The 61972-nt window shown below is 42.3% G+C and overlaps 3 protein-coding genes across 4 annotated transcripts; all 3 read right to left on the bottom strand.

The window, feature by feature from the left end:
• Positions 1-776: 776 nt before the first annotated feature.
• Positions 777-15094, bottom strand: si:ch211-63b16.4 (kinesin-like protein KIF3C). The gene is made up of 22 exons (XM_063007881.1): positions 15086-15094; positions 13329-13434; positions 12590-12651; positions 12408-12485; positions 11942-12086; positions 11597-11670; positions 11354-11492; positions 10730-10813; positions 9770-9801; positions 9638-9661; positions 9230-9340; positions 8265-8344; positions 8021-8177; positions 7862-7945; positions 7183-7348; positions 6158-6609; positions 5448-5522; positions 4560-4655; positions 4396-4443; positions 2937-3129; positions 2551-2689; positions 777-1300 (listed from the first exon to the last, which is right to left on the bottom strand). Exons 1-22 carry the CDS (start codon positions 15092-15094, stop codon positions 1168-1170), a joined length of 2487 nt encoding a protein of 828 aa, XP_062863951.1. The 3' UTR covers positions 777-1167.
• Positions 15095-16355: 1261 nt separating this feature from the next.
• Positions 16356-39546, bottom strand: xpo1b (exportin 1 (CRM1 homolog, yeast) b). Its single transcript, XM_063007159.1, has 26 exons — positions 39418-39546; positions 39228-39315; positions 36663-36794; positions 35346-35447; positions 32626-32698; positions 29983-30044; positions 29841-29885; positions 29398-29579; positions 28569-28617; positions 28115-28234; positions 25665-25793; positions 25422-25580; positions 25111-25308; positions 24836-24974; positions 23766-23947; positions 22998-23154; positions 22555-22718; positions 22306-22440; positions 22032-22215; positions 21425-21531; positions 20415-20609; positions 19580-19748; positions 19297-19431; positions 18864-19023; positions 18568-18664; positions 16356-18060 (listed from the first exon to the last, which is right to left on the bottom strand). The coding sequence occupies exons 3-26, from the start codon at positions 36786-36788 to the stop codon at positions 17914-17916; spliced, it is 3216 nt and encodes a 1071-aa protein (XP_062863229.1). The 5' UTR covers positions 36789-36794; positions 39228-39315; positions 39418-39546; the 3' UTR covers positions 16356-17913.
• A 7226-nt stretch (positions 39547-46772) lies between these two features.
• Positions 46773-59221, bottom strand: sanbr (SANT and BTB domain regulator of CSR). Of its 2 annotated transcripts, none has more exons than XM_063007524.1 (21): positions 58896-59221; positions 58028-58180; positions 56931-57120; positions 56433-56526; positions 55522-55769; positions 54939-54997; positions 54354-54514; positions 54188-54274; positions 52105-52215; positions 51911-52034; positions 51682-51834; positions 51275-51417; positions 51088-51187; positions 50819-50851; positions 50611-50728; positions 49306-49394; positions 49192-49220; positions 48754-48827; positions 47977-48065; positions 47788-47870; positions 46773-47177 (listed from the first exon to the last, which is right to left on the bottom strand). In XM_063007524.1, exons 2-21 carry the CDS (start codon positions 58175-58177, stop codon positions 47141-47143), a joined length of 2172 nt encoding a protein of 723 aa, XP_062863594.1. In that variant the 5' UTR covers positions 58178-58180; positions 58896-59221; the 3' UTR covers positions 46773-47140. The 2 variants fall into 2 exon arrangements, with proteins under 2 accessions (XP_062863594.1, XP_062863595.1); XM_063007525.1 differs by having other exon boundaries at positions 50611-50710; positions 58896-59219.
• Between the last annotated feature and the right edge of the window lie 2751 nt (positions 59222-61972).

Below are 61972 nucleotides of genomic sequence, written 5' to 3' on the forward strand. Positions count from 1 at the left end.
GTAGCTCTACAGAAACATTGTCGTATGCTGTAGCTTAATCTGAGTTGGCCAGAATGGAGACTGTATGCAAAACAAAAGTGTCTGGGTGCCCTCTTGTGGACACTCCGGACAAGATATTACAACTTTAGTACCTCATTTTCGTGTACCAGTTTTACGTTGCAAGTGCTATTTTCTTAACATTGAGACATGAATAGTTATAATTTCGTGTATTTAACTAGGTCTTACATGCTTTTATACAGGAAGACGAGCCAAAATAAAGAAAGAATACATAGAATTTGCTTCCACAACTGAAATGAATTCTATTGCTGTTTCCCCAACAGGCAAAAGTTTCCCCAATTGCGTTCTATTTACTGTACATACACATCACTTTCAGCAAGGACTAACAGTGACACATCCATTGTATGAATCTTTAGTAGCGTCAAATAACAGCTAGTGTAGACGACGCCATTATAACAGTGTTATTTATATAGTTTGATACTGACTTTAACTTGGGACACCTGCAGACACTCGATATTGGTCTGATACACTAGGTTTACATTTAAAGCATTTTAATTTAAAGCACTTTTATGAAAAGGAACAGGATATTTTGTGCCAACTGCCATCAGACTGCATAACAATAGCAGAATACACAGGCTGTTCTTACACTGACGAGTGACAATATCTCAAGATCCCCCCCCCCCCCCCCCCTTATTCCCAGCACTGGATTCTACATTTCATTATACACACGTATGTATATATTTCCATATAGAATATATAGTGTTTTATTATATAGTTGTAATTACCATACTGATGTATAATAGTAAGTGCATCTCATAGCTAATATGTTTTATAATTTTCCTATTTTTATTTTATTCTCTAAAGCATGATTTTTACTTACACTGTACTGGAACAAATTTCCCCCATGTAGATCAATAAAGGAATCTTATCTTATCTTATAGGATGTCATGCTAGGTCATGATCAAGTGTCCATATAATATTGGTTGCCTGTTTGCCAGTGTGGTTATCGTGGCCTTTAGTGGCATATATTGGGACAAAATATTCATAATTTAAAGTAAACCAGATAAATGTCCACTGATGTGAGTGCCGAGTGGTAAGGTAACACTGCATATCTGCAAACGACCACAGTTAAGTAAAACCAACACAAAAGTCCATATTCTCAGATTTCCATCAATCTGTGTCCTCCAGAGTGAGTCCACACTTCTTGAGGGTGCGTCTGACGTAGGGCATGGCGTCCTGAAGGAACCACTCTCTCTTGTACAGCACCAGCATCACATCCAGCAGTAAACTGTGCTCCCGTCTTCTACACACACACGTCACCAAAACAAACACAATTTTATTACACTTTTTTAACATACATATCACACAGGCGGTTTTATTGAACTTTCCAGACTATACGGCTCAATAAAGTTTCTCTTGATGCTTGGCATACTTGTAAAGTAGTCTTGACTTTGACCTTGGGGAAAGCTCAAATAAAAAGTGAAAGTAAGAGAAAAGTCCTTTTAAGTGTGAAAAGAAAAATCTTAAGGGACGTGAGGTTTGAAAGATAACCCAGTCCTTCTCTGAATGATGCTTAGCATGGATCTTGGTTATCGTGACACATAAAATAAAGCAACACACTAGATAACATTTGTTTTTCAATAGACTGAATCCTAATACAACAAGAATATACACCGATCAGGCATAACATTATGACCACCTTCCTAATACTGTGTTGGTCCCCCTGCAACTGTGATGCTCTGTGTATTCTGACACCTTTCTATCAGAACCAGCGTTAACTTCTTCAGCAATTCGAGCTACAGTAGCTCCCACACGGACTAGACCTTGCTCCCCACGTGCATCAATGAGCCTTGGCCGCCCATGACCCTGTCGCCGGTTTTGGACCACTTTTAATAGATACTGACCACTGCAGACCGGGACACACCCCACAAGAGCTGCAGTTTGATGCTCTGACCCAGTCGTCTAGCCATCACAATCTGGCCCTCGTCAAAACTCGCTCAGATCCTCACGCTCGCCCATTTTTCCTGCTTCTAACATCAACTTTGAGGATAAAATGTTCACTTGCTGCCTAATATACCCCCCCCCACACACACACACACTAACAGGTGCCGTCATGAAGAGATAATCAGTGTTATTCACATTACTCTCAGTGGTCATAATGTTATGCCTAGTCGGTGTACAATATATGGCCAGAACTGTATTAAAATGAGATCTTTGTAGCTAGAACAACTGCCATTCTTTAAGATTTAGTGGGGCTGAGGTCAGGGCTCAGTCCAGGCCATGAGGGTTTATTTAAACTTTAGATTTAAAACTGCTTTGTGCACAGGGACACACTCATGCTGAAACAGGAAAGGGCCTTCCCTAAACTGTAGCTGCAAAGTTAAAGCATATAATTTTCCTTTATATACCTGATGTATTTATTATGCTTGTTGGCAGTTGTTGTGGCCGAAATACAAGTTGTGTCCCAATACTTTTGTCCGTATAGTGTATAGCAGATTATTTTCCCAGTTGTGTGTGTGTGTGTGTGTGTGTGTGTGTGTGTATGACACCTACAGTTGTTTGTAGAGGCTGGGTTTGTGTAGAGTTGGTCCGCAGCTACGTGAGCCTGGCTCAGGCGGCCCGTCACCACATCCAGACTCGGAGGTTTCAGGAGAGTCTGATGAATTAAAGCAACACCCACCCCCTTTATCCTCTAAGAGAAAAAGAGTTACTTTAAATAGTTCTATTTCTTATGATACACGAGCTGTCGTTTAAGTGTGAGTGGTTTTGAGACACAAGCTACTCTAGTTGGATCTGTCTGAAATGTAAGAGAAACAGGAAGCCACGATGCAGCAGGTGAGCGAATAAGTGAATAAAGGTGTAAGTTAGGGTGTGAGTGAGTTATACAGTAGCAAGAAGAAAACATAGATATAACAGCAGAGCTTGTGCACATTTATCACCTTTTGAAGAGCTGACGGAGCACTGCTGACAAACCCTGTGTGATACCACAAGCATTTCTGTGTCGGTGGTGATCATGTGTGTGTGAGAGGAGCGTGTTTCTGTTTTGCCGTTGTTTGCAGAACAGGGTCTAGAGTCGGATTTATTCAGAAGAGCTTCCAGTCTCGCCTTTAGTGCTGCGTTCTCTACACATACCTGCAGGAGGGAGTGGCAATGCAGTTTATTGTCATGACGTGGTTTTTGATGCACAATTTCGCCTATTTGTAATGCATTACGATAAAATACACATATTTGTATCCATTTTACAGTAAAGTACAAAAATATCAGGTGTCCCACTGTCCAAACCATACAATTTAGTCGTGAACATTTAATAGTTTGGATAGTTTATGTTATGTCTGAAATATTTCAAATTATGGCATGTTGCCTGGTCAGGGTCAGGGCCAGTCCGGTTTTACTGGGAAACACTGGAAGCAAGGCAAAAACACCCTAAACAAATGATTTCAATCACTAAAACCTTTGTTCCAGATAGAATATGGTTTCGTCCAATGAAACAGAGCCACCGCGACACGTACCAGGAGAAAGCGATGGTTAAACAGACAATGAATAAATGAATCATTATCATGGCCAAATTGAGACACTGAACTTTTCCTCGTTTCACTACTTTTTGACTGGATCACGACTCTTTTAGACACACTAATGATCAGATTAGCTTGCTGTCAGCGATTGGTGTCCCAGGGCTGGGAGGTATCTGTATCACGGTAACTTTTAAGATTCTGCCCGATTCACGGTATGTTTTCTTTTTGTATTACTGGGGTCTGTGGCTTATTCTACTGTACATAGAATATAAAAAGTTTTAATTTCCCCATGTATATAATGAAGGTTTTGAGTACTAAGGTTTGCTTGGCCCCACAAAGTGACACAATATATGGTGGAATCGGTGCATGTGAAACAGGAGCAATAAATACAATTTTTATTGTTTATTTAATATTGAAGTATTGTGCATTTACCCTTAACTCCCTTTAACAAATAAAACCACGTTTGCAAACTCCACTGGTCCGTTGTAGAAAAGTGGACGACTTTAAATCTCTCCGCTTCCAGTTCGCTTATATCATTGGTTTAGCGACTGACCTGAAGTATTTTCGCCCCATGAGACATAGCTGGAATCCGGTGTTTTAATTCTCCACTGTCTATAGAGGAATATTATATGATTTGCTGCCTACTGAAGCCCACAGTTGTTGTATTAACTATGCTACGGTATGGCAGTATTTAAAAAACCCATACGGTAAAGAAGGTATATCAAATGTACCGTCATACCACCCAGGCCTACGATCTCCTATTGTTATAAATTGTGCATTAACAGTAGAACTGTGTTAGAATACCAATTACACAAACGGTTTGATTCATTTTAGTCTGTAACTACAGAACAAATCAAATATGAATGCAAACTGGAGGCTCACTTACTTTTTCAAAGCAGCGTTTGGTGTTGTCTATATGAGAGATGAGCTCAGCCTGCCACACAGAAAAGTAAAATCACAACATTAACGTGTTTTTAGCACAAAAGCATGATTTTTATTCAGGTTTATCAGTCTGTTAATACATAGAGCATTGAGCAGTTTAAATAAAACCTTTTCTTTCTGCAGCTGTGTGATGGTAAAAGCTGCATTCTTCCTCAGTCCTTCATACTCTTCTCTAATACTGTGCAGCTCTGACAGGAGACTCTCCTAAAACAGCAGTGTTATTCAACTTCAACTTAGATCAGTCAGTAAAAAGTACATCATGTGACTGTACACTGTAATCCAGTGTGTATATACGTAGTGTGAGAAGTATCCTAAAGCGCCGGTGTGAGTATGTGTACCATTTGTGTGTGAAGGCTTTCTGACTGAGTTTTGAAATCTGGGGCATTTTGGGTGAGGTGCTCACTCTCAAGCTCTTCACACCAGTGGCGATTTCTCTAAGACTGCAAGGGAAGCTCGGCTTCCCCTAAAATGTCAAAAATTAAATGGTCAAATATGTACAGTTGTGTTAACATTTCATTGACTATAAATGCGTAAGAACACGTTCATCTGGAAGATGAGTTCGTTCAGAATCAGCTACTTATCACATATCGACTGACTCGAACTTCTCATACATTCCCGCAGCGTCAATGCATTTACCCGTAGAAGCTGAGTGTCTATTTACTTACACAGGGCTGCATGGAACGGGTTTTTTTCATTGCTTTGAAACTCGCCGGTCATTGGATAAATGCCACGATTTTGTCCTGCCCCGGGTCTGGACGCTGAGCTTCTGCAAGATGATTGGAGGATCAGTCGAAAGGCTGAATCCCGTTTTGATTGACAGCTATTTTGATCTCTACACCATCACTTAATCACTGGGAGCTTCAGTCCCATCGCGGATTTTGCGATTGAAGTCGAAAGACAAACTGCTGCAACCCATTTCAGGCCATTTTCTTGAAAAGGAACGGAGGGCAGAGTTTATGTATAAATAAATGGACAAATTTTATGATGTAAGCCGACAATGAGCTTCCCCTCTTTGAAAGCCGCCACTGCTCCACACACATTTAACACATCTCTCAAAGGCTCGATCTCCTCCTTCAGACACAAACATACACAGAAGGTGGGAGACAGATCACTGACTGGCAATCGAGATAAAACGGCTCTATATCGTGTTTGGAAATATGACAGATATGAAAAATCTAAACCTTTTGGTCAGATGGGCTTCAACCAGCCACAACAGTGGCCAAAAGCCTGTAGGGGTTCGATCTACACCTTTGTAGATTTGTGTGTGTGTGTGTGTGTGTGTGTGTGTTTCAAATTCTATCTTGATTTTAAATTAACTAGGCTTACTCAGCATTCTTAAACTTGCCACAGAGCGTGGTAGGCACAGTAGGCATGCTTGACTGTTTTAATAAAAAGAAATGAAGATGACACAGCGGTGCAGCTTGTAGAATGGGTGCCACACAGCAACATGGATCCTAGGTACCTGGGTTTCCTCCCACCTTCCAAAAACCTTGCATAGGGTGATTCGGCTACTCTAAATAGCCTCTAGGTGTGAGTATGTAAGTGTGTTAGGTTGTGTCCCCTTGGTTGCCTTTCCTTGTGTTAAATGTTTCTGGGTGGTGCACGACACAAGGGACATGGAACTAATGAAGACAAATGCATTGAAAAAATGAGCAGATACGGGAAAACATGAGTTCATTTTGTTGGATGAATTCTTGGCTGTTTACCTCTGTGGGTTTAGCCTCCTGTGTTGCTGCACGTGAGGTGCTGGTGGATTCCATTCCTGCATAGTCATCATTCTCTCCAACGCTCCACTGTTTCTCTGCTCTGCCTGTTTCATCCCCTCCAGTCTTTTCGCTTCTGTTATCGTCTTCTCTTTCGGTCTGAACTGCTTTGCTTCCGGTGGCTTTTTCGTCGTCACTCTGCTCTGCTCCTCTGTTCTTCAGCTCTTTTTCCAGTTCCGTGACTCTCTGACTCAGATTGTCTCTGTCTTTCTTCACCTGAATGATAAATTTGTCATACTCGGCTCGGATCTTTCGTTCCTGTTTGCAGGTGGGGCACTCAGAGGCCAGGGGTGAGGACGAGGAGATCTGGTCAGCGGAGAGACGGTCTAAGGCCTCGGGAAATACAGACCCGGAAAGGCATCGGGACACAGGAAGGGTACCTTTTACAACACGCGCTGCAAGAAACACCCAGTATTAAAAATATTTAGACAAAATAAGAAATACATCTTAAAAGACATGCCGTGGAGGTTTCCTCTGATTCAGTGTGGAGGGCTAAAGTACTCATATGTACAGTAGATATGTATATGAATAAACGAATCCTTTCGACTCCTCCTGGAGTGGATTTAATTCAGCAGAGTTTTGTTTTTTTTATGCTGGATACCTTTCCTGACACAACCCTCCTATTTATCCAGACTTTTATCTGGCATTAAGGTTGCACTAAGGATGTGTCTAAAAACAATACTAAAATACATATAGAATTATTAGAATGTATAATAAATTGTTTACATATATCATTTATTATCAGCCTTAATCCTGCTCAGTGTTGCAGTGGGTCTGATACCACCATAAAGCACCAAGTACAAAACACTCACACATTTATCCCCATTTATCCCACACCTAGGGATAATTTGGAGCACGTTCTTGGGACGAAACCAAAGTACAAGAAGCAAACCAATGCAGGCAATAAAGAACATGTTAAACACCTCAATACAGTGTTAAGTGTTTATACAATTAGCATTCCTTATTACCGTCCACGGCTCCGCTTTTCTCCTCTGTGATCCGTGACCTCGCTGCCTTGAGTCTCTCCAGGTGAGGCAGAAAGGGGCGGCTCTCCGAACCCTCCAGGCTGCGCTTGTGTTTGGGCTGAGCGAGAGCTGCTGGACTGGTCACTATAGGGGGCAAGCTGGTCTGAGACTGGATGAGACGGAGACAGAAAGTCAAGCACAAACAAGTTAACTGCTGAGATTCAAGATGAAACCCGAGTAGAAGTTTAAAGCTTCTAAGAAGGATTGTTGTCAACAGTTTTTATACTATAGCTTCTATAAAGCTCTACAGGTCCACCGAACCACAGAAGAACAATTGAAAGAGTGGAATAGCCAGATGAACGTTTTCCAAAGGCTCAGTGACCGCTCATTCAATTGGTTCCAAGGAAAAAACCTGAAAAACGATCAGGGTTACATGAAGGAGAAATGTTAACCAAGAGAAATGTTGGTGTCTAGCTGACATGTGCTAAAAAGCACCGGGATAGTTCATAGATCTGTTGGAATAATGTTTGATAGTAAGGCCTAGACAGTTATAATCAGCTGATCTTTAAATGTCTATCTTCTTGAGTAAATATGGTTACGTTTAAGGTATTTTTGAATGCTTTGATGTAAAAAGCACAGACATCAGCGCTGTGACTCTGGAATCAATCTTCAAAACACTTACTCTCCTGTCAGCACTGACTGGTGGAAGGATCTGTGTTCTGGTCTGAAGATGGGAGTTCTTTTCTGCTGTCCACATGTTCTGCACCTAAACGGACGACAGCTTTTCATTACTGTAATTCACTTTCTGCACTCATTAACACAGCCGCTACTGTGTGTGTACCTGTGCAGGTGTGTAGTGGATCTGCGAGGTGTGAATCGGCCTGGATGGTACGTTCATAGCCTGAGAAGCAAACTGCAGGCAGCTCATAGTTTCGGCGACCGAGCACGACTGGGCTGGTGTGGTTGCCAGCAGACACGTCCGACAGTTTCCGCCGAGGCTGCACCGAACACCAACACATCTAACACACAGCTTCATACGACACAACAAGCAGCACAGAGAGAAGAGAAGAATGGAAGACTCTTACCAGTCTCTCAGGACACGAGTCAGTTTGGATTCTCTGTAAGGAACGTGCTGACAGCCGGGGGTACTAAGAGAAAATATCACCTGCAATTAGAGATAATTTTAACCCATTGGCAAGAACATCGAATTAAAAAGTAATCACAATTTTTACTGAGATTTCTGTTATTTTTCATAGCCACAGCAGATCATTCTGGTCTCCATCCCTGTACACCGGATGCCCTTCTTGATGCAACTCTCCTGGCTTGGGACCAGCACTGAGTGCACACTGACAAGTGCACCCCTCAATATCTAGGCTGTTCGGCCAGACACAATCAATCCTGTCTGTTTAGAAGCCTGACAAGCAATTGGAATGTTTGGACATACCACTAGGTAAATTGCTCGGAGTTGCACAGGGTAATAAAACCTGGAATTTGGAACTGCACTACCTATTATGTTTTGGTAACTGTTAAAGAGTGGCATCAGCTGGAGCTATTAAGACCTGGTTAGTACTAGCAGGACTGTTTGTTGCTGATTGGTTGCACATAATGCATCACAAAACTAAATGTTTGATGATGATAAAATACATCTTTAAGACTCAGATCGTCCTTTTCTGATGAAGCCTGCTTTATGCTAACATCTTATCAGCCAGTCAGGCTTTTAAACCAATGGGGACATGAACTAGAACTAGAAGCCCAAGCTCTTTGTTTTTTCTGGAACTGTGCAAAACTATTCTTCAAATCATTAAAGGGCCTCCCGTTATCTCACTGTAACTATGGCAGCAGGGGCCAATTCCAATATCCTCCAGCGATAACAGGAATATGTTTTACCGATTACATGGAAATGATGAAGTACTAGGTCAGGAATAGATTAAAACAAGTCTAAGAACAAAGACAGACACAAGACATGTCAATGGCATGCATTTTCCAGTCCGTAACGCTGAAACAGAGAAGCTACAGGACTGTTCCGGTAGTGCTGTACAGAAATACTCACATTTCTGAAGATTGTAAGGGATCGTTTAAGACTTTTGGCCTCCTGTGGGTTTTCTGAAGCCATGTGGAGAGTCCTCATCATATCCAGAACAGCAGGGCTTTGATATGCCGACTTCTAACACACAAACTGGTTAGGCAACATGCATTAACGATTTAAAGAAGCATCATCAATCAGCTATTAACCAGTAAAGGTGAGGATAAGACATGTAGAATAGTTGCTGTTGAGACAATTGTGTATCGTTTGTCTGTGATCATACAATGTCCTTGCCCAGGCTTAGTTGCTCGACAATGCTGGCATTGCATTAGAGATGTAACCGTAAACTGGGAACCAGTCCCACCAGTGCCTTGACGACGATTGAAAAAGAAAACTGAAGCATTGGTGTAAATGTGAGTGCGTATTCAGACTTACTTTGCTTGAACTTGCAAGATCCACCTACAAAAACAGAGTAGAACAATAACTATCTTTATATAATGACAAATTAAATCTGGTGCATAAGATGATGTTTCAGCATTTGGACATTTGTTTAGACTATGGACCTACCAGAGTGAGCTTGCTGGCCATCAAACCTCCTTCTGGGATTATGACACACAAATATGAGATTACACTTGTTAATCGTATTTATACACAGAATATAAACAAGCAAGAGGTCAAGTCATGGTTTCCATCTCTCTACAATAACACACACATCAGTGGGGGCCACTCTCTATTGGCCAGCTCCAAGAGGAGGCTCAGGTTGGGTAACTGTCTGATAGAAGTGATTAAATAGCTTTTTTTTTTTAAAGTGAAGAAATGAAATGAATGTTATGCTTGGCTACAATCATATTAAAGACAACGATAGACTGGAATTCAAAACTACAGCTTCACACTGTGCACTACGAGCTCTGTGCATGAGCTGAGGTTCCACTTTTTTTCTTTTTACCATTCAACATGCAACCTTGGTTGTTTCCAGTCCCACCAATCCTCAGATTGGATATACGACCTCTTCTGTTTGCAGTACACCCTCGCTGACCAAGAAGGGCTATAGGTTACCACATGACTCCTCCAACACTGTAGTCACAGGCTGCATCTTTACACCTGCCAGTGCTTAATTTATACAGAGAGCTTTAATGCGCCTTTCATTTGTTTCACAGCTTGTGCAAGCAATGCAGCACCAATGAGATGACTCCCTATTTGGCTTTCTCACCCAGTTATGCCAGACTGATGGCACTGCCAAAGCTTGAACGCAAGACCTAGGTACGGTTTCTAACCTAACCACTTATATATCACATAACAGATGATGATCTGGAATGGTTAGGGCTGATATTATTGTCATATAATATACACATTTGTCATTATATTGCACAGCCCACGTAAACACGTTATATGCTTTAAGAAATAAACCACAGACATAAAGATCTTCATAAATCCTATATAGATGTACAGTATATAAATGTTAATGTGAAACAGAACCACACATTTCACAATTATCTAAAGAAGCAAAACTGATCTGTTTCAGCTTACCTTTGTAGGACTGAGCCCTCATGTTTATGACCACAATGTTGAACACCATATGAGATCTGCAGGCAAAGTCGCCCTTGAAGACACCTGCGTAATAACACAGATGCTCTGATATGTCTGTTCTTAGATCATCCACAGTGAAATGTGGCCCTTTATCTTTTAAACAGCCCTAAAGATTGCTGACATATACAATACCAAAAGGCGCTACTAATTTAACATTAAAACAGTAGACTTTTAAAATAATTTGTAGTTGCTTTGTCATTAGAAATAAATGTTGTGCTTAATTAAACGATTTAAAGAACTGAATAGCTAATACAAGGTTTTTTTTTTTTTTAAGTTTTCTGTCAACCTGGGCCCAGATCAATTAAACTTAAAGCATTTATAACATAAATCTGTCTCTGGAAAAGTATTAGACCTGTTAGTGACTATTTAAGGCTAAGGGGGCACTAAGCTATGTTGAAAAAGGAATAAAATCAATCACACCTACGTTAGAAATGTTCATAATACTTTATCTATACATCTTAATTGTATCTTTACTCTGTGATTAAAGTGTCTACTAACACACATGGTAGAGTTTCGATTAGAATTTCTGTAGCTGTGGTCAGATTTGAGCTGTGTATTTACAACCTGTGTTCCTGTGGGTGGTCCCGATACGGTACACCTCCATTAGTCCCTGTGCTGAGTCAACTTCCATCTCTTGTAGCCCTTCCAGGAGCACCGCCTCTTCAGTGTCGTGGATTCGGCACAGCTCGCTCACCTGAGACTCCTCGAGTTTAAAAAAAAACCCATGTAAGATAAGCCTTTATGATAATGTGGTAATGGTCAGTGTGTTAGCCCAAGCATGCAAACAGCCTTTCGGAATCAACTCACCAACAGGTCATAGATCTTCTCATTGGAAATGTGATAAAAAGACACTCGGACTCTACAGTGAGAAACCTCAGGAGCTGATACGGTTATATTAAGGATAGGAATTTAAAATACTGTGATTAGTATGTCTAGTATTAGTATTTTACAATTAAGTGAGCCCTAGTAAGTAAGACATTCTTTTGGTGTTATGTACAGGGTGTGTTACTGAACTGTGCCCAGTGATTCTGGATTCACTGCGACCCTGACCTACTGTATATGAAGCAGCAGTTAAAAATAATATGAAATAATAAAAAAAATAAACATGATTTATCTCTAAATTAGACCGAAATCTTTCTTAGACGTGGATACAGTTAAAGATGTCCTCAGCAGCATGGCCTATGATGCTCCTTTGTCTGATGCTTGAAGCCTGAACTGGGTGGGTATCTCCTCTGGTGAAGGGTCCATATGATATTAAACATCCATTATATCCCTTCATTATATACTCCACCAAAGGCTGGAGCAGAGAGAGACGGTGAGATTAACAATTAGAAAAATAGAACCGTATACAGGTGTATATCAATTGTTTAGGGTTGGCAGTATTGTACTGCATACAGATTTATTAGTTATACGTATATCAGTATTACTTAAAGAATTAGACCTAAATGGTTAAACTGTCCACTATTCTGTTAGTTAAGTTATGGGTCTTGTCTAAGTCCTATTACAGATCTATTGCCTGGCTCTGGTAATTATCCTGAGATCTTGTGGATAGTTAGGGATTCATTTTGTGCAACATGCACATTTTGGCCCCTTAAACTGAGGTGAGATAAATAAATGCCTTCGCTGTTGACTCATAGACATCAATCTGCGAAGCCTCCTCATTCCAAACAGCATCGAAATCCAGAACCCGGTGACCCTACAAAGCAAAGAACTGGGTTCATAAATATAGGTATATAAATGATACTTTAGACTGCTAACTAGTTGGACGAGTACATTTCACTGCCTAACATTGACACTCACCCTGCCAGTGTGGACAGTCACTCTGTTCGCCCCGAGGACACTTACAGATGCTCTCGGTTCAGCTGGGGAGATTGAACACAACAGCACAGATAACAAATACAGCTTTGTGGTGGCTCGGTGGGTAGCAGCAAGAAGGTCCTGGGTTCGATCCCCAGGCGGGGCGGTCTGAGTCCTTTCTGTGTGGAGTTTGCATGTTCTCCCCGTGTCCTTGTGGGTTTCCTCCGGGTGCTCCGGTTTCCTCCCACAGTCCAAAAACATGCAGTCAGGTTAATTGGAGACACTAAATTGCCCTATAGGTAAATGAGTGTGTGTGTGTGTGTGTGTGTCTGCCCTGCGATTGACTGGTGCCCCGTCCAGGGTGTTACTGTGTGCCTTGCGCCCATTGAAAAGCTGGGATAGGCTCCAGTCTACAATCCCTCTTTGATTAATAACAGTAATAGAAAAACAACTACCTAGAAACATTGGTTGCAAGGCAAAAACCCTGGCTGGACAGGATGGCAACACATACTCATCCTTTTACTCACACATATGGGCAGTTTAGAGCAGACAAGCATTCTGTACGCTTTTGGAAATGGAAGAAAACTCTAAGAATCGATTTGGAACCCAAGTCCCAAGAACTTTAGGTTTCTGTATCACTATACCATCCCACCCAACATGTATGAATGTCATTAAAGATGAATAGATGATTAAGTACATGAATTAATGAGTAAATTAATAAATTAATGGATAAATGACCAACCTGATTGCATTTCTGATCGCTCTGGGCAACTCAGGTGGAGTACAACCCTAAAGCTTTTAGAGTTTTGAGCTCTATCCATCTGATGAACGTCCTTTGGTACCGTGTCCTACAGCTTTCTACGCAGTAAATACATCAGAAACTGTGTCTGCTCCTTTGGAGGGAAATAAAAAAGCTTGCAATATTTATTTGTTGATTATAACTAATACAAAATTCCCATTATAGACATCACATGTACGGAACACTGTGATGCACATAATACAGTGTTATTAGGTTGTAATGAGCATTTCTGTATGTAGCAAATTAGATGATGCTATTCATGATTGGAATTTTGTTTCTATTTTTTTAAACAGTCCAAATCCCACACATTAAAACATGTATGTAAACACAAATATTAATGAGTTTAAAAACGGAATACCTTTAATTGAAGACTTTCGCCTCAGCCTCACTTACTTGCAACCTGGTTCATTGGACTTGCGGGCTATTTATACACAAAAGTTTTAACAAAACCGTGTTTTAACAGTTATTTTTACTTTAAAAAGCCAAAGTTCTGGAGAGTAAATTGTTTAATTTAAATAAAAAATCGTTCGTGTTTTGAGTAAGCTGTAGTTCTGATGTAGAGGCACGAGCGCATCGCGAGACGCACCATTCAAAATGAGTCGATTCTTTTGTTTCAAGCATTAGAACAGTGAGTCGATTCTTGTGTTCCAGGCAGTAGAACAGTGAGTCGATTCTTGTGTTCCAGGCACTAGAACAGTGAGTCGATTCTTGTGTTCCAGGCAGTAGAACAGTGAGTCTACAGTGAGTGATTCCTAGCTTTAGATATTATTCTTTTTAGTGAAGTTAGGTATCTCGTTTTCGCCGTAATTTATTGTTTATTTATTTATTTATCAGGATTTTAACGTCATGTTTAATACACTTTGGTTACATTCATGACAAATAGTAGTTACTCATTCATGGACAATGTAGTACATCTAAATTAGTATCTCACGCAGACACGGGGAGAACATGCAAACTCCTTGCCTCCTTGACCTTCTTGCTGTGATGCGACGGTGCTACCCACCGAGCCACCTAGTTTTAACTGTGAATTAAGTTAATTACTTTGGTGGTATGTGGTTCCTTTGTTCTAACGTAAAAGGCATTTTCTTCTTTTTTTGCAATTATATTAGTGAAGGTTCATCTTTTGTCACATCTATCCACAGAAGACTGTTCTGTTAGTGGCATCCACATTGAAAGCTGATGCCAAGCAAGAGACGAAGCAATGCTTTTATTAAAACACGTTTCTATTTTGTTTTTTTAAGATTGTTTGCTGCTACATCTAAGTTTTCTCCATGGTTGCATGTTGTGCTCTTTGTGTGATCTTTGCAGGATGCCTACTCATAAGAAGAGAGGCAATTAAACACCCAACGTTTGAAGACAATTTGTGTTGTGGTTTACAATACTTTTTGGTCTTGTGAAATGTAGTGGTAGCCTTTATGCCTCTATATAATCCTTTTAAGGTTCTTTAAAATGTGTTTTGATCAAGACACGGATCGCATGATGACTTGCTTTGTAAAAAGAACTGGCACAGATGATAAAACATTTCTTATAGTTCAGGGAACATCTACAACATCTTCAAACTTTTCATTTTTTATTTCACTTTTCAGGTTTTACAACATGGTCAGGGTGGCAGTAGGTCCAATTTCCATAGAATCAAGGGGCACAATGCAGTAACACCTAGACAAGAGGCCAATCCTTAGCCTCAGCCAGCCTCCTCTTACCCCAGACATAATCAATCATATCTGTATATAGACGCCCAACCAGCTGGCCGAACCAATGGATCCTACCCTCAAATTTCTATTCTATTATAATACTAGTTGACACACTATTAAGTACTTTATGTAGGGGTTAAATATTTGTGTTTTGAGTGCCGTCATCCACACCTTCTGCCACTACACCATTCTGGCCAGAGAACTACAGCGTCTGGCATGCAAAGATCCAACAATGAACCATCTAAGATCTTAGTATTGTTGTTTGTCATATTGGAGACAGAATTTAAATGTATTAAAACACTGTCATATACATGTATATCCAGTGTCTACGATTCCTTCAGGTATTCAAGTCCCCTAGGTGTAAACAAGTAAGTAAAGTAAATATTCAGTTCTGTAGCTCTGTGATGAATTGCTGTCCTGAGTCCAGTCTTACCATTGACACTGGTTAGTAAAATGACATGAATGTTTACTGATTCTATACTCCGTGCTGTAGGTTGCCTCAGTGTCAGACTGGAATCCCACTTTACACCACTTGATGGGTTTTCCTCCACGCTGCAGCTCTTTTGTTGTCGGTTTTACAACATGCTCAGGGAAAGAATGTGCATCAAAAGATTGGGTCGTTTCAGCTTCTAGAAGATGAACTACGTACTATATACTTTATTTGGCAGAAGAAGAAACTGGTTCGATGTGCAGTGATCAGAAGTCAGTGGACGGATGGTTGCATTGATTTGTTCTATAACTCATAATTGAACGACAAATTTGTATGCATAATTTATTTTTGAGGCTTATAATTAACACAGTGAATTTATGCTTCATCTTATTAACCTGATCATCCTGATGTCTGTTTCTAATTTGATTCCGACACCCTAGTAAAATCACTGAATCCAGCCTGACCAATGTGTGAAGGATGTGATTTTACGAGTCTTAAAATATGCCTGGACAGAAATAGTGTAGAAGAAAAAAGGGGTGAGGTTGCTGTCACATGCAGCTGTGTCTAAGCAAACGTTTCACATTCTTCACCTCCAGTTTCCATGCATGACCAATAACAGGTCGGTACTTGCTATTTATGGACTCTGTATTGTGTGTGTTTAAGGACAGAAATATGATTAGCTTAATAAGATCATTTAATCTTTTAAAGTTGCTCTGTCTGCAGATGCATTTTCTGATTAGAATCACTTAGACTGACACTTAAGCATCTGCTAAATGCCGAATTAATGGATGTAAATGTAAATCTTTTCTTATCAGAAGTGAGAAACAAAAGTGAGAATTGAGAACATCGTTATAAAATCCTTTCTACTTTAATCAGTTAAAAAAAATGCTTCACATCAAACGTAACACTTAAAATCAGGGGATGATCCACGGCTGAATTTTTCTACTGAGCATGTCTGCGTGTTTGGATTTTGATTTAAACTGAAGGTTAAGAAATAAAACCGAAAACAAACAGGGAAATAAAACAAAACCTTAGGTAGTGTCTTGGAACACTAAAGCATGGTAAACGAAGTAAATTAGTACAAAATAAATCCCTCCATAACTGTCTCTCTAAATGAATTCACGCTGGAGCAGTTACAAAGACGCAGCCTACAAACAAACCCATAAATATTTCAACCACTTTCTTTTTTTATTTGTTTTTTTTGTTTTTTTTAAACTTGAATTTAATGAAAGCTCGTAAAAAGGAGCCACCATCCTCATTGAGGAAAACAAAAGAACCTGATGTCGGCTAAGCGACAGCACACACACACACACACAACTGCGCGCACACACACACACACACACGACAGGAAAAATAAACACTAACTGGAAGAAGCATCCACGTGTTCCCATGGTAATAAGGCTGCTGATCGATAACCGAGCCGCTGCTTAAACAGAGCAGATCATCCCTTCATTCCTCGTCGGGGCGAGCTTGATCGGCTTGTTCCTTTATCGTTCAAACGTGCACATTTACAACACAAGTGATGAGGAATCTTCCTTCAGACAGGCGTCAAACCCCAAAGACTCAACACCACAACCCAAAAACGCTGAACAGTCCATTCAAACAGGCCGTCCTTCGACCAGATGATGAGCTGAACTACGAGTTGAGATTCCTCATCACCGCGCTGGCATGTGCTTTAACGCGAGAGAGAGAGGAAGCAAAAAAAAAACCCGCACTGCAAATTTTATACATAATATACAAACAAATACACCATGTACGGTCCAGCGCAAACGTTTCGGCAGCTCTGGTCAAACTCCACGCTTTGGTGTACCCCAGTACAGGACACCAGATTGCGACAGGTTCGGTTTCCATGGAATCACTGTGCGAGATGCTGATACCCAAACAAGCAGTGTTTCCCAGTGAAACTGTACCTGCCACGACCCAGACCAGGATTAAACGGTAATAAAAAGAAAATAAAATGAGATGAGCGTCGCATGGGATCAACCAGGTTCACCCAAACGTTCGCTCATGACCGTTTACACAAAGTACTGCAAGAATAAAGAGCGAGAACAAGTACTTTGTGAAGGGAAGGGATGGCGGTGGTTCCATGCAGCGCCGAGAAGTGACCAAACGTAAGCTAACTGAGTTAACTATGGAGCGGTGTTACACAAAAGAGTGTCCATATATAAAACGCAGATTATGTAAAAAGAACCACTGGATTATTTTACAGATTGGCATTTGATTTGGTCAAGAGACAGCCAAGTGCAGATATCACCTCCACAAAGGAGGAACACACTCATTCTCTCTCTCCCACACACACACACACACACACACACACACACACACACAGCTCGATGGCCCTCTATATGGACAGCCTGGCTGTCTGTAGATGTCGTAGGTGCTGGACCATGTGTGTGTGTGTGCGCGCTCAGTCACACATCTCCTCGGGCATTTCGTGAGGGTTGAGGATCCCGGGGACGGACATCTGAAGCTTGTGCTTCTCCTCCTGAGCCTGGCGCAGAGACGCCTCGCGCTCCTCGAGGAACAGGTCTGTGGTGTCCTCGCCCGCAAACTCCTGGAAAAGAGAGGCACGCAGAGACGGCTGTATAAGTGCCAGATCTATAAGCACCCCTTCCTACCTGCTGGAGACTCTGAGGGGGGTAATTGTGCCAACGTGTGCGCAGTCCACTGACCCCTTCTTATTCACCCACACCTTCCGTGTATTGGCGCACGAGGACAGAATTCGCCACGCTTGTACAGGTGTCTTGGGCTACTAACCAGCGCACAGCATTGAAGACCCCCACCCACTTTTCGGTCCGGTCTTTTCCCACATGGCAGACTTAATGGCCTGCAGGCACTGCCAATTTTGCCCACTGGGGGGGCGCACAGTCGACCGGTAGCAGTGCTGAGTTTCGACCTCGGGGAGTGCTAGCGGCTTGGACCATGGCACCCTACCCCCCTCCTTTTTAAAAAAAACACACTATATGAGACTAATTATTTCTACTTTACAGTATGTAGACTAGTAAGTCATGGATTTGGTGATTGGGACAGGCAGGATGTGACCCACAGCTCAGCGACTCACCTTAATCTGCACCAAGAAGTCTCTCAGGTGCTCCTTAAACGCAGAGATGTCCTGGTTCAAACTGAACAGCCCCGTCACAAACACCTTCACCTGCGCACTACACACACACCGAGAACGAAAGTGCTGATTAGGGTCATTTCATGGCTTAGACCTACATGTGCTACACAGTACAGTGGCCACTGAGAAAGCCAGCAGGTGCACATTCACGATGAGCAGCCAATCCACATACTTGCATGGTTTTAGACGAGGATCTAGTTGCATAAAAAAAGAAGAACAAAAAAGAAAACAAAACTTACTCCTGTAGGTGAGAAAAGGCCGTTTTGAGCAGGTTTGCCACATACTCCTGGATGAAGGCCTGATTGCTGATGGGGCTTCCGGGGTTGAGGGTCATGCTGATCTTGCCCTCCTCCACCAGATTAAACATGTACGCCAGGATCGACGCGTGCATCGTCAGACCTGCAGGACAAAGACACGGTCAGGGGTAAAAAATAATGCTAAAGCATCATTTTCAAGGTCCTGGAGGATCCACACCTACCCGATAACACTGGACGCAAGACAGGAATACAGACAGAACTGGGCACCATTCCATTATAGAGCCGGAAAGTCATTTTGCATTCCCCCACATCATATTTTGACCAAGCTTTGCTGATTCCCCTGCTCCCCCCTGGTGCTGGCTACACACTCCAACACACACTCGTTCGACACCCCAGAGTTTGGCCAGCGACTTACCAGCTGTGTGTGACGTGTCTGTGACCACAGAGAAGATGTGCTGCAGTATGTCGCAGAAGTACGTCTGATAGAAGCTCTGAGCTGCTGCGTCTTCCTGAGCCACGTTCTGCAGCAGCGTGTAGAGGATCTGCAGACCTGCGTGGACACGACCGACATCACTTCCTCTTACATCCACGCACACAATAACATCTAACTGCAAATCAACCCCAGGATACTACTAGACTAGACTACTAATAACCATCTGTTACAGTGAATTTTACACACTACATGTATGTGTTCTTACCGGTGTCGGCCACGTTTCTCATAGTGTGTTTAAAGGCCCAGATGATGGAGTCCAGCACCAGTTTGAACTGTGCCGGTGGTATGGCCAGGAAAGCCGGGAAGCAGTGAGAATTTACAGCTTGGAGCAGGTAAAAGAAGTGTGTGCGGTGCTCTGGATACTCCTCGAAATCCTAAAAAACATACAAGAAGTTGCACTTTTGAGAAACCATCTTTCTGGGTCAAGCAGCTGAACAGTACAGCTGCAAATTTAGCATAAAGAGGAAAAGACCTGCTGTTTTCTTTCAATTTAGTCATTTCCAATTCCTTATTCTACCCCCTTATCACCCCTACGCTGGCAGAAAAGAGCCACAGACTAGCACACGCACGCTTCGTGTCCAGCCCACGACACTTTCTTCCACAACAGAAGGTTGCATGCAGCAGTAATAGGGATGTAACGATACACTCTACCCACGATGCGATTCACGATACGATTTTTCCCCGTTTACTTAAACTGAAATCTCCTTTTATTATTCCTCTTAAAAAATAAAATAAAATACAGTATATGTGATCATCTTTTATTTATCTAAATAATGAATGCCCTTTTATTTCTGAGGTAGGTACAAACTATGCAAAACAATTTTGAATTAAGCCCAATTTGGCTGGAAAACCCCGAATGTGGCAACCAGGCGCACAGCGACAGTGACGTCAACCAGACAAGGTGTATATCGCCAGCGCCCTCTGCTGTTTGAAGTGAATATCGATTAAAAATATGCTAAATTTACACGACGAGTGTGACCAAACCAAATAAAAGCCTTACATACACAACGGTCAGTATATGCAGGACGTTATTTCCTTACCTTGTTGATCATGTTTAGCGTGCACTCGAACACGGCGTCGAAAATCTGCGGGATCTCCGTCGTGATGTGGCCGCCCAGTTTGTTCACGATGGTCGCCATGGTGCTGAGCACTTCCGGTTCCCTGGCCGCCGGGACGTTCCGCTGGTAATCTATGAGGACGGCGTCCAGCAGAGGGGGGACGAAGTTCTCTCCCACCTGAGAAACACCCAGACAAGAAAGGTTTAAAGGATAATCAGCTTAACGGGTTCGGACCAGCTCGCAGGTACGGCTTAACGCACACACGCACACACTGAGAGAGCGCAGGACACAGACACAAACTTATTATTGGATTTGTGACTTATTTAAGCGATTACGCTTTATTTTAGTGGTCCACCAACCTACATTTCTTCTTTAATAACAAATGTACTTTAAATCTGTCTGAAGGATCCTTGTAAATAGGGCTTAATAATTAAAATTTAATAAATGCAACTATTCTGGATCTAAACATCTCAAAAGTAGAAAACTGACAGGGTAACCAACAACCGACAACCTTAATATTACTAGACCAGGGCACCCAGGTGGCACAGTGGGATAATTCGGGTGGGAAAAAGACCGGACTTAAAGTGGGTAGGGTCTTCGACGCTGTGCAAGGGCCCTGGTTAATAGCCTTAGAAAATAGAGGAGCAAATAGATCAGTGTGTGTGAAGTTTGGGCGAATAAGAAGGGGTCGGCGGGCAAAAATACCCCCCGGAGTGTCCAGCGGTGGAAGGCGAAATGACAGACTAGTTACTAGTGCAGAACCTTAACCGCTGAACCATCACTGGCCTGGTTAATGCTGTTGGTTAAGGTCATTTAAGGTGCTCAGGAAACATCCAATGGGAAAAAGCTATTGAGAGGTCAGACTGCTGATTAGAGACTCACCCTCAGTGCCCATGCGCCAGCTAGCATTTTATAGCCACAATAAGACTTTGTGATCAGGTGACTGATGGACTGGTGAAATGTGTGTGTGTGTGTGTGTGTGTGTGCCTCACCATCTGTGGATCATTAGACCGGCTGACCCAGCCTGAGATGAGTTTGAGGGTTTCTCTCTTCACTGTGCGCATGCTTCTGATCAGAGGCTGCTTCGTCACCATTTCACCTGCACGCACAAACACGATGAAGCCACGGTGTTAATCAAGACCAGAAAGAGGAGCACTGGACACAGGGGTCAGTATTGTTTTCCAAAAAAAGATCTCTGACCACAATACACGATTCCACTGTGTGATGGTCCATCCTAGATGCCTCCGAGCCCAGAGAAGTCGACGTTGGCTCTGGACATGGTTAACATAAGGCTTCTTTTTTTACAGAGTAAAGTTTTAAGTGGCATTTGTGCATGTAACTCTGTATTGTAGAGCTTGATAAAGGTCTGCCAAAGTAATGTCTCGCCCATGCGGTTATATCAGCTAGTGTTGAGTGGAGCGTCTGAGGGATGGAAGATCACGGGCGTTCAGCTTTAGCTTGCACCCTTGGCCTTGAATGGTTCCTTGAATGGTTTAAGGATATTATGCGCTGTAGAGGGGAAGATATGCAAATCCCTTCCAATCTTTCTTTGAGGTTCATTGTTTTTAAACATCCCAATCATTTTCTCACTCAACCTACCATTGGCTTGAATAGCCGCCGAGATGTTCTCACTGAGGCACTTGTAGACGTTCAGCATGTCCAGGTAGATGCGGCCCAGCTGAATGACGAACGGGTGACCCACAGCCTTGCACGCTCGCACGTTGGTCTTCAGGATGCTGCCCAACTGCTTTACGGTCTCTGGGTCCTTCAGGATGTCCACATTCTGCCAGAGACAGAACACAACGAGTCCTCATTTTAGCGCGGATCAGCAACGACATGTACTAGGTAGCGAAGCAGGGAGGAGGCTACTCACCTTGGTGGCCTGCTGGATGATACTGTCCCACACTTGGTTAGGTAGCAGCATGTACTTCTCGATCAGGTGCTCCTGGACAGCCTGGTCTGTCTGAGCGCCGATCATGTAACCCACCGCTTCATAAAACGTGTGAACCTGCAAGGAAGGAAACAAAAGCAAAATGATAAAGGACGGGTAACAATTTACAGCCCTGAGATGGTCTCATAGAGGACAAAAAAGACTGTTTAGACAAGTCTAGCGTAGTCTGACCTGCTGTGGCTGCAGGTCACAGATGATGGTGTTGATGTTGTTGAGAATCTCGTCGATGAAAGGCATGACTTCACCGACCTGAACCTGGACAAAATGCCTCCTGCATTTCTGAGCGATCTTAATGAAGGTGTCACATGCCATGTCCTGCACGCCATCGTGGGTCTCTGACAAGACATATGAAGCATCATCATCATTATTAAGTGATAATAATATCCTGGCGACATATGAATAGTGTTTCGTCAGAGCATCATGTCGTCTGTTTGGACCTTCAGGCTCCTAAATAACTCTTAAATCTTGTTGCTGGCCGTCCTCTTCCTCTTTTACCTTCAACCCTTCCCAGCATAATTGTCTTTTCCAATAAATGTTTTTGCATACTGTGACCAAAACGAATAGAAAGAATCTAATGATCTTTCTTATCTACCGATGCGGACCGCGCAACTCACCGTGCATGAACTCGAACAGTTTGTTGACGACAGTCTTGAGGAACTTCCAGTGCGCACGCAGGAATCGTGGGTACTGCCCCACGATGTACATGATGTTTGAGGCAATGATGGCCTTGTTATCCTTCCCTCGCTTCTGCTCACACAGACCGAGCAAGTCCTAACACACACACACACACACACACACACAATAATTAGCCACTGACAGCATAAAAATTGATCTGAAATCAACAAACTTCAAAAAATGTGTTAATAATATAAAAAAGTGACGATCATTAAAAAAGGAAATGAATTTTCCCCCCTTTTGGCTGCTCCTGTATTTTTAGGGGTTGTGGATCATTCTGGTCCTTATATTTATTTGTGTAGTGCTTTTTACAAATGCTTTATTACACAAGCCGTCCACGCAGGGTGACCTAGAGCAGCGGTCCCCAACCTTTTTTGCATCACGGACCGCTTTTATATAAGATATAATTTCACGGACCTGGGGGGCGGGAGGATTTAAAATAGAATAACAACACTACTCACAAATGAGCTTTTTTCACTGCAACGAGACGCTGCTCCCACCTAGTGGTGATAGGACGCAATAACACCCGTAACAAAGCAGTGTTTTCATTGCTGATGTAGCGATCTCTATTTATTTATTCTTTCTGTGCGGTGCGGTAATAAACGACCCACAAACCGGTACCGATCCGCACCCCGATGGTTGAGGACCACTGACCTAGAGGATAATTGAGTTGGTGCAATATTGTATAACTGTAAACATATGAATACCTTAATAACCGTGACGAGGAACCTTTTCTCATCCTCCTCGTGCATGGCTCCGCTGATGGAACCAATGGCCCAGCACAGTGTGTTCAGGTTTTTCCAGGACCATTCGGTCCCGTTCACCTGGTTGTGCAGCTTCTCGGTCATTATCCTCTCTGTGTCGGCATAGTCCAGGTGAGTCAGGTAGACTAGAGAGAAAGAGAATATATATTAGCTGACCATTTCATTTACTGGAAAAATCAATGTTTTATTGATAATTAAACTGTGGCCATTTTTCCCCCTGAATTTCAGTCATTTCTAATTATTCCAAAACATTAGCACAGTGCAGTGATGGAGAAAGAGCTCAAAGTCAACCAAGTAGAAGAAGAAACGCTGGCGAAACAAGATTCAGAAATGACAGGTCTGTTCAGATAGATAGAAAGATAGATAGGTCGGTAGATAGATAGGTAAATATGTAGGTAGATAGGATAGGTAGACACTTTATTTATCCTGAGGGAAATTATTCGCCTCCAGTAGTTGAACAAGCAAATGAAGAACCAATACGAATACAAGTATGGAGTAGCAAATGTACAACGTGCATATATACAATATACCAGATGCAAAAAAGTATGTGCAAATTGTGCATTCGGGATAATACTATAACATTATGACCACCTTCCTAATATTGTGTTGGTCCCCCTTTTGCTGCCAAAACAGCCCTGCAACTGTGATGCTCTGTGTATTCTGACACCTTTCTATCAGCAGCTCGTCTGTTGGAGCTGACCACACGTGCATCAATGAGCCTGTCGCCAGTTTACCACTGTTCCTTCCTTGGACCACTTTTGATAGATACTGACCACTGACCAGGAACACCCCACAAGAGCTGCCCCGGTCATCAAACTCGCTCAGATCCTCACGCTCGCCCATTTTTCCTGCTTCTAACATCAACTATGAGGATAAAATGTCACTCGCTGCCTAATATATCCCCCCCCCACTAACAGGTGCCGTGATGAAGACATGATCAGTGTTATTCACTTTATAATGTTATGCCTGGTCGGTGTAATAATAATAATAATGGGAATGGGAATTTTCTTCACCAAGTGTCTCCCTCATGTTCTTGTAGAGGTTGATGGAGTCGGTGTCCTTCATGAATTCTCGCACTACCTCACCCTGGTCGTTCTCCACCACCAGCACCTCCTCTGGCTTAGCCATGCGGCTCACCATCAGCAGACGCACCTACGAAACAATCCCACCAGCCTTAGATCCTAAATCAACAAATTCTATCTAAGCATTGCATTATAATGTGCTGCCGTTTGTTTCCTTGTCAGCAAAACATAATGTGTGTGTGTGTGTGTATGCATGCAGTCCTGACCTTGGACAGAACAGGCAGGTACAGCTGCCTGCGCGGGGGCACGTCGAAGTGCTGACTGCCAGAGAGCAGCGGTGAGGTGGACGTGCTGAACGGACTCTCTCTGTACAGCTCTGCCGCCAAGTGGTTCCAGTACTCCAGGCAAATCTTGAAGATCTCGGTCTCCTCTACCTCCGACACCAGCAGCATGTAGTGCAGAGCCTGGTTATAGGAGCAGGAAGTGATGATGAGAACATGAAAAGAAAGCAGAACGCACACGGACACATGCTGAATAGATTCAGTGGAATGGCCCACGTGAACCTCTTATAACGTACCTCCATCAGGGTCTCCCGCAGGTTGAGTCTCTTCTCTATGAGCTGGCCGTGCTCTTTGAGGAACGTGCAGAGGAACAGGCTCAGATTCTGAATGAAGTTCTGCTCGTCGTCTTTGCCGTTCGCGTAAGCCAGCCGGATGTTTGTGTTCAGAGGCAGCATCTGCAGAAACAGCAGCAGGTCGAATCTGAGTAAGTGAACCTCGTAACATGGGTGACTGTGTGTGGGTTTTATAGAGACTAGTACCTGTTTGAGCTGCATCATGGTGAGCGTGAAGAGCGTGACGAACTGCTCTTCGTACTGGCTCACACTCACACCTGCGATCTCGGTCAGACACTTCAGCGTCACGTTTCGAAACATGGGAACGTTCAGGAACTGTCGAGAACGAGGTATTACGACGCATTAGACGGTGAATAAATCCTGTTTGTTTATTAGGATAATAACGTCATGTTTTACACACTTCAGTTACATTCACGACAGGACACGTGGTTCAAGTTTTTTAATGTCAACACAGTGCACGTCTTTGGACCGTGCCAGGAAACCGGACACGAGAAGAACACGCAAACGACACAGAAAGGAGCCGGACCACTCCGCCTGGGGATCGAACCCAGGACCTTCTTGCTGTGAGGCGACAGTGCTACCCCTACTGGACCCAATACATTGACACATTCAGGATGTGTCAGGATGCCAATCTATCCTAGTGGTAACAGATTGTAACTGCAGCAGTAGCACGAACAGGTCTTGATGCTTTGCAAAGGAAAACATGTTTGTAAGACAATTACTGCATCTATATAGCAGAGTAAAAAACAGCCTGCTTTTTAAAGCAATTCACTTTACTTCAGTGCAATATGCTGTCCAAAATGACATAATGGTATTAATGGAGGTTGTTTTTTTTGCCAGTGCCAGTATTATTATTGGTGCTTACAAGTAAGTGATTTATTATGCTTTTTGAGAGAGAGAGCGCGAGAGAGAAAACTTGATGGAGTTTTACACAGCGCTCAGTGTTCGGTCTAACCACATCTTATACATGTCACTGTGTATTGTAGCAACATCTGTCCCCTCAGAGAGAATCTTTTCTAAAACAGGGCAGATCATAACAGAAAGGAGAAACAGGATCAACCCCTCAGAGATGAGCTCCTCGGTTTTTCTGAATGCCAATCTTCACTAAATACTTACAAATACTGTCACCTGGATGCTGCTTTTTGTTTTACACATTTTCATTTATATTTTGTTGAGTGATACTTTGTTGATGTCGTGTTGTTCCACTGTAGATGCAAATTTACAAATAATATACACAATCAGACCTTTTTGTCTAATTAAGATGGGTCTTTGTTTTTGTATTTTATAATTTATTGTTGTGGCGCTCTGTTCCACGTTGAGTATATAAATAAAGTAGGGCTGTCGAAGTTAACGCGATAATAACGCATTAACGCGATTTCAATTTAACGCGATTAAAAATAATAGTGCCGTTAACGCAAATTCTAGTTCATGTTGAGACTTGACTGGTAGAACTACAACGCTCGGTTACATTATGTTAACATTATGTTAAAACAAACGTTTTAATGTCGGACTTGCCACCGTTTTTCATTTGCGGTTTGTTAACATAATGTAACCGAGCGTTGTAGTGATGCACTTATAAAGAAATAAATACGCGCTATATTCACAAGTTGTCGGGAGCAGAACACTTTCATTAACTTCTTCTGTTAAGGTACCGAATACCGGAAAGCTGAGTCAAGCACGTTAGTCCATGCACTATGGAAGCCCCAAAGGGTCAAAACACACTCACTTCGTGTAGAAACGGCCATCAAACCATTGTCACGATACAACCACAGAAAAGTCTGTTACAATAACTACGCCTTATCCCACCTAAAGCACCGCTGATCTACAATGTTTGCTGATGGAGAAATTCTAAACTACAATCTGACATTTACTGCCTAGTATGTGAGTGAATAAACTCCCTTACAGTTTTCTCTTGTCCCAGCAGTTTTTAACATCAGTACATTTAGCATAAAATGTGTTCACCATTTTAATTGTAACATTTCACATAAAAATCCTTGTTTTCTATAACATTTACACAGATTTTTTTTAATGCGATTAATGGCGATTAACTATATGAAATTCTGAGATTAATCGCGATTAAAAAATTTAATCGTTTGACAGCCCTAAAATAAAGCCATTTAAATAATAAACATTTAATACAATGTTTTTTTTTACATTAGTAATTCATTTTACATGTAATTTGTTAATAAATTAGTTCAAGCAACAAAAAAATCTGTTTAAGGACTCAGCTCAGCTCAATGAGCTTGTTTGATTACTTTGATTTTCAATTTAAGATGGCAATAAGTAACTTAAATTTGGTAAACCTGTTAGGTTACAGTAAAGTTACTCTGATCTTGGTAATTACCTTTAATTGCAGGGGACTGAAGTTTTTTTTTGTTTAAAAATTGTACAAGAAAATGTGAATTGTTTTGCACTGTTTACACTTAAAAAGAATCGAATCGTGAGCTCAGAATCGTGAATCGAATCGTGAGCAGAGTGTATCGTTACACCCCTAACAATTACCCACTCTAGTACGGGCGGATAAGAACTAGAAATGCTTGACCGGGCACTGTCTCTAACAACAATACAGTCACCATAGCTGCCACTCGCGACGTCTCAGCGTGACCCGACTGCTCTCTCTTGTTCTCCCGGCTTACCTTGTACACCAGCGTGCTAATGAGTTTGGTCTCGAAGATGTAGCCCAGCGGGATCCAATTCAGAAAGCGGAGCAGGGTCTCCAAGGTGGCGTGTACCAAAGGGGCATTCTGGGAGTTTTCCTGAGAGAAATTAAGCAAAAATGTATTACAGAAATGAAATGACGATTTGATATCACTTACAGACATGAAGTTTCAAATGCAATAGCAAATCTCACCGACCCTGAGTGAATATATCATTGAATTCAAGTGTTTTAGTCACAAATCAATTATATAAAGCGAATAATGTGCTTCCAACTTTGCAGCAACAGTTTAGGAAAGGTCTTTCAGCATTTCAACACTTTATTCTTTAACTCATACATAGAATGAATGCAAAATAACGTTCACATTCAAGTGGAAGTAATATTCAAAGCCTGGGCGAGTGCGTTTGCATATGTTAAGCACAAACTGTACTCACCATCACAAACTGGCAGAGCTGAAAGATCTGCGAGAACTCGTTACACATGCTGGGTGAACGAAAAGAAGAAGAACAGAAAGATGTAGATTTAATAAACAGCCACAATACAGCAACACTCCGCACGCCGCCGCTTCCGTAGCGAACCCTGGACTCCTAGCAGCAGCTGTGCAGCAAAACTTTAAATGACTTAAACTAAGTCTAATAATAAGAAGAACTTTACTGTTATTATACCAGCACAAGGAGATTCAGATTGCAATTCCCATCAAACTACTCTGAATACATACAAACACTAAATATGTGAAACAGTGCTGGACTGTATAGTATAGTAACAGTGCAAATATGAAATTATGAAATACTGCAAATTTAACAAATAAGAATAAACAATAGAACAGAATAAATGCCTATAGGTACAGTACAATGAGTTTGTTTGTTTTTTGTAATATATCCCAGCTCGTTTGGAACTGGGGTCAAAGCACAGGGTCAGTCATCGTACGATACCCCTGGAGCCGAGAGGGTTAAAAGCCTTGCTCAAGGGCCCAACAGTGGATGCATGGTAGAGCTACGATTTGAAGACAGCCCAAAGTTTTACTCAGAAAAGAGTATTTAAGCAATAACTATTGGTTTTGATTAATAATAACAAACTAAATTCCCCCTGGTATATAAATGCTGACCTGTGGATAACTAACACTGTAAAATAAACAAACATTACTGGATGGTTTCAACACAGGGTTAAAGCAAGAGTACTGCCTAGGGCTGGACTGAATCGCCCCAGTACTACACAGATTCACAGGACTAAACGAACGCACCATTCCCACTGCCGGTGACTGACCTGTCCTTTAGGTGCTTGGCTTTGACCTGTGTCATCTGCCCACTGGAGAAGTCAAACACCTCCTCGCTGAGCAGCTTCAGGATGATCATGTTGTTCTGGCAGAGGCTCTCGCTGGTTCGGCTAGCTCCTACAATGTCGCTGATGAAGGTGGGCCAGTGCTTGGGCCACTCCTGCTTCAGGATCTACGGAACACGAGTTCAAAAGGGAAATAAACAAAACGCACGACACAAAACAGGTCGCTTTTTGTTCCGTGGTCAGGGTTGCGGTGGATTTGGCCAGCCCAGACGCAGCCAATCAGGACTGCGTAGGTGCTGTTTTTGTCACCTCGAAGTTAGAATCACCGCACCCACATTGGATCACAGTGTTGGACTAGCATACGCCCCGCCCCGCCCAACTGGTAAGAAGTGGACGCTGCATTTGTGTTTGAATATACTGTAGCTTACCTGCACTAGAATCATGTTGAGTTTTCCAATGTACACCTTCTCTTTCTGCAAAGAAACACAACACATTAGCCCCATGCCGGTCAACAATAAAGCTTTAAAAACAGAATCAAAATGAATGTATAAATAATAAAAAAAAACTCACTTCAACGCTGGCAGCATCAGACGATGTCTTAATAATGAGACCCACGACATATTTTTTAATCCCTGCGCATAAACAAAGAAGAGACGGCAAGCATGAGAGGGTCTAAAACCAATAACTCGGAGAGGATGCAGCGCCATAGCAACAAAGCACAATCGTCGAGCTTTTATTCAGCGGTTACATAAGCCCGCCACTGTTCTTCTCATCCAGCTCAAGGACGCAGATGTGGATAAAACACGGGTGTGCACAGGGGTAAACATTTCTGATTTCGCCGAGTTCATTTCGTGTGTATTTTTTGCATGGTCAAGTTGTTCTGCTCAATATTAATGTGATCGTCAAGAGTCCATACAGAGGCAAAATGTCAGTACCCTTGATTTTTTTTTTAGGAAGGAGTGCACCGTTTCCTCTACAAGTCCAATCTCTAACATGTTCAGCCTACAGCAGCTTGCGCTACGCTTTAAGATTTCTACAACTGCTCCATTTCTATGCTCTACTCTATTTTCTTTTATTTGAGACATTTTCATCAACCACTTTATTCTTTTTTTCTATTTTATTGACGCATTTCTCTCCCAATTTAGCGTAGTCAATTCGTCCTCCGCTGCTGGTGGATCCCTGATTGCAGTCGAGGTGGGTATATCGCTGCTCACGCCTCCTCCGACCCGTGCGCACCTCTGCGGAACCCATTTTCACCCATGCATTCTATCTGCCAATCAGGGTCCTTACACAGCGTTTGAAGACCCCACCCACGTAGTCCGGTCATCCGGCCCTAGCAGAACCGTGTCTGCTGCAGGCACCGTGAATTATGCCCGCTAGGTGGCGTCCAGCCGACCGGTGACAACACCGAGGAGTTCAGAATCTCGGCGCTGGTGTGCTAGTGGAATATCACGCTGTGCCACCTGGGCGCCTGACCACTTTATTCTGAGCAGGATCGTCACGCATCAGGTTTCTCAGAGGAACTGTTGAGATTTGAACCCCGATCAAAGGCCAAATAGACAAGTGCGTCGCCCGAGCGCCTAGATTTCATTTTAGACTTTTTGTATTGTGAGAAATGAAGCAAAATTAATGTTAAGTCTTGTTTTAACATGTGCCATCATGCGATGAGGTGATGGTGTCAGTCACAATTTAAAAAGTCAGTCAGGATAATGCATAAAAACAGCATTTAAACATCATTTAGGGGATAAAACATCATTTACGGGATTATACACAGTGAATGTGTCTGAAACAAAGACTCCAACAACTGTAGCTTAAGCTGCTGTGGCTGACAGTTCCAACATTGCATTTATTGCATCTCTCAACCTTGCAGCAGATTCTGCCACAAGCGTTTGGGAGATTTTGCTTTGCATCATTTAATTTCATTTTATTGTCATCAACCGATTTATCCTGATTAAACACTGAGCACGAAGCAGAAACAGGGAGCCAATCCATCGCGTGGTATCGACCACCAAGACATAGCCGATCATGTCCGTGTGGAGAGTACCAGAGATTCAAACCCGCTTTGTTTTGCGTCATGCAGTACTAACATTAGTAGAGACAATCGCTTCAGTGATTCAAGCAAGGTTCCTGTTGTGCTTTACATCTTAATGTAAACAAACCCCTATTTTAAAGAGTTAAATGCTGCATAAAAATCTTTAAGTGAATGTTTAAGCTCAAGAAAAACAACTGAACTACAAACAGAGCACCAGGGTTGGAACCAGAATGCAATAATGCATCAGAACAGCAGGTGGAGACAAGGCTTTGTTTGCTAATACAGATTTCCTGCGTGTATTCCTGCCTTGAATCCACCCTCCCCAAACATCAGGCATTATCTAATCATGTCCATGCAGACACCCAGTGAGATTAGATCATGGCCCCCCAGATCTCAGCATAAAATATCTGGAAACCATTTACCGTTTTATGGAGGGCACTAAACGGTCCATGGGCCGGAGATACCACACCACATTGTAAACAAAGCCTTCACACAATTCAGTTCTAATAGATTCTTATTCAACCTGCCAGGCTTTTACGTTTAACACTAAAGAGAACGGTCCACTATAAGCGAGGGATTGTCCAACACTTACATAATACATTACTGACCTCTGACGAGACCTGGTCAGTCGTGCATGCATGTTTAAGGAGACTCAGTGCTATCCATGCTCCATGCTGAGGCACTTGCCAAAGCAAATGCAAACGCTCCCAGGCAGAAAAGCAGCATTTTTCTTTTCTTTCTTTATAAAGAAAATGCAAATTGACTTGGCAACCGCACGTCCAGCGAGAACAAATAGATCTGAACAATTAAAGCAGCTTTAAAAGTCCAGTCCAAAGCTCGAGGAGAGAAATGAGAGAGTTCTTCAGTTAAAGCTGCAGCCCTGATGCACACATTTATTAAAATCACATTATTATTGTGCATGTACATTTATTGAGCCGCACTATGCACATCTCTGAACTCACTGCTGGTCTGTATACTCCCATCTCAACTTGTTTTAATCATTACTCAGCACAAATGTGACATTTATAGCGTTCATTTGGCGTGAACGGTTAATAACACGCTGCCTTCAATTAGTCGTGTTCAGTCAGAGAAAAGCAACCAAGCTTGCAAATCGCTCGCCCCAAGCTAGAAATTAAACGTACGGATGCAAGATCAGCTCCAAAGCAAGCGAACTGACTTACCTTCGCACTGGTTTCTGGGCAGAATCTTCCATCTCGTCTTAATGACCGTTTCCAGAATCTGCAGAGCATAGTACTGGAATGCCAAAGAAACAGAGCGAGCGTTAATGGCTTCAGACCGAACCGGGCGGCCACCACATGAGCCATTAATGCACCGAGCGGTTTCATTCAAACCGTTACGTTTAATTAAAGACGAGACAGGAAACAGTCGCTATGTCTTCTTTAAACAAAGTCTAACTGATCGTATTCTGTCATGCAGGTTTGGTTTAAATGTGTTTGCTCCTATAGCATCGCTGTCAACTAAATTAAATAATAATGATGATGATAATCTGAGGTTTGCTGTTTGCAGTTTTGCTGTTTCTGCCAGTTTCACACCACAAAGTAAAAAACTGAGGGGAAAACAAGCTGGATATCAAATGCATCCAATCAAAACTACAAAAAAATAGCCAAATACGTACGGCCAAAAGTATTTAGACACCTGAACACGAGCTTGTCGGGAGATCCCAATTCAAAAACAAATGCCTATGTCTAAAAAACACTATAAGACAGTGGTAGCTCAGTGTTAAGGACCGGACTAGTAATTAAAAAGATTGGCACGACATGTTGGGCCCCTGAGCAAGGCCCTTAATTCTCAATTGTTTCAAAAGTATTCACTCAGTTGTAAGTCGCTAATGTAAATGTAAATTCCATAATTCAAAAAAATCAGGCTAATCAGACGTATTCCATCGTAGCTGGTGTGGGTCTTGGCGTACAGCAAGACGAGCCACAGGTTTGACTCCGCACAATTGCGCCTACGGTTCTGTTCGATTTTTTGAAAAGTGTGAAAATCAGCGCTTGTGTTACTGGTATCTGTGTTATTTCCGGACTAACAGTATTTCCGCAGCAGGGATCAGTTATTTTAGGGCATCGAGTGAAAAGAGATCGAGCGGGTAAGGGCCGTGCTCAAGGGCCCAACAGTGGCAACCTGGCAGTGGTGAGGCTTACATTTTCAGCATTTAGGAGACGCTTTACTCCAGAACAACTTAAAGTACTGTGACAGTATATTGTTTAAGCAATTGAGGGTTGAGGGCCTCACTCAAGGGCCCCAACAGTGAGAACCTCGCGGTGGTGGGGCTTGAACCAGTGACTTTCTGATTATTAGTCCAGTACCTTAACCACTAGGCTGCAACTGCCTATTACTGCTGCAATAAGGACCTCTGCTGGCTGATCGTTGGTGGCTACACGATGAGATGGGAGATAATGGGTATTGGTGAGTGACTCTACATGCGCGATACGGATCCAGCCAGGAGTGAAGGTCTGCACCAGTACAGGAAGCTAAATGTGATAGGGTAATCGGATACGACTAAAAATCAGCCAAGCATAGCCGTAGAAACAGACGCACAGATAAAAACGATCCCTACAGCAGAAATACGTAACGACTAATCAAAGCACCTGCCTAAAAGCACTGAGCAGTTATCCTAGCTAAGAGAAAGAGTGCTGATCCAGGATCAGCCCCTCCGAACGAACGCGAGCACGCCCGCATACGAGGAACTGCTCCCGGATCAGCAGCATCTCGCTCGCCCGGCGCCCGCGCGTTCCTCCCTCCTCCGGACGAGAAGCAAACGCAATGAAAACGGATGCAGAGCAGAATCAAGTATAAGGGAATGAAAAGGTAGACCTTGTGGAGGCCTGCCGCCCAAAGCCTAGCTGTGTCAAGGTGCACAGGAAGACACACCCCTTTTCTTCCTATCACAAGCAATCAACATAATGGAACATTGGCATTAATATCGGCATCAAATAAGAACAAATTCAGTCAGAAAAATCTCTTGTGGTGGCGTTTTGTTCGTGTACTAATGAGAAAGGTGTGTGGAGAAGCCAAATGACTACAGAGCACTTCAGTTAGCGCATAATTTTACTTGGAATAATAAATGTACTTTTTTTTTTTTTTACACTAAGCCCTCACATGATGGGCAGCGTGATATAAAATTCTTAATAACAATGTTAAATCCACTCGAAACATTAGTGATTAGAACTAGACGGTGTTAAAAACACACCTACAAAAAGCTCTGAACGTTCAACTAAAGTCAAACTGTGTCCGGTGGTTTGAGGAAGTCTCTTGCACAGTAGGAAAGAAAGTCCATCCCGACAACCGTGCCGATTAAGCGAGTGCTGAGTGAAACAAAGCCCCAATTAGGATCGGCTTAAACGGTGCCACGGCTGACCCGGGATTAGAGAATTCGCCAACGTGAAGAATGGCAAACACAGACAGTATGAAGGACCAAGCCCGTTTTACTTTGGGGTGGACACGTTGGCTTGATTCACGTCTGTGGCTTCAGCAGCCGTGCTAAACCAGACTGCTCATGAAATTTCATTTTAATTGCAAGATCTTGCAAGTTCAGATCAGGTGGCCTGAAACGGACGAGGAAGAATTTCACTGTGGAACGACCAGACCACATGATTTTCTTCCAATCGGGACGTTTATTTGTTTAGGTGAGGCGGCGTGAGGTGACTATCCGAGATTCGACTTAAAGGGACTTCCTCGAAGCGGACACGTCGGGGGCGCGTGATCACACGGCATCTCGGGAGTACGAGCGCCGCCGCAGCATCCGTGTCCGATTAGGAAAAGAGAAACCCAAACGGGGAGAAGGGGACGCGACCGGCGCGCTCCTCCTCTGAGGTGCAGCCGTGTGATCGTCAGCCCGGTAAGCTGAAGCAGGACGGATCGAGACGTTAGATATGCTTACTTTGGTGTTCATGTTCTGGGAGAACTCCAGAATGGTGTCCACTCTGGTCCAGGCATCTGGGTGCTCCTTCAGATGGGTGAGGACCTCCTGGGCCATTCTTTGCTACAAGATAAAAGGACTCGTGTGTTTTACTGTGTCTGTACATACTACATGTTAACAGTTTTTTTCAGACAGCTCTATCCATATACATCAAATCGGTTTAGTATAGTACAAACTATACATTAGCTATAGAACTGATTCAAGAGATATACTGACGCCAATACAACATAGCCAATTGTACGTAGACGCCCGACTGGCCAACAGCACCACTGATATCCGAACCCTGAATCTCAGCGGTAGTGGGCTTGCATGTATACTACTAAGAGCTACAAATCTGACTGCAGGGGTGCAGAATTTGGCATAACGTATTGTAGTAAAAACATGCTCTATTTCATTATAGAGCATTATAGAACCTTCTTAATTAATTGCATCAATTAAATGATTGCTTTTTCTGTTGGTTAATTATTAATACCACTAGACAGTACATACCCTCAAGTTCTAGGCCACTTATTATTTCTTTTTCTTTACTTTAAGATATATATATTTAAGACATAGCCTTTATTTGTCATATATACATATACACTAGTACAGTACAATAAAATTCTTTCTTCGCATATCCCAGCTTGTTTGGAAGCTGGGGTCAGAGCGCGGGGTCGGCCACTGGAAGCGGACAGGGTTAAGGGTCTTGCTCAAGGACCCAACAGTGGCTGCTTAGCAGAGCCTGGATTTGAACCGCCAATCTTCCGGTTGATAACCCAAAGCTCTATCCACTAGGCTACCACTGTCCCCTAAGAAGATTTAAAAATGCAATCACAGTTGTATTTAAATTAAAGTAGCACCAAGGGTCTGACTGAAAACCTAGCTCTCTCTCGCTATATACAGATGCATTTTACGTCGTTCTACACTCCCGAGAAGAGGGCGTGTCTAAACGCTTAGATCCCTTAAAATGCTCCTACTGAGGCGCCTTAATTCTGAGTGATAATATGACTGAATAACGACGGAGCGTCTGATGCTTCCTCAGCGGTGAGGTGAAGGCAATCCCAGCGTTCAGTGCGGCGCAAGTGTAGCTCGTCAGGGACGGTTTAACCGTTTTCGGTACACGGAGGGAGACGTTAGCTGGCATGCCATTAGTTTAAATGGTCTAAGGCTGAATGTGTTAGCTTCGTAGGCTAAAACTGCAGTGACGTAATCTCTGTCTAAGTAGTGCGAATCCTCTCAGGTAGGCAGTAGGCAGCTCGGTAGGTGTTCAAACAGACCCTAATGAGGCAGAGTTCTTACCTGTGGTCCAACTCCATGGTACAAGCAATTAACCACGTTGTCCAGGAGGTTAATGTCCAGTTTCTGGTTGAAATCCAGCAGCTGTCTGGCTGCGTGGTCAGCTAACATTGTCATAACTGCTGGCATAGAGCTCTGTGGGACACAGAAAGCGCTGGTGAGGACTTTTGGGCCAGTAAATATCTATCATGGCCCATCAAGTCATGTTAAATAAGCATGGAACAGCAGGACACTTCTACTGCTCACACTACACTGCAGTCCTTCTACACAACAATAATCACTATATATAAGATGACGGAGTCGTGTATGGAAAACGTTTTGCTGGCTTAGCCCGTGTAGCCAGATGTCAACTCTTCAGTTTGAAGCCCTGACCTATAGATTGCTTCCAGTTTGTGTTCTCGATGTAAATGAGCCAGGCCTGCAGCTTTGGTCAGCACCTGAATGAAATGACTGGTTTTACACCTGCCCTAAGAAAACCACAGGGAAGGACCAACACACCGAGGTTACATTCAAATTCACTAAATGATGCAGAAACCGGCTCATGCGTAAGCCGCCGTCCAACCCGACCAAGCTTGAAAATGAGATTACTGTTCTGGTCTCGGGCTCTCACTCTTTTTACAATCTTGGATATAAAAAGCACAAAACCTCCTTTCAGACACATGATCTATACGGTTAATTATTAAAGCCGAGATTGAGCAGGTCTATAGATAGCCACACAAACAGATTCAGAGGAAGCTTTCAGAGGATTGCTCAATACCGTGCGAGTTTGGCAGAGGCTTCTGGCACGTCAGAAACGAAAGCGGATCTTTATACTCTCAATGAGACCATGTGCAAACCAGCGTGGCTGACATCACACTGTTTACATCCATCACAGACAGCCGTGGCCACGTGACCAAACTGGCATTTTCTCGCACTCTGTACGTAAACACAGCATTTATTAATTAGAAATGAAACATTTCAATCGCCACTATCGAAAAATAGACCCGATACAGAGGATGATCACAGAAATGAGCATACTTTTGGAAAGAAAGCAATAATTTGCTATTTAGACTGGAAACAAATCATATCAGTCATCTTTTTTTAAGGAAGCTGAACTTAACCTAAGTCTGTTTTAACAGGGGTAGGTTAATTTAGGTTTAGTCCCGTGAGAAAGTCAAATTGATTCAACTGTTTAGCTTGCTAGTTTATTAAAAAATGGAAATGAAGAAAGCCCTCCATCAGCAGGCTTGATTGCAGTAACCTGTCGGATGTTTGTGTCAAAAGCAAACCTTGACCTTTTTCTTGAACTATAAATGGCCCAACAGTGGCTGCATGGCTGTGCTGGGATTCGAACTCTCAACCTTTCAGTTGACAGCCCAATCAAACAACTCCACCCACTAAGCTACTGGTTTTACATGGCAAATGAAGTAGAAGCAGAAGTAAAGCACACACTGACCAACCCCTCCCACCCACCAGCATGCTTCACACAGGCACTAAAACGAAACCGTAAGGCTTGATAATCAACGGAGCAGGTCTGAGACAAGACAAATAGATCTGCAGGTAGGGTGTTAAAACAGTCCTGATCTGATCAGATCAGATCAGACCAAAGCACACCTCTGTAGAATCGAGTCAACACTGACACACAGAGTTCAGAAGTGAAACTTAACACTAACACCATAACTTGATGGAAACAGACCAAGCAAACAGACTACAGTGTGTTGAGATGCACTAGGTGCAATGCATTAAAGCATCATATAGTTTATACATGCTGACAGGAAACACTGGTTGGTACTGGTTTTACATGGCAAATGAGTATAAGGATCCTGCCAACCAGCACAAGCACAGTGCACAAGTACTGTGCCACACTGACCGACCCCTCCCACCCACCAGCATGCTTCACACAGGCACTAAAACGAAACCATAAGGCTTGAAAATCAATGGAACACATCTGTATTCCAGGACCTGCAATGAATGACATTCGAGTCAAGACGGATAGATCTGCCAGTTGGGTGTTAAAACAGTCCAAAGCAAACCCATGTACGTAGAATTGAGTCCGACAGACTTACCTACACGAGTTCAGAAGTGAAACTTAACACTAACACCATAACTTGAAGGAAACAGACCAATAAACAGATGCATTTAAGCATCATATAGTTTATACATGCTGACAGGAAACACTGGTTGGTACTGGTTTTACATGGCAAATGAGTATAAGGATCCTGCCAACCAGTACAAGCACAGTGCACATACTACCGACCCCTCCCACCCACCAGCATGCTTCACATCCTTACAGCTTGGAAACCAATGGAACACATCTGTATTCCAGGACCTGCAATGAATGAATGACATTTGAGTCAAGACAGACAGATCTGCAAGCTGGGTGTTAAAACAGTCCTGATCTGATCTGATCTGATCAGACCAAATCAAACCCCTGTAGAATCGAGTCAACACTGACAGACAGAGTTCTGAAGTGAAACTTAACACTGACACCATAACTTGATGTAAACAGACCAAGCAAACAGACTACAGTGTGTTGAGATGCACTAGGTGCAATGCATTTAATTCCACTTTTACAATAAAGTTACCTACCGAGAGTCCAAGCCTTTGCCTTTTGTGCCAGCTCTGCCTCACAGGCTCGACTAACAGGTATCGACGATATCTGAGCGAATCAGCCGACCTGCTGACCAACAACCAAAGAGCCGTTAATATTCCTGTGAGTAACGTTACGCTTAGCTAAGCTAACAGACCGATGAGGACCACCGCAGCATCAATTCCGCACCCGCAATCACGTCAAGCTCGCTATTTCCTCCACCCGAGTCATTCTACCGAACAAACCCAACCTCGCTGAACAGTTTTAGTCTTTACTGAGATGATTCTGGAGCAGCGGGACGCTCTCACACACCGTCCGTCCGCCTGTGCGCCTCTCGCCTCGCAACTCATAACCGGTTGAAACCGGTTCAGACTGGGAGATTCCATCTCGGTTTAGTTTTCAGCCGTCGGCGCCGCGAAAAGTTTGGATTAGCATCACGCCCATTCCGCCACGCCATTGGCTGAGCGACTCTCGGGGAGAGGCGAGTCGACGTTCTATTGGCTAAACCGGTTGTCAATCAAATCTCAATTTCGCTGAGCGCTCGAGCCATAGTCCCGCCCTCGTAGAGAAACAGAAGGCGCACTCTGTACAGAACGGAGTTTCAAATTCTGATTAAAAAGAACTCCCCAGCTCATTATTTTCGCCTGATCATAAATAAACTACATCATATTATTGCTTTCCGAATCAAGTTTGAATCCAACAAAATAAATACAAACGTGTAACTTGGAGTAATCGGCGCATTTTTGTGTTTGCAACTCTTTAACAAGCATGTCAGTCCGTCCCAGGGCGAAAACAAACACAGATTATTAAACATGAAGCCATCAGCCATCAGGATATACAATCAATCCTACGAAAGCTTTGCCTAAGGATGTCAAAGCTCCCACACGGGTTGATTGCAAGCTGGTAAATTTCCACTCCGCCGAGGGGGAGTGGCTCACTGTTCAGTGATTCGGTTCCACAAATCTCGGAGTCGACTCTGATTTAGATTTCAAGGCGTGGGAAATAAACGAGCCGATTCCATGAGTCGACTCTATATTCTCGATTTTTTTTTTTTTTTTTTAAGAACTGAATCCCAAAACTCAACAGGGTCATTACTAGTGTTTTTGCACTCAAAAACCTCATGTAAATACAAATATCTGAGTGATAAGGACATTTGGCAAATGTTTTAAATAGATAGATAGATACTTTATTTATCCCGAGGAAAATGATTGGCCTCCAGTAGTTTAACAAGCAAAAGAAGAGAAACTAATACAAATACAAATAAAGTAAGTAAGGTGTAGCGAATGTACAATGAGCATATATACTGTACAATATATGTTATGCAAAAAAAGGTATGTGAGACAGATTTACTTCCATACCATCTGGTACATTAATAATAATAGAAGCAGTATTGTATCCAGCCCCGGTTCTGGACTGCTTTGCTTGGGGGGGCAAAGACACAATTTGGGGGGGCAATGCCCCCCTCAGCCCCCCCTAGCCCCGGTTCTGGACTGCTTTGCTTGGGGGGGCAAAGACACAATTTGGGGGGGCAATGCCCCCCTCAGCCCCCCCCCTAGCGCCGGCCCTGATTGTATCTATTCTTATAAACAATATATACAAATAAATAAGTATAAATATAGAAATAAAGATAGTGTTATAGTTATAAATATATACACTAAATCGATTATGGGAATATTGATAGACAATATGACCAATAATATACATTGTCTAATATACATTGTTATGATATATATAATTGTGTCAATATATATAACAAATATTATATCAGATATAGCTATGAATGAGTATAATAGTGGTAATATACAGATAATAATAATATATGTATATGTTTATTACCTTTTGAAATTGAGTGTAATTTTAATTTTAATATTTAAATATGGTCAATATAAATATAAATATATTATAAGTAAAATATGCCGTGGACCCCACTTTGTTTCAGATGTTAATGGTGTTAAAATGTGTTAAAGAAACTTAATTTGTTGTCACATAGTCCGTAGTAGTAGACTTTTTACACATTCGTATAGTTCTCTAGAGATATTTAAGTTGCACTGAATATTAATTAAAACAGCATCTCAAAAACACAAGGCTGTTCTCACTTATTTACATTCATTCTTCTAATTACATTATAGACACCCTTCCAAAGCTTATCACTTCGTTCCCATTTGTACTGCTGGAAAAGGCATCATCTGCATAATCAAAATGACCAAATTAATACTAATAGTTAAGGACTGGTTTCTCCAAATAATGCTCCAATATAAAATTAGATCTTGTAAAATATGACTTGAATTGGGAAAGGAATGGGGGTGGCTGCTTATGGCAAAGTATGTGGCACCCTGCAGCATGTGTCCTGGGGACCTGAGTTCAAGCCATCCAGGCTTTACAAGTTTTGTATGTTCTCTTCTAGTCCATTCTGAGTTTTTTAAGGTACCAGTTTTTGAATGTGTTGTATTGATAATGTTCCTGGTGGCACTGACTGGACCCACCAAAACCCTGATCATAATAAAGTGAGTATCAGAACACATGATGACGAATAAAGAATAATGAATCACGTATATAATAAACAATAATTCGTGTTCTTTAACCTTTTCATCCATTTATGTCTACGAGTCAAAAACAGCACTAAGCAAAATCGACTCAGAATTCGATTTGAGCTTATTTGAGCCTGTTTCAATAGACTCGACTCTTGAATCGGATCCCTGCCATGCTGGTGAAGATCAGGCGCGCATAGTTGACAGGCGCGTAAACAGGTTAAAGTTTATTTGGAAAACCGAATAAAATGATCGAGGCAGCTACGAGAGTAGTATTTTTATGTAATCGCATTGGGTTGACATTGAATCGGTATAAATAAACGACTACGTGACCAAGTCGTGCACGGTTGTATTTTTTCTAAGAACCACGTGACTGAACTCGGCTTGAACGTCATTTAATGGAAAAATACAGGATTTTGGTGTAGGGAGAAACTATAGAGCTGCAGCTGAACAAAGAAGGAAAATTATCTTAATATAGCATTTACATATTCTTTTGTCAATTTATATACTTGCAGTGTAAATATCCACGTCAAATGTACACACATACACGCCTTAGGACTTTGTCCTTATTAATATGCACTGATCAGCCATAACATTAAAACCACCTCCTTGTTTCTACACACACTGTCCATTTTATCAGCTCCACTTAGAAGCACTTTGTAGTTCTACAATTACTGACTGTAGTCCATCTGTTTCTCTGCATACTTTTTTAGCCCCCTTTCACCCTGTTCTTCAATGGTCAGGACCACCACAGAGCAGGTATTATTTAGGTGGTGGATGATTCTCAGCACTGCAGTGACACTGACATGGTGGTGGTGTGTTAGTGTGTGTTGTGCTGGTATGAGTGGATCAGACACAGCAGTGCTGCTGGAGTTTTTAAATACCGTGTCCACTCGCTGTTCACTCTATTAGACACTCCTACCTAGTTGGTCCACCTTGTAGATGTAAAGTCAGAGACGATCGCTCATCTATTGCTGCTGTTTGAGTCGGGCATCTTCTAGACCTTCATCAGTGGTCCACGGGGTGCTGTTGGCTGGATGTTCTTGGTTGGTGGACTATTCACAGTCCAGCAGTGAGAGTGAGGTGTTTAACAACTCCATCAGCACTGCTGTGTCTGATCCACTGGTTTACCTCTTCAGTGGCCAAATTTAATGTTGTATCTCTGAAGAAATTTCCAGTTAGTTGGCAGTATTTTAAACGATATATTAAGTACATTAAACACTGCTAACATCACCTGCTAATAAGTGTTCTTTTTTTTTATTTATTTTTTTTGGTGTGAAGCATGAGCATAGATCTGGCTTATATCCGGCTCAATCAGTTTAAGAAATGAGAAGCATATTTATGCATGTATACCTAATGCCTATTTTAATGCCCAATACCATTTTAATCATTAGTTTTTAGTTTGAGAACCCCTGTTCTATTTGTCATAAAATGAGTATACACTATGTATTGTGCTAGCAATATAGTTTGCAATGTTTTCCAAGTTATTACTGTTTACATTGTAATATCTTGCACAACACTAGCTGTAATACCTGTAGTGGGTCACTAATGGAGGACGAAATAGAAATTTAACCAGAAAGTCACGCCCTACTGCAAATCACCTGAGAGAGTGAAGTTGTAAACAAGCAGCACATTGTCACAAGCATGTGTGTGTGTGTGTGTGTGTGAGGTGAAGTGCCACATTCAGGATCTGGCTGGCTTTAGCTCGTTCCGGCTGGTCCTGTCCGGCTATTCACCTACATTACCATGCTGTTAGGTCAGGGGGCTGAATTTGGCTTGTCACCCTGATTTGGCTGGGTGTTTCCAAACAGACTGGACTCAAAGAAAAAAAAAGCTTTGTTTATATGACTGTTTATTCTAGTGTGCATTGACATTTTTAGTACATAATTGTGGTATATTTAGGTACATGACATGACAAGGGCTGCAGCTGATCTCTGGTCATGGAATAATAATAATAATAATAATAATAAGTTACACTTATATAGCGCCTTTCACAAAACCCAAGGTCGCTTTACATACAAAAATAACATTGTATAATAAAGATTAATTAACAGTATAAACAGAATAAAGATTCATTAACAGTAATGACCACTTTGTCTTCATCAGGCATGTGGTGGGTCCAGTGGCAGGGTCTTTGCAGAGCAAGTTGGGCATTTAACTAAATATCAGAATGGACTCCACATACAGACAGCAAGCTGTTAACCAGGTTCTTAGGACCCTGGTGCCACCCTGACTGCTGTGTCACTGTGTTGGCCTGAAATAACACAGCGTGCTATATTTTCCAGATACAAATAGCCAAAGAAGTATTAGACAAGTTCAACATAAACCAAATATAGTTCCCATTCAATATACAGTAGTGTGTAATAAGAAATCAAAAAGCATGCATTTATGTTACAGTTCATCCTCATTCATTAATTCCTGTAGTATTGGCAAACATTGGCCAGCAAATCTGGCAGATCTGGATTTGCAGGAGGGGAGCAAATATTAGAGGGCACACAAAGTGGCGAGATGTTATTTCTCCCACAATTATTATCTCTTCATATCTTTGAATGACTTCTAAGCTTTCGGATCTTAGTTGTGATATTACAACAATACAATTAATATACTGTAATATATATTCAATTTATAATAATGTGTTCTAACTGGGTTTGATACTATGACAGACCCTGATTGTTATGTTCTGTATTAAAGTGTATAAAAATACACGTTGCTTTGCACTTATATACAAAAAGCAAAGGTATAAAACTCATACAATTAAAAAAACAATCAGCATACAAAACGTTGCTGTGTTTATTCACAGCAACCTGCTATAAATAATGGTGGCTTATTCCTGGAGGTGAACTCGACATTACAATGAGGATTGACTTCTTCACACCAGCACTCTGGTTGGTGATTGCCAGCTCCCTTTAGTGGCTGACGTACAGCATGACAATTATTTCTGGAGAACACAGACATGAAGCAACACACAACAAAGTGGACAGATAGTGGGTGGCAGAATTGCAAGCAAACCAGTTCCAAAATGCAAAGTGGTCACACTTTAAAAGTAGTTGGTGAATGCCACAGAAATAACCCCAGAATAAAGCACCTGTATGACCCAGTCTCAACAAAACAATGCTGTAAACTTCACAGTGCTGCCATTTGAATCCTTCTGTGTAAAAGCTTACTGCATGTAGACACTATACTGGTGTAAGGAGCATGATGTGCAGACCGTTGAGCACTAGCACAGCGGGTGCTGAGGCTCAGCTGCTGAAGGAGTTGAGGACCTGGATTCGGACCTTATTTTAGTTCACTGTCTTGCATTATTTATGTCTGCGTGGGTTTCCTTTGGATACCCAAAACATAGCACTGTGTGAATTTAATTCACAGGTAAGTGTGTGATGCCCAGCAAATTACTGGCATCCTGTCTAGGGTTTATTTCTGCCTTGTGCTTCCGAGAAGATTCCAGACACAACGTGACTCTGACCAGGATGGACCAGTTATTGAGGAATAATCAACTAAAAACAAAAAGGAAGCCAAAGAATACATTAAACCATTCAACCTCCAATGTCTACTGCCATAGACTGTCCATACGGGCAGCAATCAGACAGATATCATCAGGTCCGATGATAACATCCAACAGATGTGAAGCAGTTTATAGGACAAGGTGCACCCTATGGTGCAAACACTCTTTATTTATTGTATTCTCATATTCCAGGATGGACAAGTTCCCTGCTAGAATTACTTAAGTGGTATAATGAGCACCAGGATAAATTAGCCATTGTCTCTGGGTTCTAGAAGACCAGATTTAAGCAGTTCCATCATTCTAAAAACATTTCTTAATATTAAATGATATTAAAAGCTCCTAGAGAGGCGAGAGCTGACCCCAACTCTGCTCTTTTTACCCTCCTCTTACTAATATAGTGTTACAGGTTTCTGTTATTTCATCCATCCCCTGTATATTACCAATATAACATGGCAGGACTGATTTGGTTCAGTGTTTTTAGCTCTAGTGCCAGCAGTGAGAGACACTTTTTTTGCAGGGACAACAAACAAAGGGACAGCGCAAGATCCGGATATGACTTTCGACCCTACGCTCAGAGAATGCAGCTTTTGTCAATCTTTTACTTGTGTGTACACTGGTCTTTGTCCTTCCACACAAAACACAGCCATTATTTTCTCTGGCCTCAAACCACCGTGAATCGTGCCTTCAATTCCAAACCATTTGTGTTTTCTAGTGTTTAATCTAAGCTTTTGGGATAGAAAATCACAGAAAGCAAGTGTCACAGCTCAGCTGGTCTGTTGTACTTCAGAAATAACAAATCAGAGTGCCGGGCTCTGCCTGATTTTGGCACCATATATGGGCCAATAAATTAAAATTGAGAGGTCTACTTCTTTGACCATCTTGTTTTATAAGTGTAAGGAAAAAGCAGCTTTACAGCCAGCCAAAACCAACAGTGCCAAGGGAAAGAGTGTAAGATTAAGAACCTCAGGGGAAACCACACTCTTTGGCTGGCACTGGTAATCATGTGTCATTGTTATATTCAATAATTAATAAGTTTAAACTGATTCATTTATGGACAGTCATAAGAATACCAATGACATTGTATTGTGGTCAATCAAAACAGGCTCAAAAGCAAGACCTTATGGGTCAAGGGGGAAAAAGAACGGCAGATAAAGTTCTGGACACTCGGTCCACCACAGCGGAGAGTCAAGTTTGAGTCTCAGCTGTGCCACTGGGTGGGTCGGGTGATTAGCGGACACAATCACACTGCAACAGCGATTCCTTTTGTTTGGTTAAGACGTCGGCATGAATGGTAACGGAATACAAAGTGCAAACCACGGTCCTGTGTACGTGTTAAAGCAGTCATCAAGAATCCGCCACCGGCTAGAGTAAAGAAGCGGTGGTGGTTTCATATGCCTGCCTGAGCGACCGGGTAAACGTGTCGCCCTGTAATGGACTGGCACCATGTCCAGGCTGTATACTATAATAACAATATAATAAATAGTTATTAAACTAATAAAACACACACAGCAGTCTGAATTTCTCCATTCTTTATTCAGAAGTTGCTCATCCGGGTAGTTTGGGTGCTGTTAGTTATTACGGGTTAAAGTGCAGGTCATTCTAGCGAAGAGGTGCTTCACCAGAGATCATTACAGGAGGAACATGAACCAGACAGACAGCATGTGACAGGTTAATGAAGCGTGTGATAACGAAATGTCATTAGCAGTGCAAAAAAGCTGCTCATTCTACTGTGTGTTCCTCAGGTTCCTCAGGCTGGCACTGGACTCCGTGACATCAAAGCCCACCATCAGTCACTCCTCCCTGATTATGCTCTGAAGAGGCTTCCAAAGAGGGATGCAGGGTGGATACAGAAGTTGTCTGTCCTCCATTCCGTCTTCACATCTTATGTTGGTCTAGACTGGCTGGAGCGCGTCTTTGGCCTAGAAAAGATGACAGATGAGTTAAAAATGTACGTCTTAATCACAAGCCGACCGGTTGTATGTTACCGTGTGGTTTGCGCCTTGCGCCTGAACTGTGGGGTGAAGCCACTAACACACAGATATAGGAATAATAGCAAATGAATAAGGTGACCAAAACAACGGAAACGAAGTCCGCAGCCCACAATGGAGAAAGTGGATAGAACAGGGATAGTGCAGAACTGAGAAGTGGTTGTCACAATATGACAGGCTGGTCCAGATATCTGCGTTTTCTAATATAAAAATAGCCAAATCTGACTGTTCCACTTCAATTTGTGTTTATATACTGTACATGCTGTAGTGTGTGGTGGAAAAAACCTTCATTAAAATCTATCGTTAACACAGGAACTGTCTCTAAACCAGCTAGAACTGGGTTTTGGGGGTCATACAATGTAATTGATGCACTTCTTGTCATGTGTGCCACTTTCCTGTATCATTCCATTGTAGCGATATTCTCGGGATATTGTAATATGACTACTGGCAATCATGCCCTGATCGTATCTACACATTCTAAGTAGTAATTGATCATGTATTAATACTTCTAGTGTAACGTATGTATACGTCTGTTCTGTACCGGAGCGCTCTGTCTTGTCGGCCGCTCGTCTGAGTGGAGCTTTTAACCTGGGCCTCCAACCTGGAGTAGATACCTCCTGCAAACTAACCACACAAACACAACACAGACACACTGTAGTATTTATTATATTCAATATTCAGTACTCGCAGTTACTTTCGATTCACCTTTAGTTTCTAAACTATAACCGACCTCCTTAGGATCCTTCGACTTGTTTTGCTCTAAATCTCCGAAGCGCAGTTTGGTGAGGTGCTCGATCATGTCCACCATCCTTCTTTGATCTGCAGGGAGCAGAAGGTCGTTACATTCATGACCGGACACAAGATTCATCAGGTTCAAGTTTTTAATGTCAAACATTTTAATGTAAAATTTTGTATCTCTAATTCACCTCACTTGCAAGTCTTTGGACACAGGGAGAACATGCAAACTCCATACAGGACCCGGACCGCTTCACCTGGCAATCGAACCCAGGACCTTCTTGCTATGAGGCGACAGTGCTACCCACCAAGCCACTGTGCTGCCCGGCCTGCTGTAGTTTAGACATCCCTGCTTTAGTCTTATGTGTTTTTATCTGGTGCGGCACGGTGGCTCGGTGGGTAGCACTGTCGCCTCACAGCAAGAAGGGTTCGATCCCCAGGCGGGGCGGTCCATCAGATTAATTGGAGATGTATGTGATGGGTGTGTATATGAGTGTGTGTGTGTGTGTGTCTGCCCTGTGATGGACTGGCGCCCATTCAGGGTGTTACTGTGTGCCTTGCGCCCATTGAAAAGCTGGGATAGGCTCCAACACAGCGACCCTGATTACATACACGGTTAAGAAAGTGAGAACGTGAGTGTTTTTAATCTGTGTTTTTGGGAATTGGATATGCCTAAATACTTAAAATAGTCTAATTAAACACAGCTGAGAGACTACCATGGATTACACAAAGCTACAGGTGGTAACTGGTACAGAACGGACGGGGTACAGACCTTCCTCTCGTTGGGCGTCCTGGTTAAACCTCATGGAGCGAGTGCTGTCCCATTTACTTTTCTGCATGATCACTCTAAAGGGCAAAAAGGTTTAATAAATACAAGTTTAGCATACACTTTATGACCAAAAGTTTGTGGACACCACTCCTACTGAATAAAATCAACTAAACAGGCACAAATTTCCATAGTTTGGCTCCAAAACACATCCTATATGTCTCTTAAATCCAGCCAGTAAGAGACAAACCCACTTCTCAAAAAAAGAATGAAGGCTGGGACGTCCAACAAGTTCAGGTCATGGTCAGGCGTCCACATATTTTTGACCACATTGTGTACATACCATATAAAATCATATAATCATCTACGGTCTCCTCTGATGATCCAAGATTACAGTAATAGTGCCTATAAACACTAACAGACCAGATAAACAGAAATACGTACGTGAACGGTGTTGAGTCATTCGAAGAAGCCTTTAAAAGATGAAGATGAAGAACAAAGTGACCAAGAAGAACATTTAATAATGTAATAAATATAAAATACTGATAAAACTCCCACCTTCTCTCCAGTTTTCTCTCTGTGCAGTATGCTCGGGGACGACACTTGTCTTTTTAAAGGTCTGCCAGGCTTTCTTGCCTTCTTCGGAGCTACGGAAATGATCAACAAATACACAATTACACGTCAATGTTTCTTTTCTTGTATTTTCCTGCAAGTTAATAATTTTTGTTGCTGTTATCATCAATATTATTATTAGTATTAGTAGAATTATGAGCGTTATTATCATTATTATTACTATTGTTATTGTTATTAGTACTATTATTATTATTGCTATTATGATTATTATTAGTAGTAGTAGCAGAAGTATTAGTATCATAATATTATTATTAGTAGTAGTATCATTATGGGTGGCTCAGTGGGTAGCACAGTCGCCTCACAGCAAGTAGGTCCTGGGTTCAATCCCCAGGCGGGGTGGTCTTGGTCCTTTCTGTGTTCTCCCCGTGTCTGCGTGGGTTTCCTCCAGGAGCTCCAGTTTCCTCCCACAGTCCAAAAACATGCAGTCAGGTTAATTGGAGACACTAAATTGCCCTGTAGGTGAATGTGTGTGTGTGTGTATGTATGTGTGTCTGCCCTGCAATGGACTGGCGCCTCGTCCAGGGTGTTACTGTGTGCCTTGCGCCCATTGAAAAGCTGGGATAGGCTCCAGCACCCCCCCGCAACCCTAATCGGATAAGCGGTTAAGACAGTGAGTGAGTGAGAGAGTGAGTACTAGTAGTAGTATCATTATTATTACTATATTAATTATTATTTTCATTATTAGTAGTAGTATTATAGTGTTATTATCGTTATTACTATTGTTATTTTTATTATTACTATAATTATTATTATTATCATTGTTATTAGTCGTAATATTATTAGTATTATTGTTATTATTAGTATTATTATGAGTGTTATTATCATTGTTACTATCATTGTTTTTTATTATTAGTAGTAGTAGAAGTAGTGTCATTAGTAGTAGTGGTATTATTATCATTATCACTATTGTTGTTGTTATTATTATTACTATAATTATTATCATTAGTAGTAGTGGTATTATTATCATTATCACTATTGTTGTTGTTATTATTATTACTATAATTATTATCATTAGTAGTAGTGGTATTATTATCATTATCACTATTGTTGTTGTTATTATTATTACTATAATTATTATCATTAGTAGTAGTATTATGAGTGTTAATAGCGTTGTGTTTACTATTGTTGCTATTATTATAATTATTAGTAGTTGTATTATTATGAGTGTTAATATCATTATCACTATTGTTATTATTATTATTAGTAGCAGTGGCAGCATCCCTGGCGCACCTTGTTTCTTCGAGGTGTCATCTTCATCCCCCACCTCATCCTCGGTGACCTCGGACCCTGTGGTGTAGTCCTCGTCCTCGGACAGCAAAGCCTGCTGGCGCTGTGAAAGGTACATGCACTGAAAACACACAGTTTGTTTTGGAGTGTGTGTATCTATCTGTACGAATCGCTGCATTAAGTGTGTGTGTGTATGTGTGTGTGTCCTTACCAGCTGGAGACTCCAGTTCTTCAGAAGTGAAAACTGTAACAAAGAACATCAATTATTTAGAAATTCTTCTAAACATGATGTTTACCCTGGTGTTCAGGGGAATAATCAGTCAGTCAGTCAATCCATCAAACAACCTAAGCGGATTTGGTCCCTTTGCAGTGGGGAGGATGATAAGAGAGACAAAAGAGGTGCAGAGAGTTGGGTTTGTTCTAGCAATTAGGACCAGAACCAGGTTTAAAATCTAGCCATGCATTACTCAGGACACGTACCGCTGTGATTTCCCCGGCCCTCGACAGACTCAGGACTCCGGGTTCCAGCGTGATGTCACAGTCCTGGACTCGCTCGGCCTGTTTAGGCGACTCAGCAGCACTACAAAACAAATCCAGCACAGTTATAGATTTGCTTTTGTGGTCGACACGTACAGCTTTTTGTTTTTTAAGAAAATGGAAACCAGACCTGTCAGTAGGTGGCGCAGTGGTCGCACACACGGCATCTCTGTGGAGCAGCAGGTCGTTCAGAACACGGGTTTGGGCCGAGTTCAGGTCTCCAGTGTCCTCTCGGTTTACCGTGTGTACCACGTGGTCCCTTATCTTACAACCCTGCAGGCGCACACGTTTCCATATACGACAAAAACACATTAAATTAATACTGATCAATTAATCAGCTTGATTAATCAATCGCTCTTTTAGACACGGCCACTTGGTCTCAGCAGCAGTGGGCTAGTGTAAGACCGCTGCACCACATCAGTGCCCACTTAATTATTAAACAAGAAGCCAGCAGTCACTTAAAAAGTTGCAGGACGACCTGAAGGCAGCAGGAAAAACAGTTACACAGTACAATAAGCTCAGAAGACTCTCGATTACCTTGGGCATGGCGGCAGGGTCGAAGCGCAGCGCCCTCTGTTTGCAGCAGGGATAGAAACCGGCACCGTGCCAGCTCTGATCGGCGCCCACGCCCGGGTACACCGCGGCCTCCGGGTGATACCGGCACTGATCCAGCTCACAGCAGAGAAACACCTACAACAAAGGAGCATCGCCCAAATTGAGAGCCAGGGCGTGGCGGTGTGTTTACCCCGGGTGCGAGAGCGCGTACCTGTTTACAGCGGGAGCAGGTGAGGTAGTTGATGGCCCCCCAGATCCTCCAATAAACCAGCACCCACGATTTCAGCTCCTCATATAAGCTGTTCAGGTGCTCGTGAACATCCCAGTGTTTGTGTCTGAAGAAAACGGATGTGCTGATTAGGAAGCAGACGTGACTAAAGAGACACGGATGCTGTATGGACGTACCTGCTGTGCGTATAGACAATGTTCCCGCGTGGGTCGATGTTGATTTTGCCTGGAACACACGAGATCTTCCTCTCCGTGTCTCTGGTCAGAAGCTTGAGGCAAAGACCACATCTGTGCCAAGATCGACTGAGATCAACACTTTTTAGAGTTAAAACTGCTAAACAAAGACTTTTTAACATCGGTAAACACACCTTATTAATTTTTTGGAGGTGTGTGTGTGGGGGGGGGGGTGTTTTCCCTGGTTTTCACCTCTTTTTCCCCAACATGTAGCCATTTCCAATCTTTAATAGCGATTCTATTACCGCTTGCACCACCCCTCGTTGACAGAATTCTCACAGTGAGCTAAATTGCGTCCACAATTAGTGCAGGTGTTGGGAGTCAGTGGTTCTCTGGGGTGTTTTTGGCGACCTCTGGTGGCTCTTGTTGCCATTACACCAGCTTAATTGGCTCTGCAGCCAACCAATAGATCTCCACCCTGGCTAATTAGGCACACCTGCTTCCCATCCACTCCTCATCTAGCAGCAGTTAAATACTCCTCAGTTCCTCTCAGTCTCCACCAGATCGTCTGCCTATGCCAGTAGATTCTGCTCTGCGCTCCTGATAGTTTTTTTGACCTTCTTCGGATTTTTATATTTTTGAGCCCCTTTGGACTTTGTGTTTTCTTTGTTCCCTGAACTCTGTGTATCTGGTGTTTCTGTGCCAAGCCTCGACCCTCCTGGTTCCGGACTTCTCGCCTCCCTCCTTGCGCCAGCATTCCTGCCAGCTTCTCCGGTCTCCAACCCTGCTTTCTGGTTCCGGTGCTGCTTACCCTCAGCCTGCTGATCCCCGGCTTCCTCCTGCCACGCTCCCTGCCTCCCGCATCCCTTGTTGTTTTCTCCTGTGTTCCTGCCTCCGTGTATTTTTCCACTTACCCCTGTGTCTGTTGAGTGGTGTTCGCCTAGTGGTTCCTCAAAAACCTTTTTATTGGCCTTGCCAATCGTAACAGCAGGTCCATGACCAGACAGCAGAGGTCACAATTCTGCAGCTACAAGAAAACCAGTCGAACCTCTGTGCTCACTGGACGACCGGCCAGGCTGATAGCACCGTTGACATGCGAACTTCAATGCAAACCTGATCATTTTTTATTTGTTCACGATCAAGCATCTAATCATGCACCAATTCCTCTGGCGACCCCTACAAACGGCGTCCAATCGCCCGATTGCATGACGCTTCCTCCCCACCGATGCCAATCCCCGCTCTGACTGAGGAGAACGAAGCTAACCCACGCCCCCTCCGACACGTGGGCAGCAGGTCGTAATTGCATTAGTTATGAGAGAGTCCCTATCCGGCTTTTAATATCCCACCCCTATATGAACAGCAGGCCAATCGTTGTTCATAAAATACACATAAGACATTTTTATATTTTTGTCTTATGTTGTATCTTATTCTACTTTTATACCATTACTATCCTAATCATGACATTATTATCTATTTTATTTACATGCACATTACTGTTTTTATGCTGATGTTCTCTGTAATTTTTATTGTTTTTATTGTACAGTGGCCTTGGGTCTCGTGAAAGGCGCTTTATAACTAAAATTTATTATTATTATTATTATTCATGTGGCTGCTCAGCCCAGCCGGCAGGCAGAGCCGAGACTCGATACGATGTATTCGAGATCCCAGCTCCGGCGTTCAGCGTGTGTTTTACCACTGCGCCACCTGAGGTGAGCAGGTCATTCCATCCATCTTCAATCCCTCAGACACGGCCAAGTGTGTCCGTTGAGTGGACAGTGAAGTAGCTTAAACTTTAAATTATGGAAAACGGGGGCCCCCCAAAACTCGTCCCCAAAGGACATAAGTAAAAAAATTTACCCTAGCATAGTGTTAAGCTAGTGACAAGAGTCACCCTAGCTTACTTTGCCTACCTGACCGGTAGTGACACTGGTAACTAGTGTATGATTAAGGTTCTGGACTAGTAATCAGAAGGGTGACGTTCAAACCCCACTATCACCACCAAGTTGCTACTGTTGGGCCCCTGTGCAAGGACGATAACTCTCAATTGCTTGCACTGTAATTAGCTCACTGTAATCAGTTCTTTCACCTGTAGAGAGTCGCAGCACATCCTGGAGAGTCGTGGTTCTCGTACTCGGGATCAAACAGCTTCTCAATCTTCTTCTGGAACAATGTACTGAAGACCAAAGTTCAAAATCACATGAAATAGCTTTTTCACCTATATTTATCCCCCCCTCCAGCAAATCAGCGTATACCTTTTAAACTTGTCCTTTTTGTCCTTGATGTCGTCGGCCTGGCTGTGCGTGAAGCGCAGGGCGAGGCGTGACGCCAGGTTGCTGTTGATGCAGCTCATGTTGCACGGAGTGGCGACGATGCCGCTCATGTTTTGGTGACAGTACTGAATACACTCCTCCACCTACACACACAGTATTTAAACAGTCATCCATGTCAGATCAACTGATGGCAAACTGGCATAGCAAGACTTACTCATGAGTGTGGTGGGAAGGCCTGCTAATCTAGTGAAATTTGTTAATAAAACTGGCTGGTTTTGGGGGTGCTTGGGTGGCACAGCAGTCTAAAAGCTCCGGAGTTCAAGCTGAGTCAAGTAAGCTTTAAACTGCCAGTAGCTTAAAGTTTACCACCAGCAGATGAATAATCAAAGTTGTTGTATGTACAAAGTGTTTTGGCTGTTTTGTGTTTTGGACAAAGAAGTTGGCGTTTCCAATCATTCAGTCATGGAAATGATTAAAGGCCCAAAGCTGGACATCACCTGTTAATACTAGACTTTTCAGTACAACGGTCGAAGTTCACACTAGCGTGAGACACACACTCAGACTTACTAAAGCTTCCATCTTCAAGAACTCGGATGAGATCAGGATGGAGATGACATTGCTGGGCTCTGAAAGCAAAACACCAAAACACGACACACCATGACCAAACGAGCACATCACATCCGGCCAAACATCCACCATCCAACACGTCACGAACAGAAAATAAACACTGAGAACGATACCCACCATGACGGTTCATTACGGTAACCGTAAACTGAATGATAGAATTAATGGAAGCTACAATACACAGCGCAGCCACATTAATAGTTGAATGTAAACCAGGGATGGTCTCAAAGATGAAAATACTCGCCCCCTGGGTCCACAGAGTTGGTTGTTAGTTTTCCAAACTCAGTTACCCGAGTCGTGTTATTATCTGGTTTACTTCGACATCTTGGACTTTTTGACTAAGCGATTGCTAACTGAATTGCCGTAGGATTGCTAGGATGCCTCATAGTGCAGATTAACCAGTAAACATGAGGCGCTTGAACGCTGCACGAATGAAAAATGATAAATCGCTAAACACAAACCTTATGAAGGGCCTTAATGATGATACATCAACATTATATCCAGCACAAGACCTGGCGGGACTCACCCAGTCTGGGCTTCTCTACGCGCCTCCCGGGTTCACATTCCCCAGAGTTCCTCTTGACGTAGTTCATGAGCCAGTCGAAGATCTGGATGTCGCAGTGCACCGAGATGTCCACCTCCTCCCAGCGCTGAGCGTCCATGGACAGATACTCGGCGAAGTAGCACATCTCCCTGACCAGCAGGTCGCGCGGACACTCGAAGTCCTGCTTCAGGTTCTTCGCTTCGTCGCATACGTGGATCACCATGGTGGGGCTGAGGGGAAGGACCGAGAATCGTTCATACGACCGCCGGCAGCTTGGCTTAGCTTAGCAAAATACTGTCTGCTGAACCTGGCTAAACGTTTCGTCCATCCACAACACAAGCAGAGCAAATCTCTACCTTTACTAAGCATGTTCAGAAATAGGCTTACTGTTTGATCGCGTTCTTTCAAACGTGTTTTTACCTCTGCTACCAGTCGGCTGGGCGCCCTGCTAGGGCATAATAGGAAAGGACCGGACTAAGAAGCGGGGTTATCAACGCTGTGTAAGGACCTTGGTTACCCATCTCAGGGTGCTTGTACAACAAGTGGAGGAGCGCAGAGATTGGGGCGTGGCTCTCTGTACGCGAACCTGACCTTACGCGCAACTCCACCAAAGTATGGGAGAATAAGAAGGGATCGATAGGACCACTGCCCACTGTGTGTCAGGCAAATATACACCCTCCTGTATGCTTGGACGCTGCCGGGGTCCCCACACATGGGTAACAGCGCCCCACTAAGCCCCGATTCAAATCCTAGTGTTCATATTTCATTTTTTTGCCAGCTGGTGTGGCGTAATGCTGAGAACCAACCCGCTGGGGTTCGAATCCCAGGCTGGACGTAACCTGAACCCAGACTGAATCTGGTTTATAGTCGGATCTAAGTGCACGGCATTCTACCTTTTCTCTGTGTCGTCCTTTTCTCCGTCCTCTTCAGCCGCTACGCCGTCGGTCTCAGCACTGGCTCCTCGAACGGCGGGGGTCATGGTCAGCCCTAAAAAACAGTCACACATTATTAAATCCTTTTTCTAACACTTTACTGATCACTTCTGCACCAAACAAATGGCATCTTCTGAGAAGGCTTCTCACAGCTGTGGGAATTTGTGCCCATTCAGTCAAAAAAGTGTTTGGTATGGCTGGCCACTGATGTTGGTGCACAAAGCCTCAGTTGATGTTCCGGTTCATATCAGAGCTGTTGTGCAGGTCAGGGCTCCGTGCAGGACACTGGAGTTTCTTTAAACTAAGCTGTTTTGTGAGTGTGTCTGTGGAAATTTGTGCCCATTTAGTAACACTGGGACAGGAAAGGGTCTTCCCCAAAATGTTGCTTTTTATTGCTTTTATAGTCAATTGTATACAGCAGAAATAAATAATTCATAGGAGAGATAAAACAGTACATACCTGTTACTGAGAGAGCGTTCTGACTGGTCAGTATCTCACCAGTCTCTCCAGTCAGATCTAATAACGTGGATCTGATATACGCCGACAGCGGTTCCGCCGGGGAGCCGCTGACCCTGGTCACTGTGTTACACTGCTCATCCACCAGAGGAAAAGTCCCGGTGTTCTTCAGCTCATCAAACCTACGCGCACACTAAACACACACACACAATAAAAATCCTGTAATTTTAATATTTCCAGACCTGAGCTATATAAAGTTCTCTTAAATATTCTGGGACCAGTTTTGCTGCTGGGAGTAAATTAGGACACAATATTTTTAAGCCTCTTGATACAAGTGCTGAACACAATACTAATCAGATAATAATAATAATAATATTAACTGGACGGTCGGGTGGTGCAGCGGTAAATTATGCCAGCCCACTATTGAATGGGAACTAGGGTTCAAATCCCAAGCTGTGCTATTGCCCAGGCGTCTGCATACAGACATATTTGACTAGGACAGTGGGTAAGTAGTAATTATTAGAAGAATTAGAAGGCTGTTGGTTTAAGCGCCACCACAACCAAGTTGCCACCGTTGGGATGGCAAGGCCCTTAAATCGTGTTCAGTCATAATTGTGAGTCTGTTTGGATAACAGCATCTGCTAAATGCAATAAATGTAAAGGTAAATATAGGGGACGCCAAAAGCCTTGAGATGGATTGGCGCCTTGTCCAGTTTGGGACAGTGGTAGCCTAGTGGGTAGGACTTTAAGCAAGGCCCTTAACCCTCTCTGCTCCAGGTGCGCTGTACAATGGCTGACCCTGTGCTCTGACCCCAGCTTCCAAACAAGCTGGGATATATGAAGAAGGAATATCGTTGTACTGTACACGTGTTTATGTATATATGACAAATAAATGCATTCTATTCTATTCTAGTTTGTTCCTGCCTTGAGCCCAGTGTTTCCCAGTGAAACCGGGCCCGAAGCAACCCTGACCATAATAGATCTGTTGATGGAAATGAAATGAATCCATCTGATCCACTTTAACTCATACTTTTAGCCATATTGTAAACATACAGCGTATATCTCAAGACGTACGGGACAGAACCTCGGGTATTATTTACCTCTTTGGGTGTGAAACCTGGAACCAGGCTGGCTACGCTCTCCCAGTTGATCGGTTGTGTCGTTCCCCACAGAGACCCCAGAACCATATCCAGCACCAGCTGACTGTTATCGTAGGGGAAGTTATTGTTCATGTTACAAAGCCGATTCATGATCTGGAAAACCAAGGAAACCAGTTAAATTGTTGGTTAGCTTTGCTGTACAGTATTTTACACATAAGCAGCATGACCAGGTAAATGCATACACAACAAACCACTAGTACTGGAATGCACAGGGTGTTTGCTTATCATCCGGTTTCTAATTACATTCATACAACACTGCAAAGTCAGAATTAGTGGTTATAACAATGTCATAACCACATTGTTGTGTTTGCTAGTTTTACCTTGATCATGACAGCTACATATAGTTTGGAAAGCCCTGTATAATACTTACACATATAAATGTAATAACGTTTACATATATACAGTACATTTTGCTTTTTTGCTCAAAAATATGACTTGCAGTTGTATTTAGATTGACAGCATTGAGCAGACTCTTCTGTCCACAGTGACTTGCAGTTATGACCAAATTCTATGCAGGCCAATGGTTACGGGTCTTGCTCAGGGGCCCAACAGTGTCCGCTTGGTGTAGCGGGGATTGAACCAGCAAGCTTCAGTTTAAGCAACTGAGGTTTAAGGGCCTTGCTGAGTGGCCCAACAGTGGCAACCTGGCAGTGGTGGGGCTTAAACCAATAACCAACTGCACAGATTCATAAGTATTAGCATTATTTATTTAGCATTTTGCCAGCTAAAGATTGAAGAAAGCAATTAAAACGAAAAGAATAATGTGCCAATAAATCAGTAATATGGAAATTAGGCAATAATAACCTACGTTTGTACTGCTGAGTGTCTTCTTGTCTCACTGATGATGATGTTTACCTGATGTCGATACCGATACTCATCTATTAATGAGATATTTCACTACATTAGAGAGTAAAAGCATATTTATAAGAATAAACTGATGATTGATATTGAATAACCTCAGTATCAGAATCGCTGTGTTGCAGCTCCAGTGCTGCGGTGTTTCTCTCTACATTAAATCCACGGAGCATGTGAACGCTGCATCACTGTACTTATGACGGAGCTGCAAAACACAGTCCGAACCGAAATGAAATAAACCCTTGATAAAAGGTGTCAGTGCTGCGGGTTCGAATCTCTTTCGGCCGGTCTTCTTCATCTCCTCTTCCGGTGCCGCACTGCAGCAGGTGCAGGGGGGTTGGGGGGGCGTCCTCGTTACCATGCTGTCCAGTAGCGGTGGTGGGAGGGGGGGGGACTGCAATAAATTATTTAATTATAATATATAAATATAAATAAGCAACATTATAATACGCAATAACAACAATGACGTTCATCTTGAGTCGGTTTAATGATTCAGTAGTTTATTACTAGTTGCTCATAGTTAGTGTTTGTCAGTCACGTGTGTTTAGTGTGACGTCACCGGTGCCCCACTGCACAGAGCAGTAGAGAGAAAAGACTGGCGACTCTCCCATAGGGAACAGTTATACTGTAGTATGTCATACAACTTGTTTTGGAGCAATTTGATGAATATTTTAAAAGCTATTGAAGTTATTAATATGCTGAATACTTTCAATGTTATTTAAGTTATGAATAAAAATCTGTTTTTTATGATGTAATAAAGGGTGACAGTGTCAGTAAAAGAGTTGTATATGGTAAGCCGTTTTAGCTTTTAATCCTCTTTTTCTTGATATCAGGAATTCAATTTTTGATATCAAGAATTAAATTCTTACTAGTAAAAAATAAATTCTTACTAGTAAAAATTAAATTTTTGATATCCAGAATTAAATTCTTACTAGTAAAAATTAAATTTTTGATATCAAGAATTGAATTCTTACTAGTAAAAACTTAATTCTTGATATCAAGAATTTAATTTTTGATATCAGAAAATACATTTTTACTAGTAAGAATTAAATTCTTACTAGTTAAAATTGTATTCAAATGAGTCTGTTTAAATATATCCAATAGTAGCTCATTATCACTGCATGTGGGAGTGTCTCCAAATATTCAGGGTTGCCAAGTCTGCAATAAAAGGTGAGTTTGATAAATGACAGTGATAAATAAAATGACAATGGATTATATTAAATTGAATACGTTTTCTTAATGTTTCCTTAAAGTGTTTAGCTAATCCCAAAGTAGTTAATATGTTTTAGTTTTGGTTATTGAAGCGCATTGTTGTTGCCATCTGTGAGATGACTTACATAGGTGTCTGGCAACCATACTCCCATTACACTGACCATAGACCTGGCATTACACACATCTGACAGTGATTTATCATAAAATAAATACAGTAAAATGTCATGTTATCGGGGATATAGAATGCCAGTTATATTGTCTGTAATTTGTATTTTGTCAAATTCATGAGATGACTTGAGACATTTACCATAAAGCACCGTTATATTCACTGTGGTGGCTATATCACATGGACACAATTTAAAATCTGTACACATTTTTTTTCAGGATTTTTGTCTCTTACACTATAAATCACTGTCATGTGAAACACTGAGAATCAGGAGCTTTGTCTTAAACAGGCATTGCAAGTGATTGGAAATCAAATGTAATTATCAATCATTTACTTTAATTAAAAAAATTCTCCCATATGTTTATTTCACAGTATTGACATCTAAGATCTGTTTTTTTTAGGGCTGTCAAACGATTAAAAATTTTAATCGCGATTAATCTCAGAATTTCATATAGTTAATCGCGATTAATCGCATTAAAAAAAATCTTCGTAAATGTTATAGAAAACAAGGATTTTTAAGTGAAATGTTACAATTAAAATGGTGAACACATTTTATGCTATATGTACTTATGTTAAAAACTGCTGGGACAAGAGAAAACTGTAAGGGAGTTTATTCACTCACATACTAGGCAGTAAATGTCAGATTGTAGGTTAAAATTTATCCATCAGCAAACATTGTAGATCAGCGGTGCTTTAGGTGGGATAAGGCGTAGTTATTGTAACAGACTTTTCTGTGGTTGTATTGTGACAATGGTTTGATGGACGTTTCTACACGAAGTGAGTGTGTTTTGACCCTTTTGGGCTTCCATAGTTCATGGACTAACGTGCTTGACTCAGCTTTCCGGTATTTGGTACCGTAACAGAATAAGTTAAAAAAAAGTGTTCTGCTCCCGACAACTTGTGAATATAGCATGTATTTATTTCTTTATTATGCAAGTGCATCCCTACAACGCTCGGTTATATTATGATAACAAACCGCAAATGAAAAACGGTGGCAAGTCCGACATTAAAACGTTTGTTCTACCAGTCAAGTCTCAACATGAACTAGAATTTGCGTTAACGGCACTATTTTTTTTAATCGCGTTAAATTGAAATCGCGTTAATGCGTTATTATCGCGTTAACTTCGACAGCCCTAGTTTTTTCCCCCTAAAATAATCATCATTAAAAGAGGAATCAAATGAATGTGTATTTATTTAGTAGACCGTTCAGTCTCTGGTTTCAAAAGGCTTTTATTCTTAAATCTGTTTCCAAGCGCATCTACTGAACCTAGACTGTACAAAAGAAATGTGGTTTAATACTGATAATTATGTAGATTACGTGATAGAGCTTAGATTTAAGGGTTAGATGTATTTTCAGTCTGCAGTTTTTAAACATGTTTATTTTTTAATGTAAATGCTCGAGTATGCTGCAAAATCTGTAATGTACAACCTTTACTATTTTGTTTACAATGGCTTGCAGTACATGTGGTTCATGATGTTCTCTTTAAGAAAAGCACAACCCAAGTTAGCCCCGCCTTCAAATCCACATGCAAATCAACTCATTATCATTAGAACATGTAATAATTCAATTCTTACTAGTAAGAATTTAATTCTTGATAACAAAAATTGAATTCCTGATATCAAGAACAGGAGGATTAAAAGCTAAAACGGCT

Source organism: Trichomycterus rosablanca, chromosome 13, assembly GCF_030014385.1.
Source record: "Trichomycterus rosablanca isolate fTriRos1 chromosome 13, fTriRos1.hap1, whole genome shotgun sequence".
In the NCBI taxonomy this organism is placed as follows: domain Eukaryota; kingdom Metazoa; phylum Chordata; class Actinopteri; order Siluriformes; family Trichomycteridae; genus Trichomycterus; species Trichomycterus rosablanca.

What these genes read in the sequence shown, in the direction of transcription:
- xpo1b (XM_063007159.1), bottom strand. Translation starts at nt 36,788, where the DNA reads ATGCCAGCAGTTATGACAATGTTAGCTGACCACGCAGCCAGACAGCTG. An exon ending in TGCGGGAGACCCTGATGGAG is followed by an intron (nt 25,309 to 25,421) that starts GTACGTTATAAG and finishes TCCTATAACCAG; the next exon opens with GCTCTGCACTACATGCTGCT. An exon ending in ACCTGCCTGTTCTGTCCAAG is followed by an intron (nt 24,975 to 25,110) that starts GTCAGGACTGCA and finishes ATTGTTTCGTAG; the next exon opens with GTGCGTCTGCTGATGGTGAG.
- sanbr (XM_063007524.1), bottom strand. Translation starts at nt 58,177, where the DNA reads ATGAATCGGCTTTGTAACATGAACAATAACTTCCCCTACGATAACAGT. An exon ending in CCTGCTCCCGCTGTAAACAG is followed by an intron (nt 51,835 to 51,910) that starts GTACGCGCTCTC and finishes CCTTTGTTGTAG; the next exon opens with GTGTTTCTCTGCTGTGAGCT. An exon ending in AATGACTCAACACCGTTCAC is followed by an intron (nt 48,828 to 49,191) that starts GTACGTATTTCT and finishes TTTGCCCTTTAG; the next exon opens with AGTGATCATGCAGAAAAGTA.
- si:ch211-63b16.4 (XM_063007881.1), bottom strand. An exon ending in TGCTGAGGACATCTTTAACT is followed by an intron (nt 11,671 to 11,941) that starts GTATCCACGTCT and finishes TAACCGTATCAG; the next exon opens with CTCCTGAGGTTTCTCACTGT. An exon ending in GACCACCCACAGGAACACAG is followed by an intron (nt 10,814 to 11,353) that starts GTTGTAAATACA and finishes GTTATTACGCAG; the next exon opens with GTGTCTTCAAGGGCGACTTT.